This window comes from Diospyros lotus, chromosome 14 (assembly GCF_014633365.1).
Source record: "Diospyros lotus cultivar Yz01 chromosome 14, ASM1463336v1, whole genome shotgun sequence".
In the NCBI taxonomy this organism is placed as follows: domain Eukaryota; kingdom Viridiplantae; phylum Streptophyta; class Magnoliopsida; order Ericales; family Ebenaceae; genus Diospyros; species Diospyros lotus.
The window spans coordinates 8,478,222-8,539,169 of NC_068351.1; the positions used below are offsets into that span (position 1 = coordinate 8,478,222).

At 35.2% G+C, this 60,948-nt stretch overlaps 3 protein-coding genes, 1 long non-coding RNA gene and 1 other non-coding gene across 5 annotated transcripts; all 5 read left to right on the plus strand.

Moving 5' to 3' along the window:
* Nucleotides 1–17,555: 17,555 nt before the first annotated feature.
* Nucleotides 17,556–21,159, plus strand: LOC127790704 (uncharacterized). The gene is made up of 6 exons (XM_052320321.1): nt 17,556–18,094; nt 18,243–18,431; nt 18,561–18,674; nt 19,554–19,574; nt 19,730–20,256; nt 20,424–21,159. Exons 1-6 carry the CDS (start codon nt 17,584–17,586, stop codon nt 21,042–21,044), a joined length of 1,983 nt encoding a protein of 660 aa, XP_052176281.1. The 5' UTR covers nt 17,556–17,583; the 3' UTR covers nt 21,045–21,159.
* An 8,129-nt stretch (nt 21,160–29,288) lies between these two features.
* LOC127791260 (small nucleolar RNA R71) lies at nt 29,289–29,395 on the plus strand. The gene has a single exon (XR_008020900.1). It is a non-coding gene; the product is annotated as a small nucleolar RNA R71 (small nucleolar RNA).
* A 4,269-nt stretch (nt 29,396–33,664) lies between these two features.
* On the plus strand, nt 33,665–35,548 carry LOC127790708 (uncharacterized). Its single transcript, XR_008020808.1, has 3 exons — nt 33,665–33,829; nt 34,638–34,676; nt 35,297–35,548. It is a non-coding gene; the product is annotated as an uncharacterized LOC127790708 (long non-coding RNA).
* An 8,538-nt stretch (nt 35,549–44,086) lies between these two features.
* LOC127790883 (uncharacterized) lies at nt 44,087–44,527 on the plus strand. The gene has a single exon (XM_052320612.1). It carries the CDS (start codon nt 44,087–44,089, stop codon nt 44,525–44,527), a length of 441 nt encoding a protein of 146 aa, XP_052176572.1.
* A 2,303-nt stretch (nt 44,528–46,830) lies between these two features.
* Nucleotides 46,831–52,791, plus strand: LOC127790884 (uncharacterized). Its single transcript, XM_052320613.1, has 3 exons — nt 46,831–47,011; nt 51,524–51,573; nt 52,330–52,791. Exons 1-3 carry the CDS (start codon nt 46,831–46,833, stop codon nt 52,789–52,791), a joined length of 693 nt encoding a protein of 230 aa, XP_052176573.1.
* Nucleotides 52,792–60,948: the final 8,157 nt, after the last annotated feature.

The following is a 60,948-nucleotide window of genomic DNA, read 5'->3' on the forward strand; positions in this document are numbered from 1 at the left end:
TTGAGCTTTCCAACTATTCCATTAAGACACAGAAGTTCTAAATCCTTCATTTCACCTCCAAAGATTCAAAAAAATCTTCTTTTTGACTACCCTCAAGCAAGATTAAGAAATTACACTTAGGCTCGAATATAAGTAAAATTGTGTTTCAATTGCAAATCCTTTTGTCTCTTCCCGAAACTATTTAAGGGTTGTTCCTTATGCTAAATATGAACCTACTAAGGATTCCATTGACTTCCTAAAAGTCCCTTACCATCATTCGATTTCTCAGCTTAAGTCATAGCTGTACCAAAAATCATTTATAATCCAATTTCTTTATGTGTCATAAATCTCGCCTCGAGCCGCTCGTCAATGTTGTACTCTTTTCCTTAGATATCTAAGTTCTGAGGCGCTCTTTGTCGTTGATTTGACGATTTATTTTATTATCAAGCTAATTTTTTTGATATTTCGAACTCACTTACATTACGTGGCAACCTCATGCCAACATATGGGGTATTAAATAACTAGCCGAGTATTGGTTTGCTCAAGCTCGACTCATTTAACTTTTCAAACTTTAAATCTAGGCTCAAGCTTGTCTCGTTAATGAATTGAGACGAACACAAACAACCTTTTTTCGAGCCGCTCGCTAGTGGCTCGGCTCATTTACACCCCTAAGGCTAGGTTTAGGTTAAATAGATCATGGATTAAACCAATTTCTAAATATCTTAGGCTATCTCCAATGGGATAGCTATTCTACTCGCCAAGCCAAATATAATGAGCCAAACGTAAATTTTTGCCCCCGACACTACTCTTTATCGCCAAAATCACTCATAATTTTTTTGGTGAAACTCATAACCATCGCCAGATATGGTGATTGAAATTTGCCAAACCATCATCGCCATTTTCCCCCCACAACAGCCATTAACGCCAGAAGAGGCCTGGCTAGACGCGACGAGGACAAAATTGGCAAGAGAAGAGAAGTTGCAGATACAACGACTAATAGATCTGAAGAAGACAAGTTGTAAGAGCGAAGGAAGTTAGAATCAGGGAGACAACCACCAGATCCAATGGCAACGGCGACCAGCGGAGACAATGGCAACGAGCAGAACTAACAGCAACAGCAACAACAACGTCTTCTTTGGCGAGGAACAGATCGAGCACTAGGTTTGTGATTTTGGATTTTTTTTATTTATTTTTGTATTGGATTAGTGATATCGTGGTTATTGATTTGTGCCACTACAAGAAAAATCAAATTTAGTGATGGAAAAATCCGTCACTAAAATAAGAAAATTCGTTATTAAATTGTTTAGTGACGAATTTAGTGACAGAAAAAATCCGTCACTAAAACTAGCGTCGCTGAAATTTAGTTACGGAATTAGTGATGGGAAGCCCCGTTGTTGATTTGTGACAGGTATTCCGTCGCTGATTTGTAACGGGACTGCCCGTCATAGATCAGTGACGGAATACTCGTCGATCATAGATCAGCAACGGGACTTCCCGTCACTAAATTATTTTTTAGAATAAAAAATAAAAAAATATATATCAAAATTTTAATAAAATAAAATTAAAATTAAATTATATTTTCAAAATTTGTGACGGGCACTTCCCGTCGCTGATCAGCGACGGGTATTCTCGTCACTAAATTAATATTTAAATTAAAAATAAAAATATATATTAAAATTTAAATAAAAATTAAATTATTTTTCAAAAATCTGTGACAGGCATTACCTATCGCTAATCAACGACGGGAATTCCCGTCACTAAATTATTTTAAAAAAATAAAAATATATATTAAAATTTGAATAAAATTAAATTATTTTTTCCAAAATATGTGATGAGCGATATCCGTCGTTGATCAGCAACGGGTATTCCCGTCACTAAATTAATTTTTAAATTAAAAAATAAAAATATATATTAAAATTTGAATAAATTTAATTAAAATTAAATTATTTTTTCAAAATTATGTGACGGGTGGTACATGGCTCCCGTCACTAAATTATTTTTTAAATTAAATAAATAAAAATATATATTAAAATTTAAATAAAATTAAATTATTTTAAATCATTTAAGAATTTAAAAATTAAAAAATAAATAATTACAAAATAAAAATTTTATATTAAAATTAAATTAAATTAAATTAAAAATATAATAATAATAAAATTAAAATTAAATTATTTTAAATCATGTAAGAATGTGAAAATTAAAAAAATGATTTTCTTAATTAAATTAAATTAAATACAACTGAAATATAAATAAAATTATATAAATTAATTTTTATATAAAAATAAATATTTTCATAAATATTACTATTTACAAATGTACACAATTAAAATTTTTAATTTATATAATTATATTAAGAAATCTTTTAATTAAAAATACAAATTAAAATTTTAATTTTTATACAAAATTTGTTAATTAAAAATTTAATTATTTAATTGAATAGAAAAAAAATTGTGAGATAACAAATATGGACACAAAATTCAAATCCATAAATTCTATTACTACAATCATAAATAGTCCTCAATAGAATTAACAATCATCATCATTATTTTTATCATTCTCATTTTCTTCATCTTCACCCTCATTACCCTCATCATTACAAAACGAATTTCCACCCGGTGAGTTTCTCGATGGTCCAGGAGGTGTTGAGTTACTGAATACTCTGGACATCATTTGATTCTTCTGATCCCTCCATGTCAGCATATCCTGCATTTGTTGTCGTAGTTGTTCATTCTCATTATTCATTTGGGACATCGTCTACCTCATTTACTAATTCTCCTCGTTTATCTGGGTGAATTGTAGTTTCATTTGTTCAAAATCTTGTGTCACAGATCCACATGAACTATTGGAGGTGCTACCGGATGGAGATGCGTAAGACTGATTCCCTTGAGATTCGAAACCATAGATACGACCCTTGCTATTTCTACCAAAGATAGCTTGATAAAAGATGTGGTGCTCATTAACTGTAGGTAAAGAGGTCGAATCACTCTCAGTTGATTGTGAAGATGCCTCAGTATTTAATCTCTCGAACGCCTCCTATATAAATTAAAATTAATATTATCATTTATAATTAAATTAAAATTAAATTCATCAAATAACATACATACAAGTAAATATAATTACCGCGACAATTTGTGATCTATGATCCACCCATACTTCTTGTCCTTGATCATTTTTTCGAGTGTAAGTTTTCTTGAAAATTTCAAATTCGTTAAGCTCGCGATTTAATTCCTTTACCTGTATGACAAAGATATATGAAATAAATAAGATAAAATACAAACCACTATATAAGTTATTAAAATTCTGAAACATTGATATAGAAAAAAGTAATTACCAACCTTCTTCGAGTCTCGATGAAAGGAATGGATCCGCTTGTGTGCACTGACCCGCCGATCTCAGATGTGCGATTTTTTTTATTTTGTTCATATTTTTTCTTGTATTCATCCTTGTTCCACTTTGCTTGTAATGACTTTCGCACGGACGGATTCATCCAATCACCCTTATCAGCACCGCTTTTAACTTTATTCAAATTACTCCTAAAACTTTATCAATCTAACTTATTCGAAGTAATCCATATACGATTACTTTCTTCAGCTTGCCACTTGAATATTTTCTACAACAAGTTAAATAAAAAAAAATAAATATATATAAAATATTAAACGGATAATTAAAAATTAGAATTACACTAATGCTAAACTCTTTGAGCCACATTTGTAACATCCAAAATTTTGGAGATAAATAATAACTAATAATTCCAACGTTTAGAGTGATTGGTGACTCATGGAATACTTGAGAGTTAAAGAAATTTAAATGAGAATATTAAATTTATTGTATTTTTAAATGGGGAAGTAATCGGAAGTTTATAGAATTCCTAAAACTTAGATTATTAAGTGATTAAGGTAAATCAAATATTATAAAAATTAATATGTATATATATATAAAATAAAATAATTAAATAATTAACTAAAAGAAAATATTACAAATGGGTGCAAGTTGCTGTGCGTGATGTGTTCCCAATATGGATAAGTACATTATATACATATATATAATAATATCACATATTTATCAATGGCATAATACATATATATATATATATATTAATATAGCCTTATCTCCTCACCAATTTCAATTCAATTTTGGACCAAGTAGTTATTAAATTTTACGCGATTAAAATTAATTAATTTGAGTCTCGGTTGTGTTATTTGTTAAGAAATGATTTAATTTGCCTCGGGAGCTTGAAAGAGGTCAGAATCAGCTAATTTCAGGCAAGTTCCAATCCCTTTCCTCGTATTCTTTAATTCCCGTGAGAAATCCTGTGATTTCTCGTATTTTATACCCTCCCTTCGTCTGTTTCGATTCGTTTATTAATTATGAAAATTTGAGTCGTTTGATTTAAATTTAATTTATTAAGTTGGTTTCGAGGATTTTATTAGCGTGATTTAATTTAAAATAAATATGAGACTCGTTGAGATTTTAATTGTAGTGCGTTTACGTGGGATTTTAGACGGCTAAATTAATTATATTACACGTTAGATTTATTTAATTAAAGTCGCGATTTTATTTATTGCCAGCGAACGTTTACTTCGCAGCGGATGCGCAAGAAAAGCAAGGAACGGCCGTGTAAAGGCAAGCTCTTAACCCTCTCTTCCTGATCTTTAATCCCCATGTAAAACCCTGTGATTTTCTGTGTTTTATCACATCCCTTACTTTAATTCGGCACCTTGCCTTATTGGTTGAACTATTATTCATTTGTTTTAATTTAAATTAAATCCAAAGCTTCTATAATTTTATTCGTTGTGAGTCTAAGGGGGTTTGTACCGCCCCCATTCCTTTTGGAATGATACTGAACCCAGTTGGGGAACTAGGTTCCTAGACGTGAGGGTTTATTTACAATTTTATTGGGTTTACTTACAATTTTTCTCAGATTTATTTATGGTTCGGTTAGAGCTATTGAGCAGTGGGGCAGGGGTCGGTTGTTGGTGATGTTGGGGTAGACTAGAGTACGGCCCTGATGTGGACCGTCGGGTGGACACCCCTAGTCGCTGGCCGTTGACCGGTGCCGGGCACTGCTGACTAGCTCTACCGGTATGTGATTTACTGCATGATTAAATACCTTGTATTACTGTTCATGATTTGATATGCACATGGGTACGGAATGCATGTTGGGATATTCATTTATTGAGTATGTTTGGACACGGACATTCTAGCTTGGTTAGGTTGCATCCAGCGCGACATATGCATGGCGTGTGGTTTACTATGTGGGCGGAGCATGGCTTGATGCCTGGATGTATGAGCGCCTTGTATCACGTTGATGCTCACTACGCTATTGCATTTCTATGTGCATTGCATGGATACTGGTAGTATTTAGTTCTCGGACGGGAGTACCGTTCCGAGGGAGCCTATAGCTCGGTTGTCGGGAGTACCGACGGATACGGGTGACGGGAGTACCGACCCGGGATTGCGCGCGCAGGTTTGTGAAGACATTTGTTGCCTTTCAGGGTAGTAGGCAGGTTGGTACGGGACTTGGGTGCCAAGTGTCTTATGTGGGCCCCAAGGATCGGTATGTGCTTTTATTTTATTATGCTATTGAGCTGTTGTGTTGTAGCGTCTCATGACTTGTGTGTACCTGGGGGTTTATTCTGGGGTGAGATTTCTGGTTTTGTGTAGCCTTTAGCCTTTTCTTCCTTATGCTTGCTGAGTCTCTCGACTCACCTTGCTTTCCATCATTCTAGGTAGTGGTGGCGTGGGCCATAGCAAGGGAGTCAGCTTTAACGGCAGAGTCGGTGTGGTGTACAGGCAGTCTCGTCAATCCCTATCCACTCTGATTTCTAAGTAGTATTTGCTCTATTATTTTGTACTGTGCCAGGTGTTTTCTCGAGTCTTGTGTATGTCGGCACAAGAGTTTGTGTGTATTTATTTATCTTGTGACCGCTGTGTTAGCAGGGTACCCATAGTGCATGCATGTCTTGAGCTTTGCTTCCGCTGTTCTTATTTTCGTGTATGCTTGCCGGGGTGGTCTTTGTCTCATGTTTCATTATTTTTCTCCTCCCGTAGGCGCTCCTGTTTGGGTAGTCCGGGTGGTTGGGGATATCCGGGTGAGGGTGCTTACAGTGGGTCTCACCTCAAGGTCTTACCGTGGCCACATCGTGGATCACGCCGCCGTGGGTCTCATCCCAAGGTCTTACCGTGGATCACATCGCCGTGGGTCTCACCCCAAGGTCTTACCGTGACCATGTCTACCACCCATACTTATCACCTAAAATGCACATTCTCACCATGCAACAAATAAGAAATGCAATGGCTTTTGTAGTATAAACGTGATGACAAGGCCCCCATAAACCAAGCATCAGGTCATGCTACGCCCACACATAATAATTCACACATGCGATATGCTTCTAAATGCACCACCTCACCTAAAGAACCCAAGTTAGCTCTTAGACCAATCGGGTCATGCAGATGCTCACACATCACATCACACACAAAGCATGTTCCCAAGTGAATGCAACCCAATCCCTATGCAGCACACACATCATGATATGCACAACCCAAGGCGGGAATCTAGTAGTACCAGCTCTTCTGGCCCATCTAGCGCTTATCGTAACAACCGATGACTGGCGCCCATACATCTAGCCATCAACTACCACGACCCATGATCGACAGTCAGTGGATTTGTACCCATACCCTTAGACACACTTACTGACACTATTAATTTTATATCTTCTAAACTTAACATTGCACATCATTTCTTCATAACTTTTCATGTACACAACCACATAACATCATGATACCATTCTCATTCGTAGAAAACCATCTCAACATACATAATAGACTTTTAATATGTTTCCATAATGCCATATCATGTTCTAAGAACCTAACCCCAGTGAGTTCAGCATCATTCCCAAGGGAAGCAGAGCGATATGAAGCTCCATGACGGTTGAAATGAAAGACACAAATACATCATTGCTTAGCTCCTTTCATTAACAATAAATCCATTAATAAAATAAAAGTCATAAAGTGGTTATCATGCTAATTATTATTATTAATGCGTGAAACCGAGTCAAGGTGATGGAGGGTTTAAAATACAAGAAACCTCGAAGACTTTCATGAAAAATAAATAACGCGATGAGAAGGTTAGGAGCTTACCTTTATTTGGCCGATTCTTGCCTCTTTTGTACTCCCGATGCGAACTAAAATGTTCTATAGGCGATAACAAGATTACGGCTCAAATTAATTAAATCTACGGCATAATACACATAATCTAACCGTGAAAAATACATAATTTAAATATATAATATTTATACTAATATTACCCACTTACCTGATCACTTTAAACGCTGAATATCTCAAAATTTTCTCTCATTTTCCTCACTTTTCTATCCATTTCTAGCTGCCGCGCGCGCGGCTCCTCTCTCTCCCCAATTCTTCTCTCCAATTTCTTTCTTGGTGCTTCTCTCCCAAATTTCCTTAATTTATGAGCCTTTTAAAGGCTAAAACTTGCTGTACAAGACTCCAATTTTTTGAGGAAAATTGAATGGCCTAAAAGCCACAAAAAGAAATGGCTTTGGAAGCAGGCATACTCACGTACAAATATATATATATATGTTAATTAATTAATTTCATTTCATTTCATTTGATTAACTCTCTTTATTATTATTATTATTATTATTATAAATACTTCTAATTAATTTAATTAATCACCTTAATTTCACATTTCCTCAAAATGTCATAAATAAATATTTTCTCCAAAATTTCCAAATACCTCAAAATATCCTCAAATACTAAAATTAATTATTAATACTTATTTCCAAATTTTTGGGATATTACAAAAAAAAATTTCACGTTACGAGTTGCCTATATCTCCTTCTACACTTGTTTTATTTAGAGTAGATAAGATTTTGAATCATATAACTCATTGAATTAACAAATTATTTCTTATTTTATAATGCATTATTTTATACCAATTGTTAAGCGGTCCTAATTTATATATATTCACTACACAACTTAACTTGATGGAAAGATTTATATATATTCAGTAAAAAATTTAATAAAATTTTTAATTTTATTTAATTTTTTATTTTTTAACTACGAAAATATTTGTCGCTAAATAATTTGTAGCCTTGTAATATATGAAAAAAAGAAGTGTGGAGAGTAAAGTTGTAACCTTATAACATTTATTAAAATTAATATAGTTTTGACTATTATTCAGTTAAATATTGTTGATAATTTGTTTTGATCTTTAAGTCTAGTTTTAAGCATGGGATGCTGATCCAAACAATACTCTCAAGATATTTTAATGTATTATAGAAGTTATATTTATATTTGTTTAAATAATTTTCAATTTTAAATTTCTTAAATAATTTAATTTTTTATAATTATTTAGCAGTGAAATATTTCATTGATAAATAATTTTAAATTTTTTTAATTATTTAACGATGGAGTAATAACTTTAATTTTTTTACTTTTTTAATTATTTAGCGATAAAATATTTGTTGCTTAAATAAATATTGTTTTAATTTTATTTTCTAAATTATTTAGCGATGGTTTATCTGATTGCTAAATAAATTTTATTTTATTTTTATTGTTTTAATTATTTAACGACGCACATTGTGGTTGCTAAATAAATTTAAATTTTAAATTATTTTTTTAATTTAATTAGCGACGAGATAGCCCATCGTTAAATAAATTTTATTTTTAATAATTTAGTGACAGGTAATTGTCGCTAAAGATTTTTTTTTATTTTACTAATTATTTAGCGACTAACAATCCCATTCCTAAATAAATTTATTTTTTTACATTATTTAGCGACCAGACATCTTGTCGCTAAATAAATTTCATTTTATTTATATTTTTTCTAATTATTTAACTACAAAAATTTTCATTGCTAAATAAATTCCATTTTAATTTATTGTTTTAATCATTTAGGGACTGCTATTCTCGTCGCCAAATTTTTTTTATTTTATTTTTATTTTTATAATAATTTAGCGTCAAGTTATCTATCCCTAAATTAATTTAATTAAATTTTTATTTTTTTCTAATTATTTATCCACGGCTTTCCATCGCTAAATAAATTTTATTTTAATTTATTTCTTAAAACATTTAGCGATGAATCTCTCGTCGCTAAATAAATTTTATTTTTAATAATTTAGGGATGAGTTTTTGACTCTAAATTAATTTAATTTATTTTTATTTTTTTACATTATTTAGCGACTAGACATCTTGTTGCTAAATAAATTTCATTTTATTTATATTTTTTCTAATTATTTAACTACAAAAATTTTCGTCGCTAAATAAATTCCATTTTACTTTTTTTTTTTAATCATTTAGGGACTGCTATTCTCGTCGCCAAAAAAAATTTATTTTATTTTTATTTTTATAATAATTTAGCATCAGGTTATCTATCACTAAATTAATTTAATTAAATTTTTATTTTTCCTAATTATTTAGCCATGGCTTTCCATCGCTAAATAAATTTTATTTTAATTTATTTTTTAAATCATGTAGCGACCAATCTCTCGTCGCTAAATAAATTTTATTTTTTAATAATTTAGCGATGAGTTTTTGTCTCTAAATTAATTTTATTTTATTTTTATTTTTTTCTAATTATCCTGTCACTAAATAAATTTTATTTTAATTTTCTAAATTTCTTTGCGATGGAATTTCTTGTCACTAAATAAATTTTATTTTAATATTATTCTTTTTAAATAATTTAGCGACAAGTAACTCGTGCCTAAATAATTTTTTTTTTTCAAAATTTTTAACGACAGACAATACTGTCGCTAAGTTAATTTTATTTTTTTTAGTAATTTAGCGACGGATATTCTGTCGCTAGATAAATTTTATTTTATTTTTATTTTTTCAAATACTTCGCTAAATTAATTTAATTTAATTTTTATTTTTTTAATTTAGTTAGCGACGGGAAGTCTCGTCGCTAAATAAATTTAATTTTAATGTTATTTTTTTAATAATTTTGCAATGGGTATTCCGTCACTAAATTAATTTCATTTTATTTTTATTTTTTAAAATTCTTTACTAAATTAATTTTATTTTAAATTTATTTTTTTAAAAATTTAGCGATGGGATATATATCCCGTCGCTAAATAAATTTAATTTCAATTTTTTTAATTAATTTTGTAAGCACCCTGCCCGGATGTCCCCAACCACCAGAACTACCCGAACGGGAACGCCTACGGAAGGAGAAAGAATGGAATATAAGACAAAAACTACCCTGCCATGTATACACGAAAATAAGAATAGCGGAAGCGAAGCTAAACACATGCATGCACTACGGATACCCCGCTAACACAACGGTCACATGATAAATAAATGAACACAGACTCTTGTGTCCATATACACGAGACTCGAGGAAAGATCTGGCACAGTAAAAATAATAGAGTAAATCCTACTCAAACATCAGAGTTGATAGGGATTGACGGGACTGCCTGTACACCATACCGACTCTGTCGCTAGATGCTGACTCCCTTGCCCATGACTCACGCTGCCATTACTTGGAATGATGGAAAACAAAGTGAATCGAGAGATTAAGCAAGCATAAAGAAAGAAAGGTTGAAGGCTGAACATATCCAGAGAACTCTCCCCATAATAAACCCCCAGGTACACACAAGCCATGAGACGCTATAACACAATAGAATAGCATAATAAAAGCATATACCGGTCTTTGGGGCCCACACAAGACACACGGCACCCAAGTCCCATACCAACCTGCTACTGCTCTGAAAGGCAACAAATATCTCTAGCAGTCCATGCATGCCATCCTGGGTTGGTGCTCCCACCACTCGTGTGTCCGTGTCGGCACTCCCGACACCCGAGCCATAGGCTCCCTCGAACGGTCCTCCCGTTCGAGAACTGATAACTATCAATAACCATGCAATGCATATAAAAATGTAAGGGCGTAGTGAGCATCAACGTGATACACTGGCGCCCATACATCCAGGCATCAGGCCATGCTCCGCCCACATAATAAACCACACGCGATGCATATGCCCGTGCTAGATGCAAACTAACCAAGCTAGAATGTCCATGTCCAAGCATACTTAATAAATGAATATCCCAACATGCCACCCGTACCCATATGCATATCAAATCATGAACAGTAATATAATGAATCTAATCGTGCAGTAAATCACATACTGGCAGAGCTAGTCAGCAGTGCCCGGCATCGGTCAACGGCTAGTGACTAGGAGTGTACACCCGACGGTCCACTTCAGGACCATACAATAGTCTACTCCAACGTCACCAAACAGCCGACCCTTGCCCCACTGCTCGATAGCTCTAACCGAATCATAATTAAACCTGAGAAAACTGAAAATAAATCTGCACGTCTAGGAACCTAGTCCCCAAGCTGGGTTCGACATCATTCCGAAAGGAGTGGGGGCGGTACAAACCCCCGTAGGCACACAACGAATGAAATCCTAAAAGTCTCAGATTTAATTTAAATTAAAACAAATGAATAATAACTCAACAAATAATGCTAGGTGCCGAATTAACGTAAGGGAGAGGATAAAAATACGTGAAATCACGGGGTCTCTCACGGGAATTAAAGAACAGGAGGAGAAGATTGGGAGCTTGACTTTACACGGTCGTTTCTTGCCTTTCCTGCACTCCCGCTGCGAAGTAAAAACGTTGCTGGCAATAAATAAAATCATAACTTTAATTAAATAAATCTACCATGTAATATAATTAATTTAGCCATCTAAAATCTCACGTAGGCACACCGTAAATAAAATTCCAACAAGTCTTATATTTAATTTAAATTAAATCACGACAATAATATCCTCATTTTAAATAATTAATACGCAACACCAAAACGAGTTAATGAAAGGCGAGGGGTTCATAAAATAGAAAAAGATCGCAAGAGTAGAGGGAGCTTGCCTCTATTTAACTGTTTATAGCATTTTCACGCTTGAACACCACCAAATTAATACACGCTGCAAATAGATTAAACTCTCAAAATTAATAAAATATGATCCAAAATAAAATTCTAACCGTACAGAATGTTTAATATATATTTCTTTACTTACCTGGCTAATTAAAACGCAATTAAACAGAGTTTAATCTTCAATTTTCTCCCTAAATTGACCTTGCGCGCTGCTTCTTCTTCTCTTATTTTTCTTCACTCGTTGCTGCTTCAAAAATGGCCGATTTCACACTGAAATTCGGCCTTTAAAAGGCAAAAAGAAGAGCTTCAGAAGCTGCCGCGTGGCAGCACAGGCGCACGACAGCCTCAAGGCCAAAACGGCACCATTTCGGTGCCCCTCTTGCTGGAAAATTCCAGCCTTCATCCAGGAGTAGCTGTACTTGCTCTCTCTCTGGGGATTAATACCAGCTCCTCCACGTGCGCACGTTTCCTCATTATATTGGCTGCCACCTTTAATCTTAAATTATCACTTGAAGCTGCCCTCTCTCAACCTCTATGCCCACTATATTAAATCTATATTAAATTTTAAGAAACATTCTGCTAGCTTATATATTCATTTACATGGGTTCACATGCACTATTAATACATTTCTATCTATACTTATGCTCGGCTACCACTTTCAATTTCTCAAATTGCTTTACTATTATTTTATTTATTTTATTTTTATCATATAATACAGCCTCCACATTGAGTGATATAATAATATAAAATTATAATCTCAAGATTCTTCACTTAATCCTTTTTTTTTGTTAAATCTCCAAATACCCAAATAAATTAATATTTCCTTTTAACCCACAAATACAATAATTAATAATGATTAATCACTTCTAAATAATTTAATTAATTACCTTTAATTCTTTATTTTTCTCAAAATCACATAAATAAATACTTTCTCTTAACTTCCCAAATATTAAATAATGTCCTCAAACACTGGTTTGAATAATTATTATTTATTTTCAAATTTCGAGATATTACAAATTTAGTGACGGGATTCCGTCGCTAAATCAATTTCATTTTATTTTTATTTTTTTAAATTCTTCGCTAAATTTAATTCATTTTAAATTATTTAGCGAAGGGGTATCTCATCACTAAATAAATTTGATTTCAATTTTTTTTTAATTAGATTAGCTACAGGTATTTCGTCACTAAATTAATTTTATTTTATTTTTATTTTTTCAATTTTTTTGTTAAATTAATTTCATTTTAAATTTACTTTTTTAAATTATATAGCGACAGGTATTCGTGGCTAAATTAATTTCATGTTATTTTTATTTTTTCAAATTCTTGGTTAAATTAATTTATTTTTATTTTATTTTTTAAAATATTTAGCGACGGATATCCCGTCATTAAATAAATTTAATTTCAAATTTCATTTTATTTTTATTTTTCAAATTCTTGGCTAAATTAATTTTATTTTAATTTTATTTTTTTAATAATTTATCGATTGGTATTCCGTAGCTAAATTAATTTTATTTTATTTTTATTTTTTCATTTTCTTTAGTGAAGCTTGTATTCGTCGCTAAATTAATTTAATTTTAATTTAATTTTTTTAATTCATTTAGCGACGAGTCCCGTCTCTAAATAAATTTAATTTAATTTTTATTTTTTTAATAATTTAGCGATGGTCAGGGCTGTCGCTAAATAAAAGTCATTTTATTTTTATTTTTACTAATAATTTAGTGATGAAAAATTTCATCGCTAAAGAAAATTCATTTTATTTTTATTTTTATTAATTATTTAGCGATAGGGTATTCCGTCACTAAATTTAATATATTAATTAAAAAATATTAAAAATATTTAGTGACGAAATTTTTCGTCAGTAAATTTAAAAAAAAATTAAAAAATTTGGCGACTTAATACCCTTCTCAAATCCGTCGCTAAATAGTCTCTAATTAGTGAAGAAAAAATTCCGTCACTAAATCTGTCACTAAATTATGATTTTTTTGTAGTGTGTATTTGATTATTAATTTTGTATATGTGTGTATTTGATTATTGATTATGTATATGTGTGTATCTGATAATTTTGTGTATTTAATTATTCATTTTGTGTTTGGGTGTATTTGATTATTTTATATATTAATTGTTCAAAGATAATCCCACTACTAGATTAAATGAATTCTCAAACACAGTGTGATTAGAATTCCCATACAAAATTGATTTTTGTAGTTTAAAAAATATTAATAAATTTATTTAAAAATATATTAAGTATTATAATAATTTAATACCATCATATTTATTATTAAATTGTACAATAAATAATAAAATTTTATAGTAATGAAAATTATAAGAAAGGTAAAATAAATAGAATTGAAGTTTATTAATAAATAAATAAAATAGAGAATAAATAGAGAGAAGAATAGGGAATGTGACTAAAACAAACACAGTTTATGAGCATATGTGCAACCTATCCTTGCAAGCCATTGTAAAAATTTTTATTTTTTGGTAAGTGTTTTAATATTTTACAATAAATGCTTGGTTAAATAATTGAAAAATATTTTTTCATGAACAAAAATAATAAGATTTTCTAAGAATTTACAAATTGACGACGACCACTACGACTACTGTAAGGGCCCACTCTCGAATATTCCCCCTAGTATAGGATATTCGAAAAGGAGATCATCACAGAGATGATATAGAAAAAATCATAAATAAATAGACATCTCATTTCATTACTAGTAGCGGAAACTAAATTAAGATTCAGTTACATTCCCAATATCTCATGAGTTTGGACTCGAAGGTTATACAAATAAATAAGAGGCTCTATTGTTAACTAACAAAATAAAGATCATTTTATCTCAAGCCTCACCTAAACACCAATCATGATCTTCAAGGTAGGACGTGTCTCCGTACACCACTATTCCCGGGCCTTAGTCCTACTGGACTCACCCCTGAAAACGATCTTCCCTTTACCTGGAATGCAAAGGAAGATCAAGTGAGCCACAAGGCTCAACAAGTTCGAGAAGCAATGAATACCGAACATGAATCAAGAATATGGTGACACCAAAAAGAGTAATCAAGAACTCGACAGCTTTATACAAGATTCAAAATTTATGACTTTATAAATTCAATTTAAATGCATTATGTCACTATATATTACTATGCAAATGTGCATATGAAATTAAGTGTCAGAATCAAATCTCGTAGGCTCACAAGCCATCAATTCACATATGCTGAAGTGCATTCATGTAAATAAAAATTCACAAATAATATGGAGTCAATCTGTCGGGTTATGGCCACCCGCGCCAGGTGCTCTAGGATACCCTTTCCTTCTGCGCAAAATAATAGGTGCACAAGGATAAATAATACAAAGTATCATAACATGTACATGCTGAACGTGTACGGAACATATCATGCATTCCTTTCCACATATATATAGATATTATGGAATTTCATCGCACAAAATTTTTCCATACTTATACAAATGATTTCTGCCCATCCCACAATAGTGGGTAACTTTTCACTCACATCAAATATGTACATGTTACAGTAATTTATTCAAGAACTTATTAAATCAATTACTAAGATTTACAATTCGCTACGTACATAACAATTATTCATATATATATATATGTGTGTATATATTTATACATGTACCTTAAGTTATTAAAATTTAGGACATCACTTACCATATAATATACTTTCTATTATAAATATATATATATATAAATATATATGAACATGTGGTAAGGATAAGATGTAACGCAGGGGCGTTCAAATGGACTTTGAATATATTTAAATGGCTTTAAATATATATATAATTGGGTCTTGAATATTTATTAAGTGGGTTTGAATATATATATATATATATATCTATGTGTGTGTGGGTTTCCAACTCTGTACAGCGGCTGGGCATGCGTGAGTGGGCTTTAAACATATATATATATATATGTGGGTTTCCCACTACGTACAAGGGCAGGGGCTGGGCATGCGTACTAAGCTTATGTGTATATATACATATATTTATGGGTGATTCAATTAATTATATGTATATATATATATATAGGTGCTTCCAAATATGAACAGGGGCTGGGCATGCGAACTGGGTGTGTGCCTATGTATATATATATGTGTAGATATATAAGTAAATATTATTAAAGAAAAATAAGAAGAGACTTTTGTATAAAAAAATTTCCTTTACAATTTGAGGGAATTATTCTATTTTTTGAACATAATATAAGCTGAGATCATATTTTTCCCTTGGGTTTTAATACACTCACTTTCTCTCTCTATTGGTGCGCATATATATATATATATGCAAGTGGGTTTTACACATTTTTAAGGACTGTTAGCATATAAAAGAGAGAAAGCTTTCACAACCTCTTTGCTAAGCATTTATATACGTATATATATAAGTGTATATGGAAGTGGGTCAGCTGAAACAACAATGAGACTATTATATATATATATATACATATATATATATATACGGGTGGGTCAAGTAGAACAGGGGCAGTTGGAACAACAATGAGACTGTCATATACATTTACATATATATATACGGGTGGGTCAAATAAAACAAGGGCATGCGAATAAAGTGAATATATATATATATATACTTATAAATGGGTCACGTTTGCTCGCTGGTTCAAGGCAACCGAACATAGTGCATACATAAATGGGTCAGTGAGTGTAGCTGCATATATACATACTAACTCATGAATAGAGAGCCGCGGAATTAAATAAAACTTCATTGTAATTAGGAAGAAAATGCCATTCACAGGAAAATGATGGGATGAAGCGAGTCCTCGCTGTGCCTTCAATAAGACTGTGTGTATGTATATATATATATATATATAAAGCTTCCTTATGCGACAGAACAGAGCAGACAAATACGCATATATATATATATATAGACTCACAATCGAGGGGGCTAAGGAAACTTGCCTTAAGAGCTGTCCCAACAAGGAAGAAACAGCTAGACTCTTCCACTAAGCTCAGGTCGCAACAGCAAAATGGGTGGAGAAGAAGAATGAGATAAAAGCTAAAGAAACACACGGAGAAGAAGGAGGTTATGAAGCGGCTGAGGAACGAAAGTTATGACCAATGGAACAAGAGACATAATCAAGCACCAAATCATCCAAATGGTACAAAATCAGTATACAGGGAGAACAGAGAATCAAAAGGGAAAGGGAGAGAGAGCTGCAGGCGCCTGCTACAACAAGGCAGCATGCTGCTTTCTATTTTTGTTTTGTTTTTGATTTTTTTTTATTCACATAATAAAATTTAAATCCTATTACCTTTGGGCCCAGGCCCAAACCAGAATTAACATTGCCCATTTGATAGACCCATGAACTAATTTAATTGTGACATATTACATTATTTCTAAATTTCTTAAAAATTTAGACCCATATACTTATTTTCTGATCACATGAACCATAAAATAAAATTGTACAATCTAAAATTATTTCTATGCCCTCAAAGAAATTTATCATTAAATATTAAAATACTTAGACCTATATTTAAAATACCATTAAATTAATGTTAAGTGTTAAAACATTTAGACCCACTTTAGTGCCTCACAAGTAGTGCAAATAAAATTGAAAGGTGAAATAGGTATTAATGGAAGGAAAATAAATGTTGGACCAGGAAAAGTAAAATATGACAGACATAATATAGATAAGATTTAAGAGATAATGGGCTTGCATTGGAGAAAATCGAGTCGAGTTCGCAAAATGGCAGGACCAGAAATCAGCCCAGCTGCCATTGTTAGCCATCACAAAGCTTTTAGAGCAGTGTTAGATTGGAAGAAAGATTCACTTCAAGTCCTCCGCGAATACTTGATCAGGTGGCAACGCAGCGGTCTGGCTCATGTCGACGTGCACGGCAACACGATTCTCCATTTTCTGGCCATCGACGGCAATGCATCGGCTTTCAAACAACTCTTTGAAGACGGCCTGTTGACCAGCGAAATGCTGAAGAAAGGGAACTTGAGAGGCGACACGACCTTGCACGAAGCCGCGAGGTTTGGGCGATGCAATGTCGTAGAAATCATGTTGGACAAGGATGAAGGCTTGGCTTTGGCACGCAATAGTTTGGGCGAGACGCCGCTTTACGTTGCCGTTGCATCAGGGAAGAAAGATTTGTTCGATTTATTAAAGGGGAAACTAAACGAGGACAACGTAACAAGAAGGAGAAATGACGGCTGCACTCTCCTTCACGCCGCGGTCGTCGGAGAATATTATAGTAAGTTTCTTCTTCTTACCACTCAAGTTGTATCTTAGTGACAGCTATTGTGAGTTTTTGAGATTTCGAATTCAAATCTCAGTTACTTTTAACATTAGATTCCAAACAGTATAATTTTACTTCGGGTTTGTCTTCTCATGTTGAGCAGGACTAGCATTTGAGATAGTGAAATCATTTCCATATCTTGCTCAAGCACAAGACGAGAAAGGATTAACTGCACTGAATCTGCTAGCCAGCAAACCTCTTTCCTTTAAAAGCGGGTCAGCATATTCATTCATAAATCTTGGAAGTAGATCTTTCATCCCGGTCCAACTTATTCGCTGTTTGATCTATCTTTGTGAGTATTAATCTACACTGACGGACATGCGTTGCTTTCTAATTATGTATAGTTTTGTTTTCTTTTTCATTAGTTATATATATGTTTTGTATGCCGATTTGGTTTTTATGTTTTGTACCTTGACCACAGGCATTCCACCAATGGATAATAGAACCAAGTCCAGTACAGATACGGAAGATCCTCAAAATCAATCGGATATCCCACAACCAAAAACGTCTTTGTGGCTAACCAAACTAACATCGGGTATTTGCTTTACTTTTTCAACTTTATTTTGGTTTTGTTGTCACATAACAGTATATATGTAAATTCTCCGCACAAGCCTCATGGTGCTTGTAGGTTGCTTTGCCAATAAAAAAGAAGCTTAGCAGTACAAGCACTAGAGCTTTATAGATTCACTTCTATTTGTAGAAGATTTGCTGAGATAATTTTTCTTTGATTGATAAATACAACTCTACCAAAAATGCTTTTTAAGTATTTGGTTAAAAGAGAGAATTTCTTCTATAGGTCGAAATCGTTCTTAAGGATTGTTTATTACACGGAAAATCTTTAAGACTTTTGAGTGTCCTGTTGTCATTGATAGTTACTTAAATGATTTGAGTATGTTTAGTATATATAAGGCATTCAAACATAGACTTCTTTATGTTTTGTGTATAATGCATTCAAACATAGAATTCTTTGCATTATAAAAGTTATTTTGAGTACACACATCTCGAAGCCATACCTTTAGTATTGCTGGCAGAAGTAAATCATAGAGTGACTGATTTCTACACCAACATTAACCAATTTTATTCAAACCTCCAAAACATCAACCTAGAGCAGAACCATGGTGAATTGTATGTTTGTGCACCTTCAATCGGAGGAACAGGGGATAAAAACTTACTTCAAAATATATAAAAAGATTTGAATGGTCTCAAATATTAGTAAATTACGAAACAATTTTTGATCAAGGAACATGGAAATGTTTAGTTGCCGTTGGATGTATCTTCTTGCCATCAAGAGAGTTAATTGCTCATTCTTCTTTGCTTAATGTTGGTCTCATATTTATTTTCTTAATCTACTCTTATAATTTATTTTTTGGATCAACTCCTTACTCTTATACTTTTAAGTCTATTGTTCTTGCAGGGTACAGAAGAGTGCTTAGAGGTTGGTTGTTCTAGCCTAATTTTTTCCTTTTACTTTAGATTACTCACCAAGAAAACTTTTCGTTTTCTTTTTTTTTCTTTTTTTCTTTTTTTTTTTTTGAAGAATTTACTTTCCACAATGTTATTCCTTGAATCTTTAATTTCTTGTTCGTGTAGTTTCCAAGTTGCTTAGAGGAGTTGATGATATAAAGCAAAACCATGCATTGGCAGTATTGCTAGCCAAAATATTAATTGGAGATGAAGAAGATTGGAGCCGTTACACTTACGGTGAAAGTACAATGGAACCATGTAAAGATCATGGGCAAATGAATGACTCAGTTTCTCTACAACGGCCTAATTTGGATTCTACAATTGTTTCACCCAAAAATAATAGAATGAGAAATCCGCTAATTCAGGCGGTAGAAAACAGCATTGAAGAGTTGGTAGAGGAAATACTAGAAAAATTCCCAGATGCAGCCTATACAGTGGACAAGAATGGAAAAAACATACTGCATATAGCAGTGGAGAAGAAAGATAAAAGACTATATGACTACTTGAAGACAAAAGTTCACAAGGATGTGATGCTAACGGCCATTGACAACCAGGGAAACAGCATTCTGCATCTTGCAACAAAACAAGGAAATTGTCCTAGAATTGTTCTTGGACATCTGAACCAGATGGCGTGGGACGTATGCTGGTTTAAGGTTCCTAGCTAAGAAATTATTTTCTTGAATACATGCAATGTGATTCAATCAACGACTATTACATTACTTAGCCAAATGACGTGCTTACTTTATATTTTGATAATCAACTATGTAGAATTCAAATAAAAAAAACCATTGGGTTGCTAACTATTTTCTTTCTTTGGCAGCGGATCTGGTATGATTCTCCCCCTCATTTCCAATACCACCGCAACTTTGTTGGGAAGACAGCAAGTGAACTGTTTCAAGAAAACCATGTCAGCTTACGAGAAAACGCTGAGAAGGCACTCAAAGATATGAATAGTGGGTTGATGTTGGTTGCTACTCTTATTGGCACTGTCAACTATGCCACATTGTTTACCATCCCTGGAGGTTTTGTTGATGATAAAAATAGCGCAAGTTTTGGTCGTCCAAAGTTTTTTAGCACCAAGAAAGAAGATCAAGTTTTGTCATTCTTGTGGTACACTGGGGTAGCTCTATTTAGCTCTCTAATTGCCTTGACTGCCATGCTTTTGATTCAGTTGTCGAGGTTTACCAACGACGACTTCTTCATGACCTTGCCAGTGAGATACCTCGGTTCTCTGGCTGCCCTATTTGTCTCCACCATCTTCACAATTGCAGCTTGTGCTGAGACCTACCTTATTATCGAAATAAATGTCAACCCATACCAGGCAATGTGGCCAGCCATAGGTTTCTTAATCCTTATTTCAATAGATGTAGTGTACCTGACTTTTCATTACCTGTATTTTGCTTTTCGTTGTTCTGTTTCATTTACTGGCCAAGAAATGTAGCATACATCTAAGCCTTTTCATTTTCTTTTTCATTATTCTAAATTCTAGCTTCGAATTGCATCATTGTTGATGGGCCTTTGAATTCGATCTTGGATAGCATTAATTTCTTGAAAAAGCATTGCACATTTTTTTTTTTTTTAATTTTCAATTGCTTTTACTGAATGGTGTGAGAGATCTCTTAGTTAAGAACAATCTTCGATTGTTGTTTTCTTCTGTAGGACAAACCCAAAACCATCATTTCCAAGTTTTGGGTTATTGAAGTGAGAATCTTTTAATCCATTTGAGAAGTAGACAACTTTTGAACCACACATTCATATTGCTTTTTCATTCAGTATATATCCGGAACATGGTATTAGATGAATGAACTAAGAAACCTAACGGGGTGAGTCTCTTTAACAACACAGACAAAGTTTAAATTTTTTTATAATGAAATATAAATCAAAAGGACTGTCTGAGCAAAAGGGGGAGTGTATAATTTACGCGCCACTGGTGGTGTCTGGATCTGCCAACACACCGCAGTATTATCCATTTCCATATAGTTCTCCTCACTGGCACATTTCACTGACTTATTCTTCACTTGGAAGTTGGAACATTGGCACCGGCTTTATTCTCCTCCTTAACTCCATTCGACCGGTTTCGTCCTCCGTTTAGGAAAGACCACTCATTAAAGACAGTTCTCCTTTTTCTGGCGCACATCGACGTCGACGGCAACATAGTTCTCCATTTTCTGGCCATCGAGGAGATGAATCCGCCTTCAAAGAACTCTCCAAAGGGGGACTGATAACGAGCGAAATGCTGAGGAAAGGAAACTTCAGGGGCAACACGGAGCTGCACGAAGCCGCCAGGTTTTGGGCACTGCAGTGTCGTCAAAATCATGTTGGAGAAGGAAGAAGGCTTGGCTTTGGCACGCAACAATTTGGCGAGACGCCTCTTTACGTTGCCGTTGCAGCCGGTAAGAAAGATGTGTTTGATTTTGTGAAGCAGAAACTAGTAGGCAAAGACAACGATGTCACGAGGAGAAACGACGGCCGCTCTCTTCTCCACGCTGCCGTAGTCGCACAATATTATGGTAAGATAATAAAAATTTAACTGGTTAATCATTTGATTTGATGAAGTTGTGTGATCAAACAATTAAGAATGAAAATGAATTTAAGACCCATCTTAATAATAAGAACAAAGATGAGGTGGGGTTGTGGATGTGGATTGCAAGCCGCTTTCCTTCAAAAGTGGGTCGGCGTATTCGTTCATAAATCTTGGTAGTAGATATCTTTCATTCCCATACAGCTCATTCGCTGTTTGATCTATCTTTGTGAGTTTCCATTCTGCCCTCACCACTCCTCCTGCTAATTGTCTGCTCCTCTTCTCGTATAATTGCTTTTCAATTTCATTCCTCCTCCTATTTTAAAGACTCTAGAGTTTTCTGGAGTTACTTTAAGTTTCTACAATTCTTTTGAGATTTTCAGAAATTAAAGGTTTAAAAGGCAATCACCTTAAACTAATCGGATCAATTCTTTGATACAAATTTGGGTAGTCAAATAGGTCTCAGATAGGGTTGGTTTATCCAATTTGGTTAGAATTAATTTGGATCGAAATTGGTTCTTGAAGAAGAAAAACAAATCAAAGAGAAATTTGGGTTGATCAAAATTGGTGGCCATATTTTTGGGATTTGATGGTTCTAGAAAACATGGGAGAATTAGGGTTTTTCTACGGTAGTCAAATAAGGAGAGTCAAATTCAAAACAAAAGAAAACTAACCTTAGATTTGAAAGAGTTGTTGCTGATGATTTCTCTTGCTCTTCTACTTTGCTGCTTTCCTTCCTCTGAAAGTTATAGTCATCTGAAAATTATCTAGTCCTTTCTGAATTGGGATTGAACTCGTTTGTTTCCCAACTAATAATCCTCATCATAATTCTCAATGATGGGTTTCACATATGGATTCATGTGATTTTTCAAACATTTTTAAAAAAAAGTGCACAGTGAAAATACATTCAATCCTAGATGTTTTAGCAATATGCAATATATATATATTTTTCAAATGCTTTTACTTTGTGAAAAATCTGTCTTTTGTTGTGAACTTTCAAAGTCCAACCACTTCATTTTCAAGTGAAAAAAGCTTAGGCTTTCAAATCTGTCTTTTGTTGTTAACTTCATTTTCAAGGAGATGCATCACATGGGCACAGAAAGAAGAGCAATAAAAAGAAATTGTCGAGAGCTAGCTAGGGTTTCCTTCAAAAAACATGCATATTTTCTTCTTCTTTAATATTCTTATTTATATGCAAAGCAATAATTAATTAGTGGGAATATCTAATAATCCACTAATCGAAGCATGCAATACAAGAGATTGGCACTTGGCATATGGGGTTAGTGGTTTTTCCATTAACTCCAAACCATTCCCAATGTTCTTCTGAATAGGAGCTGTTGACTAGTTTCTTTAATTACTAGTTGATAGTTTTTCCAATTTAGCAATAGTCTACAGTTTGTTTTAGTTTTAGAAAAATAAATCGACTATTTTGTGTTTTATGCTGCAAGTCTTGCTTAATTACATATATATAATTAAGAAATTTTTATTTTATAACAGTTTTACAATTTTTGTGATTTTATAATTTTTATTTTTATGTAATTTTGTAAAACTAAAGGGTTGATACTTGTCCTACCTCATTCTATCCCGTAAGTGTACGGATCGTGACAAGTAATACAGTGGTGAATAAAGTGTCGTACCTACGAGAACTAACTTTTGACATTTATTCTAACTGATTTAATCTTAACCTAACACACACATTAACAATGACTTCAACTGCAATGAAAACTAATTTACGAATAAAATATGCAATTAGAATAATTTCTTTTGATTTAAAACTCACAAGTTTAAGGCACTAGGGTTTGTGAATCCACCGTCAGCCTTCTATGATTCAATTATTCATTACTCGGGTCTTGTTATTCCTTATATTAATTAGGTTGAAAATCGATGATCCAATTACAACCAAAAGCCTCTCTCGATAGTCATTTAGTTCTATGTATATATATGAGATTGACTATCTCCAGTCAACCTTCGAACATATAAACACGCATTCAATCACAGAGATCATCACAAAAGGATTTCATAAGGCATAACAGTATCTCTACCTATTATAGGACCCTACGTTGTTTGTGTCCGGCTAATTCTATTCCGTAAGTGGACGGATCGTGACAAGTAATATAGTAATGAATAAAGTGTCGTACCCACGAGAACTAACTTTTGACGGTTACTCTAATTGATTTAACCTTAACCTAACACACACATTAACAATGACTTCAACTGTAATGAAAACTAATTTACTAATAAAAGATGCAAACAAAACAATTCCTTTGATTCAAAAACTCTCAAAGTTAAGACACTAGGGTTTGTGAATCCACCGTCGGCCTTCTATGGTTCAATTATTCATTACTCAGGTCTTGCTATTCCTTATCTTAGGTTAAAAATCGATGATCCAATTACAATCAAAAGCCTCTCTCGATGGTCATTCAGTTCTATGTATATATATGAGATTAACTATCTCTAGTTAACCTTCGAACATATAAACATGCATTCAATCACAGAGATCATCACAAAATGATTTCATAGGACATAACAGCATCTCTACTTATTATAGGACCCTACGTTATTTGCTACCATGTCTAATCCATATTGAATATCTCGAAAGTAATACAAATCACAAATATGTTCCAATGGTGATCAAGCATCAAAACAACATCATGAACATAACAAACAATCAACCTGAATGGATAATAAAATAGCAAACCGAATAACTTTAAATCAAACCATTAGAAGTCGAGGTTTCATCATTCACCCTAGTTATAAACACTTAGCTATGCATGCTCTCAATCAAAAGAAAAAGAAAAGATTGAGATTGAGAAAGAAAAGAAAAATACAACCCAAGAGTCTTCAATCTTTCGTCCCCTTCTCTTCCTTCCAAAAACTCCCCTAAACCCTCAAGAATAAGTCTTTATATAGTGGTTTTTGGGTTATTAGAGTCGTGCATAGTCAAAACTCTCATTTTTCATTGATTTGGACGGAGATGGCCGAAATCGAGCTTTGATTTGAAGTTCAAAACGCTACCGCGGTCCTACCGCGGTATGCTTGTTGCTGCAGACCTGTGAGCTCCAGATAGCAATTCTTAAAGCAGTCCTACAGCGGCATGCATTCCGTTGTAGGACTGTGAGCTCCAAAAACTAAACCTTAAAGCGGTTCTACAGTAGTATGCATACCGCTATAAGCCGGCTAGCCTTCTTCTTTGGCCTCTTGCTTTATCATCTTCCACTTTTTGGCTCTTGATAATCTTTTGCTTTCTTTTGCTTTGATACCCAACCTTGCCTCCAAGCTTTATTTCACTCCCATCATGCACCAAAATCACTTTTTTTGCTCCAAGTGTATTCAACACATGCTTCACATCTACATAACCATATATAGAACCAAATCAAGTAGAAATCATGCTCATTGAATGTATAAATGCTAAGTTTATAGACCAAAATAAGTGTATAAAAGGCACTTATCAAATACCCCCAAACTTAGACTCTTGATCATCCCGAGCAAAATTATTGACTCAAATATATCACCCCTCAAGTAGAGAATAGTTAATATTTCAAAATCACTTACAAGTTGGATAGCCTTCAAGGTAGCCTCAAATTTTGGTATAATTCATAATTCACACAGAGTTTTCTAGTAATGCTACACAACTGTTTTTAGACTTATTCCATGTTTTGACGTGTGAGCGTGAGAATCTTGTCAAGTACAATATCATGCATAAGGTTGTTGGTATCCCGACCCCTTGATGGTCCTGTATACTTTCTTGCTTGTAAAATGCACTCCACCCCCAAACTTGGTATTTTCATTCAGCCCTTAGGTGCTCTTAATCATTCTTTTCTTTCTTATTCAAGTTTGGTTGGACTCAGCCAAAAATGACGTTGTCTTGGTTTGTGAGGACTCTCTTTTATTTTGAATGCTTTGGCATGCTAACATCCACTAGACAGTCAAACCCACCAGTTTTCTCAATCCCTAAGAGTTACAAACATCGGCACCATTATTGAGATTTTATTTTTTTTTGTTTTGAACGAGTGCATTTTATGCTCCATCTCGTTTTTTTTTTTTATATCTTATGTGCAAGCCTTCACTCCATTAAGCTTTCTGAATGACCCTTGTAACGAGCTTTCAGCCGATGACTCCCAAGCCAGATGACCACGGGGCACCAAGTTTTAAGATACCTCTACGGGCATAATCACTCAAGTCATTCAGGCTATGAAGAAAGGTATAAGATATATGCAGACTCAAATTTACATTGGTGCACGACATAGTGACATAGGGATTAGATCACTAGCCTATGGTCATTGCCTAGCTTCCCTTAGCATGCCTAACACATTCCACACAAAGCACGGAGTCAACACATTCCTCAACATTTTCCATCATGGCTCAATCTTCCCCAAACTTTTCTTTTCATAATGTTTGATGATTGAGTTGCTCACAAAGTTGGTTTAAGGGCAAAAGTCTATATGGAAACCTATGCATTTAACCTCCTGACACTTGTGCTCAAACATTCGTCTAACATGGATAATGAATCACAAAACAAAATGAGTAGCATCACTATCTTTACTCGTTTAATCAAAATGGTACCAAATAAGATTCATCATTGATGGCACGTCTACCCAACAACACAAGATATATATATTTTTTTTAATAAAACCATACAACCAGACCATACAACATATGTAAGCTGCCCATAGTGAACCTCCCCCCAAACTTAAACGTTTCATTGTCCCAGTGGAACGAAGATAAAGAAAAGGAAGGAGTGTACCTGGTCCATAGTGTCAAGGTTGTGATGGTAGATAGATCAACTCATGCTCGTCGTTTTGAGGTATTGGAACTTTCGGCAATGGCTTTGCCTTTGTAAGCAACTGGTGTAGGATGGCTCTTCGACTTCATTATCACTTCCGGAAATGTACCTAGAATGCACAAGTTTGAACATGAGAAGGCAACAACGAATAAGAATGACATGAAGTAGACATAGTCACATGGATGCCCAAACTCTCCCCAAACTTAGACCTCACAATCCCAAACGTAAGGTGCAATGTGCAAGTGAACATTGGTTGGGGGATTTTATCAAGCATGTCATATGCATGTTGTTATGATGACCTCAACATTGTTTTTGTGAAAAATCCTAAAGAATGACACTCTAACCTAACTCAAAGTAAGGAACAAAAGAGAAAAAACAAATGCAACATGCCAATAAATGAAAGAGATAGGAAATTGGGTTGCCTCCCAATAAGCGCTTGTTTAAAGTCATTAGCTTGACTAGGCCTCCATCTTCAAGGAGGCTTGAATCCTTTTTCCATCAACATCTTGTGGGTGCCATTTAATGAACTTATTCCTTGAATGTTAGCCAGTTTCAATCCAATCCCTTTCTTTTGCTCCCTCAACACCTTTACCAACTTTTCCTTTTTATGACTTGGTGGCTTGGCTTTTGAAGAAGAAGAAACATCCAAAGAACACAGTTTGTCTCTTTTGGATGGACAATCTTTTTGCTTCTTTCCCAAAGAACCCATGACCATGACCTTGTTCTTGGCATCCAAACTTTGTTCCTGCTCATCAAAAGAGTTAGCAATGCAATTTTCTTTAGGGTGATCAGATCTTTCTACCAAATCCACAATGACATCTCTCATTAAGACTTCTTTTTTATTGCCATTAGAATGTTTCATAGCCTTAAATACATTAAACGTAACCGTCTCATCATAAATTCTAAGGCTAAGTGTCCCTTGCTGGACATCAATCAAAGCTCTTCTTGTGGTAAGAAAAAGTCTCCCTAAAATTAAGGGCATATCATAATCTTCTTCCATGTCTAGAACAAAGAAGTCAACAGGAAAAATAAATTTATCCACTTTTACCAAAACGTCTTCCACTACTCCTCTCGGATATTTGATACTTCTATCAGCCAATTGAAGAGAAATAGTGGTGGGTGTTGGTTCTTTTAATCAAAGCTTCCTAAAAATAGAAAATGGCATCAAGTTTATGCTTGCACCAAGGTCACATAAAACTTTATCAAAATTAATTTCACCAATAGTGCAAGGAATAGAAAAACTCCCTGGATCCTTGAGTTTTGGTGGAAGCTTCTTTTGCAAGATGGCTGGACACTCCTCCGTTAGGTTAACTGTTTCATGCTCCTCTAGTTTCCTCTTATTTGATAAGATTTCCTTCATAAATTTCACATAGCTGGGCATTTGGGCTAAGGCATCCGCAAACGGTATATTAATATGAAGTTTCTTGAATACCTCCAAAAACTTCTCAAATTGCTTATCCATCTTGTGCTTGTGTAACCTTTGAGGGAATGGAATTGGAGGAACATATGGCTTGACTGGTGGTGGAATTATCTTGTCTTGTTCAACTACTACTTCGAGCTCTTCAAGTTGATCCATTGTCTCCTGAACAATACCATTTTGTTTTGCCACACCTGGTCTTTTAACATGAATTTCTGGTAGCTACACCCCACTCCTTGTTGTGATTGCATTTACTTGCTCCTTCGGGTTCACCTCGGTGTTGCTAGGCAACGTGCCCGATTGTCTCTCTATTAGGATTTTTGCTAGCTGCCCAATCTGATTTTCAATATTCTTAATAGCTGTGTCGGTTTGGTCGCTTCGTTCTTGAAGCTTTGAAACTGCTTCTTCCTATCTTCCTCTTTCTTCTTGTGGTCTTCCCATTTTTGGTAGATTTTGACTATTCTGATTGTTTCCATAGGAGAAGTTAGGATGGTTTCTCTACCCGGAATTGTACGTTTGAGAAAATGGATTATTTTGTTGCCACTGAAAATTTTGTTGACGTTGAAAGTTCTGTGCATATGCGGCCTGCTTTGTGAAAGAAGGATCCATGATGACTAGTGGACATTCGGACGACAGATGATTTACCCCACAAGTTACACAAATAGGATGAGATCCTTGTACCATATTAGTGGATGAGGCGTATTTGAATGCTTCCATCTGTTTTGACAAAGCATCAATCTTAGATAGCATTAAAGTACTAACATCCACTTCATGCACTCCTGCTGCTCTTTTATGTGAATTCCTATTCGGCCACATTACAAACTGCTCACTCATTGTTTCAAAAAGATCATGAAGTTGCCCAGCTGATTTATTTCGAATGGAACCACCTGTTGTAGAGTCCACTGTTGAACGATTGTAAGGAGTTAAACCAGCATAAAAATAATGATTTTGGGCTGGTAATGGAAAATCATGACTTGGACATTTCCTCAACAACTCTTTGAACCGTTCCCATGCCTCATGAAAATTTTCTAATTTGGCTTGTTGGAAGGTTGAAATTTCATGCTTGAGCTTGCTGATCTTAGCCGGTGGGAAGTATTTGAGTGTGTACTTCTATACCAAATCTGCCCATGTAGTAATATTGCCCGGTGGTAATGAGTCTAACCACTCTCGAGCCCTATCCTTCAGAGTGTGAGGGAAAAGGCGCATCTTGAGTGCCTCTTCATTAATTCCTTGATACTTGAAATTCCCACAATACTCCAGAAATCGAGACAAGTGATAGTGTGGATTTTCCTCGCTCATTCCATAGAAGGGTATGTTGTTGGCAAAGAGATTTATCACGTCCGGCCTCAACTGAAAGTTTTCATGCCCGTAAGGAGGATAAATTATACTTGACCGGTTCTCAATCACTAGGGGCATCATGAAGTCCCCCATCAGAATGTCTCTTTCATTAACTTCAATGGGATGCGCCATTTGAACGAGTTGATTGGCGTTGTCACCCATATTATTCAATTGCTCTTCCCTCTTTGCTCTATGTTCACGACGCCTTTGATGGAACATTCTTTCTATCTCTGGATCGAACTCACAAATATCCGGATGTTTTGAACGGCTCATGCACTATCTCAATCCCTACACATACATAAATTGAAATAGTTTAGCCCAGAAAATAATGAAAACAAAATTTAACAATTAAAGCTAATGAATAGAGTGTCGTACCCATGAGGACTAACTTTTGACAGTTACTCTAATTGATTTAACCTTAACCTAACACACACATTAACAATGACTTCAACTGTAATGAAAACTAATTTACTAATAAAAGATGCAAACAAAACAATTCCTTTGATTCAAAAACTCTCAAAGTTAAGACACTAGGGTTTGTGAATCCACCGTCAGCCTTCTATAGTTCAATTATTCATTACTCGGGTCTTGCTATTCCTTATCTTATGTTGAAAATCGATGATCCAATTACAACCAAAAGCCTCTCTCGATGGTCATTCAGTTCTATGTATATATATGAGATTAACTATCTCTAGTCAACCTTCAAACATAAAAACATGCATTCAATCACGGAAATCATCACAAAATGATTTCATAGGGCATAACAGCATCTCTACTTATTATAGGACCCTACGTTGTTTGCTACCATGTCTAATCCATATTGAATCTCTTGAAAGTAATACAAATCACAAATATGTTCCAATGGTGATCAAGCATCAAAACAACATCATGAACATAACAAACAATCAACCCGAATGGATAAGAAAATAGCAAACTGAATAACTTTAAATCAAACCATTAGAAGTTGAGGTTTCATCATTCACCCTAGTTATAAACACTTAGCTATGCATGCTCTCAATCAAAAGAAAATGAAAAGAGTTTGAATCCATAGTAGAGATTGAGAAAGAAAAGAAAAATACAACCCAAGAGTCTTCAATCTTTCGTCCCCTTCTCTTCCTTCCAAAAACTCCCCTAAACCCTCAAGAATAAGTCTTTATATAGTGGTTTTTGGGTTATTAGAGTCGTGCATAGTCAAAACTCTCATTTTTCATTGATTTGGACGGAGATGGGCCGAAATCGAGCTTTGATTTGAAGTTCAGAACGCTACCGAGGTCCTACCGCGATATGCTTGTTGTTGCAGACCTGTGAGCTCCAAATAGCAATTCTTAAAGCGATCCTACAGCAGTATGCATTCTGCTGTAGGACCGTGAGCTCCAGAAACTAAACCTTAAAGCTGTCCTACAGTAGTATGCATACCGCTATAAGCCGGCTAGCCTTCTTCTTTGGCCTCTTGCTTTATCATCTTCTACTTTTTGGCTCTTGATAATCTTTTGCTTTCTTTTGCATTGATACTCAACCTTGCCTCCAAGCTTTATTTCACCCCCATCATGCACTAAAATCACTCTTTTTGCTCCAAGTGTATTTAACACATGCTCCACATCTACATAACCTATATAGAACCAAATCAAGTAGAAATCATGCTCATTCAATGTAAAAATGCTAAGTTTATAGATCAAAATAAGTGTATAAAAGACACTTATCAGTTTGCTACCATGTCTAATCCATATTGAATTTCTCGAAAGCAATACAAATCACAAATATGTTCCAATGGTGATCAAGTATCAAAACAATATTATGAACATAACAAACAATCAACCCGAATGAATAAGAAAATAACAAACCGAGTAACTTTAAATCAAACCATTAGATGTCGAGGTTTCATCATTTACCCTAGGTATAAATACTTAGCAATGCATTCTTACAATCAAAAGAGAAAGAAAAGAGTTGGAATCTATAGCAAAGAATTCAGAAAGAAAATAAAAATACAACTCAATAGTAAAGCCTTCAATCTTCCGTCCGCTTCTCTTCTATCCCCCCAAACTCTCAAATCCCTCAAGAATAAGTCTTTATATAGTGCTTTTTAGGTTATCAAAGTCCTACACCTTAAAGGAGTCTATCCCTTTTTGATTTGGATTGAAACGGGCTTAAAACGACATTTTCACGAAGCTTTGAACCCTACCGTGGTCCTACAGCGGTATGCTTGTTGCTGCAGACCCATGAGCTCTAGATAGCAATTTCTAAAGCGGTCTTACAATGATATTGTAAAGATCCAAAAAAAAAAAAAAAACTAAATTAATTAATTTAATTAAATTATATATATAATAATTAATTAAAAAAAACGAAAATATAAAAAGAAAAGGGGGAGGCGCTCGGCAGCCCCCCCCCCAAACAGAAACAATATTCTCTCTCTCTCTCTCTCTCTCTCTCTCTTTATTCTCTCATTTCCCCTCTCGAATTTTCGGCGATTTTGAGCAATCCGGCCGTTCGATCTTCGATCCGACTTCGTTTTCACCGTTAAAGTGCCCCTGATCTACAAGGAGGTAAGTGCTTTGGCTTCATCTTTTCTATTTTTCTTGTTGTTTTCGTGGAATGTGGGTTGAGGCACGATGGGGCTTGTTGGCTGAATGTTTAAGGTTAGATCTACGAAGATCCGACCGTTGGATTTCTTTGATTCTTGGATATGTTGGTCGGTTTGCTTGAGGGGGTTGGGTGGCGGTCTTGGATCGCCGTCCACGGTGGCCGGCGATGTTGGCAGTTTGTTTATCCATTTTGGTCGAGAGTTTGACTCTAGATTTACGAAGATCTAGCCGTCCGATCTTTCTCATTTTTGGGTATGTTGCTCTCCTTAGTGTTGCGCACCTCGGGGTAGTTTCTGATCATCGAAAAAATGGCCGGCGGCCGGCGACGGCCAGATTCGACCTTATTTTTGGCTGAAAAATAATTCTTAGATCTATCAAGATCTGACCGTCCGATGGGTTTCATTTTAATATATGTTGTTATTTGTGGCGAGGGCTTCGTATCGGTATATTGATCGGCCGTTTTGGCCGGCCGGCGGTGGTCGCCAGCGGCGGCAGTTTGATGGGAAGGAAAAAAGAAAAGAAAAGAAAAAGAAAAGAAAAAAAAAAGAAAGAAAAGAAAAGAAAAGAAAAAGAAAGAAAAAGAAAAGAAAAAAAAAGAAAGAAAAGAAAAAGAAAAGAAAAGAAAATAAAATAAAAATAAAAATAAATAAAATATAAGGAAAAAGGAAATGAGGGCTTTTGGGGTTGGGCATGTCGGGTTAGGTTTTGGCCTAGGATGGCGGGGCCCGATTGGGTTTTAGGATGGCCCAATGTGTTGGGCATGACTGACCCAGTTTTGGCAGCCCTTGGGCTAGCCCACTCGGCTTGTTCTCCCTTGTCGCTTGTTCGTGGACCTAGGATGACTTGGTTAGGTTGGTCTTACTTAGGATATCGAGGTTGGTCTAATTTGGGTTCTCTTTAGGTCTCTTAGAATTGGCGATATGATTGGCGAGTCATTTTGTTGATCGGAGACCTAAGGACGAAGCCCTATTAGATGACTCGAGACCGAGTAAGACTGACCCCGAGTGCGTTCTAGGCTAGTCTATGATGATTACGTGGGTTTATTTCGAATCCTGATTTCTGATGGATTCCTTTTATCTGAGGCTAGAATATTGTAATTTATTCCATTTAAATAATTTATTAAATTATTAATTAATTATTAAGTTTTTAAGAAAATTTATCAATTTAGTTATAAATATATATATGTATGTATTTTTGATAAAGGAGGAATTTAGATAAAAAAATATATTATCTATATTAAAAGAAAACTAGTTTATGGGTAAATATATATATATTATGATACTGCAGCCTATAAGTGGGTGTGTAGTTCCACTATACACTTACGCGTAGCAAGCAAAGCGAGACATGATGACGTAGTCGATGACTTAGCTCGACGAATTCCATGACGCCAGATTTGAATATTACGCGGGCCAAGGTACCAAATAATCGATTCAGGGTGTTAGGCAATGGTTAGGATTTTCGGTAATTTCTTTACGTCGTTATTCTTCTTACCTAAATGTGACACCGCATTCTATTTATTGTAGGCTCAGATTCTCAGGATTTTGTTCGATCTTCTCCCCAGACTCGGACTTGAGTCATCGTTTTCCAGGTGAGTAGACAGGATATGTTATGTTTACCATATTTTTATGCACGTATATAAATTGTTCTATGCATAACTTGTGAATGATTTCTATATGCGAATCATAGAAAATATTCTCTTTTAAATGTTCCTAAATTGCATGAAATATTTTCATCCTACTAGGAGAGACATAAACAGAAAGATACCCTAACTGATTTCTTGTTTTGAAAATGTGAAATGTTGAATGATATGGTGTATTTTAGGCACCACATGAAATGATAAATGATTATGACTTGTGCATAATTTAGGGTATCATTTGCATTACTATTAGAGGACTATCTAGTAGATTCCCTGGTGACTCACAGCAGGAAAAGATCATGGTACTGTGAGGCTTGGCATGCCAAGGCCATGAGAGACACGGATAGTATGTTTCAGCACTGCTATCACGTGGGCCTTTATGATGATATTGTGTGATGATGATGTATGTGCCGATATATATACTTGTGTGCATGTGTATATAGGCGTTATGCCAGTTTCTACTAGTGTGTCCTCAGAATCAGTGCATGCATCTCATACAAAAGTATAGGGGACTTAGGTGGTTAGGGAACAACTTATGGGGGTTGTCTTTAGGCACTTATTTTTCCTACACTATGTTTTCCTTTGAAATCTCAAATTATTTAAACTTATGGTTCAAATTTCCACTGTTTATACTGTTATTACGTTATTATACTCATGATGATCATCCTAACATTTTATTGTATACTCTCCTAGTGGGCATGACATACCTTATACTCGCGAGTCCACAAGACTCACCTCGTTTTATTAAAAATATTTTCAGGGAATTCTCCTTTTGATTATTGGTCCAGCAAATCTTCTGGTATGATATCATACCCTCTTTTGATTCCGGATGTATTATAGGATGCTTTGTGGAGACATACACGTGTTGTAAAGTCTGATGTTTTGTCTTTTATTTTTGTTGGCACATAATTGTGCTAAGGGCCCGAGGTACGGGAACATATATGTATTTATGACAGCAATGTGATAGATATTTTGTACAGCTGCTGTATATGGAATATTGAGATATTACGTTGGAAGGTGAATTGGTATTTTATTCATGTTCTATATCTTGTCAGTAATATTGTTTTATTCAAATCGAGCTAGAGAAGAGGCTTACTAGTCTATTTTGGGGCCGCTGGGCCTAGGGATTAGTGCCAGTCATGACATATCAGATTTCGGGTCGTGACAGATTGGTATCAGAGCCTAGGTTACTCTTGAGTTAGGCTTGTGTCTTTTGATTCTATTCGATTCTCTAGCCTTGTCTAAGGTCTTGTCTCCTTGAGTCCCACAGAGCCATTCTTAGTTGGGTTTTAAATCGTGGTGTGAGCCATGGCACATTATTGATCTAGCTTTTGCTAAGGGTGTTAGAGTCTAGTATCATTTGATCTTTTGCTTTCAGATTCTATTGCTACTTTTATTGACCTATCAGTACGATGACAGGGATGATACCTACTCGTTCTCGGACAGCATCCAGACAGACAGATTCTTTAGGGGGTGATCAGGCTCCTCAGCCCTCACCCACCAACGGTAACACGGTCAGAGGCCGTGGTGAACAACATGGCCGAGGCCGAGGTAGAGGCCGGGGCCGTGGTTCAGGTCGTAGTGGAGTTGACTTTGATGGTAGTACTCCGGTGCGAGATAGAGACTAGCTGATTATTGACTCCTTGGCAAACATCACGGTGCTGTTGACAAATATAGTTAATTCTCAGAGACAGCCAGAGGTGCCAGGAGGTGTGAGCCCTGATACTAGGGTTGGTGGTGGCACTGGAGATGGCACCGAGGACGGCACCAGAGGTGGCACTAGTGGCGGCACTGGCGACGGTGCTGTGGCTGGTGGCGCCGTTAGCGGTGGCGCTGCAGGTGTTGCCGTCAGCACTGGTGATGCGGGCGAGATTAGGGGACAACCTCTAGTGGACCCTGAGGCTGTTGGGATAGACTATGAGTTTGAGCGATTCATGGGTCTGAAGCCGCCCCAGTTCAGAGGTGCGAGAGATAAGGCTGAAGAGTTTTTGGATCAGTTGGACAAACTGAAGAGAGGTTCTCGCATACATGGCTAACGGATGGTGGAGCTCACCTCTTTTTGTCTTCATGGTGAGGCGAGCGTGTGGTATGATGTACTGAGGAGACGGCGGGGTGATGCCCCGTTAGGATGGGCTGAGTTCAAGAGACTGTTTTTGGCAAAATATGTCTCTAGCACTATGAGATTCCAGAGGGCCCAGCAGTTTGAGGCCCTAAGACAGACCCCAGATATGAGCGTTGAGCGTTATGATGCATTATTCACTGAGCTCTCACAGTTTGCACCCGCTTTGGTTCCTACGGAGCAGGATAGGATTACACGCTTCATATCTTGATTGATCGAGCCGTGGTTTAGGAGTTTGCACGCCACACGTTTTGGCACGTATGAGGAGGCAGTTGATAGTGCCTTAGCCCTTGAGGCACGTGCAGTAGAGGAGAGGGCAGCTAGAGACTTGAAGAGGGCTAGAGGCGACAATGGCACTTCCTTCTCTTCTAGGAAGAAGGGGAAGGGCACAACGAGTTTGCAGCCGTTGGCAGTGGCGCCACCATTTCCTTCATTGCCTGCGCCCCCTTCCCAGAGATAGCAGTAGCAGTGGCAATGGCAGCAGAGACAGGAAGAGAGGCCCCTATGTCTGACATGTAAGAAGAGACACTCAAGGGTGTGCAGGTATGCGAAGTCCCCGATTACATGCTTTAGGTGTGGACAACCAGGTCACATACAGAGGGATTGTTCACAGCTAGGGCGAGGCCTTCCAGGACGACAGGCTCCAGCACAGCAGCCGACATCTAGAGCTCAGAGCAGGGCTCCCCAGTCTCAAGGGGGACATGGCCCACAGAGTCAGCCGAGGGTCTATCATATGACGACTCAGGATGCCCAGGCATCCAATCAGGTGGCGACAGGTACGGTTCATATTTATGGTCACAGTGCACACGTGCTATTTGATCCCGGGGCGACGCATTCGTTTATATCGCGGCAGTTTGCTCCCTGTCTGGGAGTAAGTGCCACTCTTCTGGGCGAGCCCATGTTAGTGGGGACTCCTGTGGGTGATGCCCTACAGGTAGAGCGAGAGTATCGGGCTTGTGTTGTTTCTCTCGTGGGTAGGGATACGCTAGCAGATCTTATTTTACTCGGTCCTATGGAGTTTGTGCCATTTTAGGTATGGATTGGTTAGCTTCATGCCACGCTAGCCTAGACTGTCGTCAGAAACGAGTTTACTTTAATATTCCCGGTGAGGATTTGTTTTATATCCAGGGAAATAGGACTCGAGGGGCTAGCACGTTGATATCAGCTATAAAGGCGCAACGTATGTTGGGCAGAGGTTGTGAGGGGTTCTTGGCAGTCGTGAGAGAGTGTGACCGATCAGTTGGGGAGGTTAGTGGAGTCCCGGTAGTGTGTGAGTTTCCAGACGTTTTTCCAGAGGAGCTTCCGGGATTACCACCCGATCGAGAGATTGAGTTTTGTATCGACCTAGTACTGGAGGCTCGACCTATTTCGATACCCCCATATAGAATGGCCCCAGCGGAATTGAGGGAGTTAAAGGATCAATTACAAGAACTCTTAGATAAGGGCTTTATTAAGCCTAGCACGTCGCCATGGGGTGCGCCGGTGCTATTTGTGAAAAAGAAGGATGAGAGTTTTAGACTTTGTATCGACTATCGTCAATTAAACAAAGTCACTATCCGTAACCAATATTCGTTTCCACGCATTGATGACCTATTTGATTAATTGCAAGGCGCAAGGCGATTTTCTAAGATTGATTTAAGATCAGGATACCGTCAATTGAGGATCAGGAATTATGATATTCCCAAGACTGCCTTTCGCACTCGGTATGGGCATTACGAGTTTTTGGTGATGTCCTTCGGGTTGACGAATGCTCCGGCAGCATTCATGGACTTGATGAACAGAGTATTTCGATCCTTCTTGGATCGATTCATCATCGTGTTCATAGACGACATATTGGTGTATTCGAGGAGTGATGTTGAGCATGAGCACCATCTTAGGACAGTTTTGCAAGCCCTTCGTGAGAATGAGTTGTATGCCAAATTTTCTAAGTGTGAGTTTTGGCTAGAAAGTGTTGGCTTTTGGGGGCATGTTGTGTCTAGTCAAGGGATCCAAGTGGACCAAAAGAAGATAGAGGCTGTGGCTCAGTGGCCTAGACCCACTACAGTCACCGAGATACGTAGTTTCTTAAGTCTAGCAGGATATTACCGTCGCTTTGTGAATGATTTTTCTAAGATTGTAGCGCCGATGACGCGTCTCACCCAAAAGAATGTAAAGTTTGAGTGGTCAGATGCATGTGAGCAAAGCTTCAATGAGTTGAAGTGGCGTTTGACTACAGCGCCAGTGTTGACCCTACCATCAGCGAGTGAGGGCTATGTCGTGTACTGTGATGCATCGAGGGTTGGATTAGGATGTGTGTTGATGCAGCGGGGGAGAGTTATTGCATATGCTTCTAGGCAGTTGAAGAAGCATGAGCAGAACTATCCTACTCATGACCTCGAGATGGCTGTCGTAGTATTTGCTCTCAAGATATGGCGGCATTACTTGTACGGCGAGACCTGCGAGGTGTTCACAGATCATAAGAGTCTTAAGTACATTTTTGACCAGCGGGACCTGAATTTGAGACAGCGTAGGTGGATGGAACTCCGTAAGGACTATGATATCCATATTTTGTACCACCCAGGAAAGGCTAACGTAGTAGCAGATGCCTTGAGTAGAAAGTCTATGGGTAGCCTTGCTCATATTTCTAGTTGGAGGAGACCGTTAGTGGAGCAGTTACATAGTTTAGAGCGGAGTGGTGCACGTTTAGAGATATCTGAATCTTGGGGATTTTTGGCGCACATCGAGCTTAGGTCTGCCTTGATGGAGGAGATTAAGGTGGCTCAAGTCAAGGACCCTAGTTTAGCCAAGATCATTAAAGATGTCGGAGAAGGTAAGGCGTTGGATTTTTCTGTTGACTCTTCTGGAGTGTTGAGATTCAGGACTCGGCTTTGTGTTCCCGAGGTGGACGAGTTGAGAAGTAGGATCCTTACGGAGGCTCATCACTCTCGATTTGCCATTCACCCAGGGACTACTAAGATGTACCAGGACCTAAAACAGTTGTTTTGGTGGCCGCGCCTTAAGGGAGATGTTGCTCGTACGTGTCTAACTTGCCAAGTCTGTCAGCAACTGAAGGCAGAGCATAAGAGGCCAGGAGGTTTGTTGGAGAACATCCCAATTCCAGAATGGAAATGGGAACATATTACCATGGATATGGTTACAGGATTGCCGAGGTCCCCTGCGGGACATGATTCAGTATGGGTAGTAGTAGATCGCCTAACGAAGACAGCTCGTTTTATTACTGTACGTACGTCATTTACTGCTTCTCAGTTAGCTGAGAAGTTTATTCATGAGATTGTACGGTATCACGGAGTACCCATTTCTATTATTTCTGATCGAGGGTCCATATTTACCTCTCGGTATTGGGGCTCATTTCATGAGGCTTTGGGTACGCAGTTAGCATTGAGTACTGCGTTTCACCCCCAGACGGATGGCCAGTCAGAGAGGACTATCCAGATACTTGAGGACATGCTTAGAGCATGTGCCCTTGATTTCAAGGGTAGTTGGGAGAAGAATTTGCCGTATGTTGAATTTGCATATAACAATAGCTATCAATCTAGCATTCAAATGGCACCTTACGAGGCGTTATATGGTTGACGATGTAGGTCACCCTTAGGTTGGTTTGAGGTTGGTGAGAGACGACTTATTGGCCCAGATCTGGTTAGCCAAAGCATGGAGATTGTTCAGGTGGTTCGTGATAGGCTTTTGACAGCTCAGAGTCGTCAAAAGTCATATGCAAATCGTAGGCGTCGACCCTTAGAGTTTGCAGTTGATGAATTGGTGTACCTTAGAGTATCGCCTATGAAGGGGGTAGTGAGGTTTGGGAGGAGAGGTAAGCTCAGTCCCCGGTATGTTGGACCTTTTCGAGTCCTTAGGCGGGTTGGGAATGTAGCTTATGAGTTGGCACTACCACCGTCGATGGTTGGAGTGCACCCTGTATTTCATGTGTCAATGCTACGCGGGGTTATTGGAGACCCCTCTCATGTTTTGCCCCCGACAGCACCCATTATGATCCAACCAAGCTTGCAATATGAAGAGCAACCTGTTAAGATCTTAGATAGGAAGGTCAGAAAGCTTAGATCTAAAGAAATAGCTTCCGTTAAAGTTCAGTGGAGCCACCATAGTGAGGGTGAGGCCACTTGGGAGATGGAAGATGCTATGAAAGAGAAATATCCTTATTTGTTTCCGTGAAATTCGAGGACGAATTTTTATAAGGGGGGGAGAATGTAAAGATAAAAAAAAAAAAAAACTAAATTAATTAATTTAATTAAATTATATATATAATAATTAATTAAAAAAATGAAAATATAAAAAGAAAAGGGGGAGGCCCTCAGCAGCCCCCCCCCCCAAACAGAAACAATATTCTCTCTCTCTCTCTCTCTCTCTCTCTCTCTCTCTCTCTCTCTTTTATTCTCTTATTTCCCCTCTCGGATTTTCAGAGATTTTCAGCAATCCGGCCGTTCGATCTTCGATCCGACTTCGTTTTCACCGTTAAAGTGCCCCCGATCTACAAGGAGGTAAGTGCTTTGGCTTCATCTTTTCTGTTTTTCTTGTTATTTTCGTGGAATGTGGGTTGAGGCGAGATGGGGCTTGTTGGCCGAATGTTTAAGGTTAGATCTATGAAGATCCGACCGTTGGATTTCTTTGATTCTTGGATATGTTGGTCGGTTTGCTTGAGGGGGTTGGGTGGCGGTCTTGGATCGCCGGAAATCGCCGGCCACGGTGGCCGGCGACGTTAGCAGTTTGTTTATCCATTTTGGCCGAGAGTTTGACTCTAGATTTACGAAGATCTAGCCGTCCTATCTTTCTCATTTTTGGGTATGTTGCTCTCCTTAGTGTTGCGCACCTCTGGGTAGTTTCTGATCATCGAAAAAATGGCCGGCGGCAGGTGAAGGGCGACGGCCAGATTCGACCCTATTTTTGGTCGAAAAATAATTCTTAGATTTATCAAGATCTGACTGTCCGATGGGTTTCATTTTAATATATGTTGTTATTCGTGGCGAGGGCTTCGTATCGATATATTGATCGGCCGTTTTTGGCCGGCCGGCGGTGGTCGCCAGCCGCGGCAGTTTGATGGGAAGGAAAAAAGAAAAGAAAAGAAAAAAAAAAGAAAGAAAAGAAAAGAAAATAAAATAAAATAAAATAAAAATAAAAATAAATAAAATATAAGGAAAAAGGAAATGAGGGCTTTTGGGGTTGGACATGTCGGGTTAGGTTTTGGCCTAGGATGGCGGGGCCCGATTGGGTTTTAGGATGGCCCAATGTGTTGGGCATGACTGACCCAGTTGTGGCAGCCCTTGGGCTAGCCCACTCGATTTGTTTTCCCTTGTCGCTTGTTCGTGGACCTAGGATGACTTGGTTAGGTTGGTCTTACTCAGGATATCGAGGTTGGTCTAATTTGGGTTCTCTTTAGGTCTCTTAGAATTGGCGATATGATTGGCGAGTCATTTTGTTGATCGGAGTCCTAAGGACGAAGCCCTATTAGATGACTCGAGACCGAGTAAGACTGACCCCGAGTGCGTTCTAGGCTAGTCTATGATGACGACGTGGGTTTATTTCGAATCCTGATTTCAGATGGATTCCTTTTATCTGAGGTTAGAATATTGTAATTTATTCCATTTAAATAATTTATTAAATTATTAATTAATTATTAAGTTTTTAAGAAAATTTATCAATTTAGTTATAAATATATATATGTATGTATTTTTGATAAAGGAGGAATTTAGATAAAAAAATATATTATTTATATTAAAAGAAAACTAGTTTATGGGTAAATATATATATATATATATTATGATATTGCAGCCTATAAGTGGGTGTGTAGTTCCACTATACACTTACGCATAGCAAGCAAAGCGAGACATGATGACGTAGTCGATGGCTTAGCTCGACAATTTCCATGACGCCAGATTTGAATATTGCGCGGGCCAAGGTACCAAATAATCGATTTAGGGTGTTAGGCAATGGTTAGGATTTTTGGTAATTTCTTTACGTCGTTATTCTTCTTACCTAAATGTGACACCGCATTCTATTTATTGTAGGCTCAGATTCTCAGGATTTTGTTCGATCTTCTCCCCAGACTCGGACTTGAGTCATCGTTTCCCAGGCGAGTAGACAGGATATATTATGTTTACCATATTTTTATGCACGTATATAAATTGTTCTATGCATAACTTGTGAATGATTTCTATATGCGAATCATATAAAATATTCTCTTTTAAATGTTCCTAAATTGCATGAAATATTTTCATCCTACTAGGAGAGACATAAACAGAAAGATACCCTAACTGATTTCTTGTTTTGAAAATGTGAAATGTTGAATGATATGGTGTATTTTAGGCACCACATGAAATGATAAATGATTATGACTTGTGCATAAATTAGGATATCATTTGCATTACTATTAGAGGACTATCTAGTAGATTCCCTGGTGACTCACAGTAGGAAAAGATCATGGTACTGTGAGGCTTGGCATGCCAAGGCCATGAGAGACACGGATAGTATGTTTCAGCACTGCTATCACGTGGGCCTTTATGATGATATTGTGTGATGATGATGTATATGCCGATATATATACTTGTGTGCATGTGTATATAGGCGTTAGGCCAGTTTCTACTAATGTGTCCTCAGAATCAGTGCATGCATCTCATACAAAAGTATAGGGGACTTAGGTGGTTAGGGAACAACTTATGGGGGTTGTCTTTATGCACTTATTTTTCCTACACTATGTTTTCCTTTGAAATCTCAAATTATTTAAACTTATGGTTCATATTTCCACTGTTTATACTGTTATTACGTTATTATACTCATGATGATCATCCTAGCATTTTATTGTATACTCTCCTAGTGGGCATGACATACCTTATACTCGCGAGTTCACAAGACTCACCTCGTTTTATTAAAAATATTTTCAGGGAATTCTTCTTTTGATTATTGGTCCAGCAAATCTTCTGGTATGATATCATACCCTCTTTTGATTCCGGATGTATTATAGGATTCTCTGTGGAGACATACACGTGTTGTAGAGTCTGATGTTTTGTCTTTTATTTTTGTTGGCACATAATTGTGCTAAGGGCCCGAGGTACGGGAACATATATGTATTTATGACTGCAATGTGATAGATATTTTGTACAGCTGCTGTATATGGAATATTGAGATATTATGTTGGAAGGTGAATTGGTATTTTATTCATGTTTTATATCTTGTCAGTAATATTGTTTTATTCAAATCGAGCTAGAGAAGAGGCTTACTAGTCCATTTTGGGGCCGCTAGGCCTAGGGATTAGTGTCGGTCATGACATATCAGATTTTGGGTCGTGACAGATATGCATTCCACTGTAAGACCGTGAGCTCCAGATAGCAATTCATAAAGTGGTCTTACAGCGGTATGCATTCCGCTGTAAGACCATGAGCTCCAGAAACTAACTCTTATAGCGGTCCTACAACGGAATGCATACCGCTGTAAGCCGCTAGCCTTTTTCTTTTGCTTCTTGCTTTATCATCTTCTATTTTTTACTTTCAATACTCTTTTGCTTTCTTTTGAATCGATACCCGACCGTGCCTCCACGCTTTATTTCAACTCCCATTACGCACCAAAATCACTCTTTTTGCTCCATGTCCACTTTACATGTAATGTGTACCTATATTGACAATATTAAGCCCAAAATGAGTAGCAATCATGTTCATTAAATAATTAAACGCTAAGCTTAACCACTAAATAAGAGTGTAAAATATGCTGATCAATACATATTTTAATTTTTTTATAAAATTAAAAATATTTATTTAGTTTGACGTATTATTAATAGTACACACATATATATATATCACATAAATGTTGAGATAATAATGTTTATTTTAGGCTTAATACATCTTAAAGTCCCTCAACTATTATAAAATATGACATTGAGTCCCTCACCTAAAAAACCTCAAGATTCAGACTTTAAACAATTAAAAAAATATCTTTTTAGTCATGCCATCAATGCGAGTAAACGACTCCGTTATATTTGTCTCAAACCTATATATACACATATATATACATACACCTGGCTCTATATACATATATATATACATACACACACACACGTAGGGCCGCGGCCATCACCCATACCCCCTATCATGGTCGCGGCCATCACCCACCCCCAATATACACAAACACGTGCACACAGGGAGCTTGATGATCTCGGCTACGGCGGCACCCCGGCCAAAGAGTTGCTCTACATTTTCTGCTGGAAGAAGCCCTCGTCTCTTAGCTCCACCACCGCTCTCAACCCACAAGAGCTCCGCTCCGACTCCCCTTCCGCCGAGGACTGGTGGCCTAAGACCGAGCTTGCTGGCTCGCCCAGGTTTCTATTCACGATTAAAGAGGAAATGAAGGAGGATTTGGAGTCCGAAGACGACAAGTCTAGAAAATGGTCGAGAAGCCGAAGCTTGAGCGATAGGATTAACGTCTCAGTGGAGACTCCGTTTCTCACCCCCATTGCTTCACCGCCTTATTTCATGCCGTCGCGCAGCCCCATAGCCTTCTCCGGCAATGGGTTCAATCCTCTCTCTGAATAGTCATTGCCGCCTGCCCAGCTCAAGCTCTTGAAAAACTTCACAGAAGAAAATTGGGTCAAGAAGTTGAGGGGAAAGTTCATAAGGTTGAAGGATCGTTGATTCAACAAGATGAAGAGAATGATTCTTTCATTACGCTAGTTATCGATAAGAACAGAGAGGCAGAGATGAAGCACCATTCGAGCTCTTCACAGGTGCTTCCTCTGAGCTCGTCGCCTTCCTCGTTTAGATTTCAGACCACCCATTAACCTCAAAAACAGAAGAAAGAAACCCATCTCAGATTAGAGCTTCGTGGACTCAATTAGATTGTTTTTGTTGTTTGGTTTGCCTGAGAATCTGGTGGTTTCTGGCGATTTTTTTGGGAGTGTGTTGCCTGGGGGAATGATGATGTGATTAAAGTTGCAGGCACAGGGGCCTTGTTGGAAGCATTCATGGGGGAAAGTGGCGGAGCCTTCCTATCGGGGACCAAAGGGGGTGAGTTTTGTTTTATTCAATCTCCATGTCCCCTGAGACATTACCTGTAATCAACTGTTCATTGCGTGGCTGCAATTATATATATATATATATATATATTTCACTGACACTAAATTATATCACGCACCTTAAACGGTGCGTCATGTCACACATAAACGGATGTAAACGATAAGGACTAAAAATATATATTTTTAATTGTTTAAAGACCGAATCTTGAACTTTTTTAAGTGAGGGACTTTAAGATGTATTAAGTCTTTATTTTATTTTATCACAACACTGATCATTTAGCATCGCGAGAAAATTAATTTTTTGGTACGACAAGGACATCTCTCGATTCCTAGCATGGCACTTTTTTTTCTAAGTATTGAAACACTAAAATATTCTAGAATCACAAAAAATTCTAATTTCCAGAATTGCATACATTACTTTTTAGTACAACTTATACATCCCCAAATTCCTAGTAAGACCCTTTTTTTCTTTTCTTTTTTCTATCACAACACTAATATTTTATAATTGCAAAAATCCTAGTTTTTAGTACTGTACATCACATTTTTTAATTCCTCAACAAAAAATCTCATACCATTGCACCCCTAGTTTTTTAGAACCACGACACTAATTTTCTACAATCACGAGAAATCTAAATTTTTAATACTGTAGACCCTAGTTTTAGGTACCGCAGCCCCCATTTTTAGTACACACCTTCCTTTTTTTGGAATCAAAACACCAATTTTTTATAATTACGAAAAAAACTTTATTCTGATACTGCTTACCCCACTTTTTAGTTCCGCAATGACAAATCTAAAATTTTAATATCATACCCTATTATTTGGAACCATTACGAGTGTGCAATGGTTGGTTTGGGTGGTTCAATAAGTGTTTTCTAAACCAAACTGCTAATGGTAGTTTGCCTATCTCTCAAATTATAATCAAACCACCATGTGTTAACGTTTTAGACTACCCAAACTGTAACTTGATAGTTTGAGCTGTTTGAAGAATGTAGGAAACATAGTCATTGAAGTTCAAAATTAGTACACACGTAACAAAATTAAAACAATCACATCACATGCAATCTAAAAATTACAAAACATATAAAGTTCCAAATTAAAAGACAACCATATGTCAATGCATCCAAAGTGCCACAACCATCAAGAATTAGTGATTGCACAGATTTTTTTAAACTTTAATTAAAGGATATGGGTGGTCAGTGTCACATGTCGATTTACTAAACTATGAAACTAATTTGACCATCTTGGTCAATTTTCCTATTAGTCTAAGTTTGCCACTGATCACCTAGATCCAAAAACGAAAGTTTGGCAATTTGATTGATTTGATTTGGATAGTTTGGCTTCTGTTTTTTTTTCACACCTGAACAATAATACCAATTTTCTACAATTGCAAATTAAGCTTGATTTCTTGTATTGCGCACCCATTTTTTTAGTATTGTGGAGACAAACCCCAATTTCAAGTACCACAAAACCCTTTTATTGGAACAACAACACCAATTTTCTATAATTGCAAGAAATTCTTATTATAAACCACCCAATTTTTTTTACCATAAACCACACTTTTTACTATTCCAGAGGCAAATCTCAATTTCCAGTACTGAGGTTTGGACCGTGGTATTCGAGTCAAGAGGTGCAAGTGATGTTAGAGGGAAAGGACCTGCATCACGAAGATCAGCGGGCTTCGTCTAGCTCCGCCCTGTGAAGGCATTTTGATAGATAACTACGATAAGCCTTTGCCATTAATGAAGATGGGGGGTTCGGAGATGAATCTGTTAGAGAGGGGGGTCAGGCTTGGACTTGGCAGGCAACGGTCAACCGACGCCGACAATGGAGAAGGATACAACTCTTATCCCTAATTTGAATTGTTCGTTAGCTAAACATGGATGCGTGGAAGGGGATTTCACAGGAGAGAGTGGGTTGGCAAAGGGAGGCCCACAATTAGCCAAATGCAATCAGGATAGAAGTAGGCTACGATTTGTTAACGATGAAAATGCCAGGGGCCGAGACAGTAAGCTACAGGAATGAGTTATAGGGACCCATACTACCAGAAAAATGAGGTGTTGCGGTTGATTTTTTTACGATCGACTTAATCAATCGATAATTAACGACGGATTAACAATCAATTTTTAAAATTTGCGATCGAATTATTTGCCGACCGATTTAGCATGTAAACTTTAATCGGTAATTATGCGACTGATTTTGACCACAAAACTTGCGATCGATTTTTTTCGACCTATTCAGCAATGGAAACTGCTGTTGCTAATTGTGCGACTGATTTTTACCACAAATTTTGTGATTGAATGTTCAGTTGGTGGATTTTTGACCAACTTTACCACTGAAATATGTCTTTCGGTAATTACAAACCGAATTTGCGATCAAATTTTTCATCTGATTTTTTTTTTTTTGGTTGAAATATCGAATTAGTTGTTAAATCAAAATAAAGAAATTTATAAAAATAATATTAATAAATAATATAAGTTCATAAAAATAAAATAATTCAGTTATTAAATAATTTATGATGATAATAAAATATTTTACTGTATTGCATCAAATTAATATTTATTTTAAAATATAATTATATTAAGTAGTATTTTACATTATTACATAAAATATTAATTTATTATCATTTTGAGCTCCCCACCCAAAAATATTATAAATAAATAAATAAAATTAGGTTTAAATAATGTTCAAATCAAATGCAACAAATTTATGGATTAGCAACAGATGTAATTTTCAACAAAAGTTTGCATTCACTCTCTCTCTATATATATATATTTATTATCAATTTGTTTACACTCTGTGGAATAAGTTTTGGCTAAAACACTTAGCAATAAATATAAGTTCACTATATTATATATAATATATAAAGGCGGGTTAAACCCTTATCGGGCTTAATAGCCCTATTAAACCATACTGGGTTGAATACTATATATATTATACATATAAAGATGAGTTAAACACTGACTGAGCTTAATAGGCCTATAAAATCCGTACCAGGTTAATACTATATTATGCATATAATTAAAGGCCAATTAAACCCTGATCGGGCTTAAAAGGCGTATTAAACCCGTTACGGGTATAATACCTTCTAGTTTCATGTGCCCATTAAACTCGGAATGGGTATAACACCTACGGGTTTCATATGCCCATTAAACCCGAAATAGGTTTAACCTGCCAAATCAATTCGGAACAAACAAAATTGGGCTTAGAATGCACAACAAACTTCATGTTTGTTAATAAATACGTCATACACCAATGCAAGTTAATCAAATCAATATCACAAATCATTTTGTACATGTATAGTTCATCCATGGGCATGTGAACAAAAATCAACGTTTTGGATAAGAGCTCGTTAAATATATTGATTACATATCAGCATAATATACATTTTACATATAAACAAATTACATATACTAACTACAATGCTATACCTATACAAAAATATATGTACAAATTACGAATTACATATACAATCAAGTATCAACTACTCTATTATGTCTATACAAATAATATGTCAACTTGCCTGCGACGGGTATGCATTTCATTCTCGCTCTGATTTGTTACCCACCGATCCTCGATGTGCCTCATGAGGTCATCGATGTTCTTAATAACGTACACTCTACAGTTGTGCCTGTATTAGAAATAACCAAATTCTGTCAAACTTTAAATGACAACAACAAACATTTCACTCAATAATAAATTAAATATTCTATTTTAATTCAGTACCCGTCCAGTTGCTAAGGCAGTTTCACTATGCTGGGATCAAGTTGTTCCAACGTCGATTCTTTGAGTGGAGTGGCAGCTGTGGAGATATGGTCATAATATCCATTGCGAGTCAGGATAATGGGTAGGAGTTTTGGTAATAGCTTGATACTATTACTACAAAAAATCAACGTTTTAGTGACAAAAAATTTCGTCGCTAAAACATCAAAATCCATCGCTAAATTCTTTAGCGACAGATTTAGTAACGGGTACCTTTCCGTCGCTAAAAATGGCGTCACTTAAATTTAGCGACGGGGTTAGCCCTGGGTAATTTTTAGTAACGGAATCAACGACAGGGGTTGTACATGTCGCTAATCAGCGACAGAATTAGCGACGGGGTTGACCCCGTCGCTAAATTTTAATTTTTTTTTTATTTTTTAGCAACAGGGTTGAACCAGTCGCTAAATTTTAATTTTTTATTTTATTTTTTATTTTTTAACGACGGGGTTGAGCCTGTCACTAAATTTTAATTTTTTTTATTTTTAGCGATAGGTTTGAGCCGATCGCAAAATTTTAACTTTTTTTATTTTTTAGCGACAGGGTTGACTCCGTCGCTAAATTCAACGAGTGCCAGACCCCAACCTCTCCTCATGTGGTTACGCCTCTACTCGCCATGTGGCAATGCTGGGATATTATTCTTAGCTATTATCTCAAGCTCTTTACCAGATTCGAACCCGCAACCTCTCATGGCCAAGTTTCGCGCGCGAGCCAGTCGATTTGGAAGTCTTCTTGTTTATTGATGTATATAAAATATATTTATAGTATTTTCTTTCAAATATTTCAGAATTATATTTATACATCAAAATTTCTCAAACTTATTTAATGATATTAATTTTAATATTAATGTTAGTAAAGGGAAACGAATATTAATTTTAATTTTAATTTTATTTCGTTATTGATTCAAATAAAATTTTATTAATTATTATATTAACAGTGAAAAATTATGTTTTTATTTTGATTTTAATTTTTAATATATTTAAAAATTATTAGTTTAATTTTTACTAATATTAATGTTAGTAAAAATTATTATAATATGTTTAATTGTAAAATTTTTAATTTCTATTATTTTTTTAGCAATATTTTGATTTTGATCTTTTTTATTTTTTAGCGATGGGGAGTACCCATCGCAATATTTTAATTTTTTTATTTAATTTTTTTTATTTTTTAGTGACGAGCGTACCTTGTCGCTAAATTTTAAAATTTTTTATTTAATTTTTTTTATTTTTTAGCAACTAGGAATTTGAATTATGTTTTTTTTTTTTTAATTTCTTAGCAACGGGTTGATCAGTCGCTAAATTTGAATAATTCTATTTAATTTTTTTTTTTAGCGACGGGGATGAGTTCGTCACTAAATTTTATTTTTTATTTAATTTTTAAAAATTTTTAGCGACGAGTGTACTCCGTCGCTAAATTTTAATTTTTTATTTAAATTTTTTTTATTTTTTAGCCACGGGTGTACCCCGTTGCTTAAATTTTAATTTTTTTATTTAATTTTTTTTATTTTTTATTTTTTATTTAATTTTTTTCAAATTCTTTTTATCTAAATTTTAAATTTTATTTAATTTTTTTATTTTTTAGCGACGAGATTGGCCTCGTCAGTAAATTTTAATTTTTTTAATTTTTTAATGATGGGGTTGACCCCGTCGCTAAATTTGAATTATTTTATTTTATTATTTTATTTTTTAGCTATAAGGATGAGCCCGTCGCTAAATTTTAATTTTTTTATTTTTTAACGATGGAGTTGACCCCGTCGCTAAATTTAAATTATTTTATTTTATTTTATTTTTTTATTTTTTAGGTATAAGGATGAGCCCGTTGCTAAATTTTAATTTATTTTATTTAATATTTTTTATTTTTTAGCTACGAGATTGAGCCCGTCGCTAAATTTTAATTTTTTTATTTAATATTTTTTATTTTTAACGACGGGATTTCCGTCGCTAAATTTAGAGATGGGGTTTTCGCCACTAAATTAAAAAAATATTTAAAAAAATTAACGACGAAAATTCCATCGCTAAAATACATTTTTCTTATAATATGGCCCTGACCCTCTTGCTTTCCTCCTTAGTCACCATAGAGTCGTACATAACAACCTTGCCCTCTTTCAGGCAAATCATGACTACAACCTAGTGGGAATTATTGCCCAGATTGCATAGGATCAAGACTTGCATATTTTGATAATACATTAGCCAGGAGTTAACCCATCAATAAAATAAATGAACACTTACGAAGTCTACTGTCCACCAAGGCCTAGTCTCATCATTGACACCACGAATATGATCACATATTCCGTCTGGAATATTTACCTTAGCAGGCAGCACAACACGCTTGCCTGCAAATTTCTCAGTCCACCACTTATTCAGAATTGCATGGAGATGAGGAAAATGTTATATTTGTTGTGGACCAAATATAAATGCAACAAAAAAATAGGTTTAACCTAAGATTTGTGTTTAGCACTCACAAATAGGACAATGGGCATGATAGCGTATTTCGTATCATATATAGTCTGACTTTGCGTATCTCTTAGTCGTCGGACACAACACAAGTAGCTGTCAATGTGAGTCCCCTCTATCCACATTTTAGCATCCTCTATTGAACACAAGTTGCTAGGTAATAGATGGACAATTTAACCAGTGTCACGCCTACAATAACCAATAATTATTATAAGTTTGAGATTGTATTACCAATGCAAATAGGACAATAATTAAATTTTTTTCCGACATTTTATACTTATTTGATGTCTTTTTGTGATTGTATGTAGTCAATGTGGCCTTCAGGGGGTTTAAGATCATCAACCTCCTGTTGGTCCAGGTGATGCTCAACTACTTCAGCCGTTATCTGCATCACCATGCCCCATACATTGTCCGGGCTAGGAACATGAATATTCTTTCCTGTCCTAGTTGATGTCAAGGGTGGGATTGTTTTATCACCCTCCATCGGAGACGATTTGTTTTCGTCTGTCATGTCCATCACGACATCAACCTTGCTTCTCTTACGCCGCCAAGTGTATTCAGTGTATGGTGGTCGACGACACTGTGATGGCAATCGGTCACTCGCAATTCATTCACTGCCTATAACCACTTTCTCTTAAAACTGTACAAATATTATCTGTTACATATATAATAACATGTATTTCATAATGAAATGTAAATAAAAGTGAAGTTAGAGCTTACTCCGAATTAAGATGCCTGGTCGTCCACATCATCATGAGCTAGATCTACTTGATGACAACCTCATTACTTCTCATTACCATCCTCGATGTGTTTTGGAGAATCGTCAATAGGCGGGACGCCTAGATGAGTAAGTAGTGCTGCCTATACCCTACCTACAAGCCTTAAGTCTCTTTTTTGCTCGCGTTATTCGTGAGCTCATTTGACTCATTTCCCCCTTAAACCCATCCAGCCAAGTGCTAATTTACCTACTCTTCCCCTTCACCCTATGCAACATCTCTAGCGTGAGGGTTAGCATCTCGGTGATCTGTAAAAGGAAAAAAAAAATTACAACAGTAAAAAACAATTGCAAACACTTATCGGCATTGAGTTGCTAACTATTTTCTTTCTTTGGCAGCGGATATGGTATGATTCTCCCCCTCATTTCCAATACCACCGCAACTTTGTTGGGAAGACAGCAAATGAACTGTTTCAAGAAAACCATGTCAGCTTACGAGAAAGCGCTGAGAAGGCACTCAAAGATATGAACAATGGGCTGATGCTGGTTGCTACTCTTATCGGCACTGTCAACTATGCGACATTGTTTAACATCCCTGGAGGTTATGTTGACGATAACAATAGTGCAAGTTTTGGTCGCCCAAAGTTTTTTAGCACCAAGAAAGAAGATCAACTTTTATCATTCTTGTGGTACACTGAGGTAGCTCTATTTAGCGCTCTAATTGCCTTGACTGCCATGCTTTTGATTCAGTTGTCGAGGTTTACCAATGACGACTTCTTCATGATCTTGCCAGTGAGATACCTTGGGTTCTCTGACTGCCTTATTTGTCTCCGCCATCTTCACAATTGCAGCTTGTGCTGAAACCTACATTATCCTCGAAATAAATGTAAACCCATACTATTTAATGTGGCCAGCCATAAGTTTCCTAATCCTTATTTCAGTAGAAGTAGTGTACCTGACCTTTTATTACCTGTATTTTGCTTTTCGCTGTTCTATTTCATTTATTGGCCGAGAAATGTAGCGTACATCTAAGCCTTTTCACTTTCTTTTTCATTATACTAAATTCTAGCTTCGAATTGCATCATTGTTGATGGGCCTTAGAGTTCTATCTTGGATAGCATTAATTTTTTGAAAAAGTATTGCATTTTTTTTTTTTAATTGCTTTTACTGAATGGTGTGAGAGATATCTTAATTAAGAACAATCTTCAATTGTGGTTTGCTTCTTTAGGACAAACCCAAAACCATCATTTCCAAGCTTTGGGTTATTGAAGTGAGAATCTTTTAATCCATTTGAGAAGAAGACATAACTTTTGAACCCCACATTAATGTTGCTTTTTCATTCAGTATCTGGGAACATGGTATTACATGAATGAACTAGGAAACCTAACGGGTGAGTCTCTTTAACAACACAGGCAAAGTTTAAAAATTTTATAATGAAATATAACTCACAAAGTCTGTCTAACAAAAGGGGGAGTGTATAATTAACACGCCACTGGTGGTGTTTGGATGTGCCAACACTCAGGGCCCAAATCACAGTATTATCCATTTCCATACGGTTCTCCTCGCCGCCACTTTTTCACTCCTCCACTTATTCCTTTACTTGGAAGTTGGAACATTGGCATCGGCTTTATTCTCCTCCTTAACTCCATTTAATGACGGAATAATAAAACATAGACACAAGAATTTTACGTAATTTGAAAAAAAAAATTATGTCTATGAAGCTACTGCAATATTTTTACTATGTGAAAAAATATACACTTTATTTTTATAATTACAAACTCTCTCTGTTCACAAAACTACAATCTAATTACACGTAGAGAATTTTTCTCTTTCTGACAAATGGGACACAAAGGTTTGGAAACAATTAAGCTGGGGAGGCCAATTTATAGGCCTCCCCTTAGGCGTTTTAATATGTGTTGTGTTTGCCGCTCCAATTCCAATTTTCTCTTCGGCGCTCCATGTCAAAAGCAACAGCTTGAAATTCAAAAGGCTACTGTAGCCTTTTTTGTCAAAAATGGTTGGTCACTTTTTGACTAACAATCTCTCCCTTGAAGATTAATTTCAATATGTCTTCACACCAAATCAATGCACTAACTCATCTTGATTCTTTTATCCTTGAAAACAAATTAGAGCTATACCAACTCTAATTTCTCAATAATGACTATCTTGGTTAACATGTTAGTTGGGTTCCTGCTCCTTTATATCTTCACAAGCATTAATATTTCATCCTCCAACAATGATTGAATAAAATGATAACAAAGTTCTTGAATGAAATGTTAAATGTTTGGCTAAGTGTATTGCACTTTGATTGTCACTGTATAACATATTCATTTCTAGTTTGAAACTCATTTCTACTAACAAATCTTGTAACCAAATAGGCTCCTTGCTTGTTTTTGTCACTACTACATACTCTAACACAGTTGTAGAGAGTGACACAATCTTTTGTAACTGAGAAATCTAACTAACGACTATAGTCCCTAATGTGAACATATACCCTCTTTTGCAACTGAGAAATCCAACTAACGACTATAGTCCCTAATGTGAACACATACCCTATAGTGTTTCTTCTGTGGTCTACTTCTCCAGCAAAGTCAGCATTAATATACCCTTGCAATTTCAACTCGCATTTCCTAAAGTATAGGCACCTTTGAATAATACCCTACAGGTATCTCAATATCTATTTTAATATTGCTTCCCAATGCTGCTCTCTTGGATTGGACATGAATCTGCTCACTGCTTCCACTACATAAGCAATATTTTGTCTCGTACAAACCATGGTATACATCAAGCTTCCAATGGCGAAGGCATATGGAACTTTAGTCATGTACTCTTTTTCTTCATTTGTCTTTGGATTGGAAGATGTATGTGTAGTTAATACCTTATTTTTGTTGGAAGCCTTTAACCACCAATCTTGCTTTGTATTTCTTGGAGCCATCATGCTCTTCTTTGACTCAATACACTCGTTTGCTCTGCAAAGCTTTCTTCCTGGCCGGTAGCTTTACTAACACCCAAGTCTGGTTGGATTTAAGAGATTTCATCTCATCTTCAATTACAAGCTCTTACTTGCTCGCATATTTTACCTAACATGTTTTATTATAGCATTTAGGTTCTCCTCCATCTGTCAGTAGCAAATAGCTCAAGTACTTCCTATTTGATGCATGCGGTTGACTGGATCTCCTCAACATAGGTACTTGATCCTGTGGCTCTTTTCTAACCTGTCCTATAATTTCCTCCTCCTAAGGATTCTAGCCTATTTTAATAGTGACACTATTTAGGACATCATCGGGCTCAAAGTAAACAAGTTTTGGATCTTTTGTATTAGTGAACTGTAATGTGTTTCTATCTTTATACATGAACTTTCATTAAAAACTACATCCCTACTTCTAATGATTTTCTTATTTTGGCCATCCCAACATATATAACGAAATTCATCACCACCATAACCAATGAATGTTCATTTAAGTAATTTAACATCAAGTTTATTTCTTAAATTATCACTAATATGCACGTAAAAGACAACCAAATACTTTCAAATGTGAAAGTCTAACATTTTCTAATTTAAACCTCTTCTGGTATTTTGAAATCTAAGGCTATTGATGGTCCGTTGTTGAGTAAGTAAGTTGCAGTGTTGACTGCGCGTCTCTGCCTAGAACTACTTAGGCAACCCTGCATGTAAACTTATGCTTTTGGCTCTCTCAATCAATGTTCTATTTATACGTTCTATTATGCCATTTTGTCGCTACAAAAAAATCGGCATTTAGTGGCGGTTTTCAAAATCGCACCGTCACTAAAAATTTTAAAAAATTTAAATTTTTAATTTTAGCACCACCGCTAAAATTAAAAATTTAATTTTTTTTATTGCTCGCGTAGGCCAGCCCAGCCCGACCGCCCCACACTTGTGCGCCACGTGGCGATGCTCAAAATTAAATCCCAGCGCACTTTCCCCTCCCCAAGTTTCGAACCCAGGACCCCTTGTGCTTGCATGCGCACGAGAACTGCCTAATCTGCGAAGAACCCCTGAATATATATGCACATATATATATATATTATATACTAATTTAACAATTAAATTTCATAATTATATTTTATATTTTTTAATATATATTAAAAACATTTATTAATTGATTATTTTTTAAAAGAATAATAGAATAAATTAAAAATAAATTAATTGAGTTAAATTAAATAAATTAATTGATTAAAAATAAAAAAGAATATTTTATATATTTTTTAAAAATTATTAAAATTTTATATATTAAAATTTTGTTAAATTTATTTTTATTTTTTAAATTAGATTTTTAATAAATTTTTCTATTAATTTAAATGCAATTTTAAATTTATTTTTAAGATTTTATATTTATTTTTATTAATGTAATTTTTAATTATTTTCTTAAGAAAAATTTAATTTTTAATGAAAATAATGAATTTTAATATTTAAGATTTTTATTTAATTTTAATTTAAATTAATTTTTTTTTTTTAATTTAGCGACGATTTTCAAAAACCGTCGCTAAATTTAATTTTTTAATAAATTTTGCAGCGATTTTTGAAAATCATCGCAAATATTATTTTATTTTTAATTTTGAATTTTTTAATTTTTTAAATTTTACAGCGATTTTCAAAAATCACCACAAATGTTAATTTAATTTTAATTTTATATTATTATTTTTTTAATTTATCGACGATTTCTCAAAAACAGCTTCAAAACAGAATTTAAATTTTTTATTATTTTATTATTTTTTAAATTTATCGACGGTTTTTTGAAAACCGCCGCAAAAAACATGTTTACTGAATTTTGCGACGGTTTCATAACCGCCGCAAAAAATCAATTTTTTTGTAGTGTGTTGTGATGTCCATGGCATAGTCCTTTCGAGCTTGATCTCGCTCTCATAACATAACTTTTTAAACCTGATGTCTTGATATTCTCCACTATTGTTAGAATGCAATCTTTTTATCCTCAAACTAGTTTAATTCTCCACCATTACTACTGATCTTTTAAATGCTTCGAATACCTTAGATTTTTGCTTGATAAAGTATATCCATACCTTCCTAGAATGATCATCAATAAAAGTAACAAAATACTGCTTACCATCAGTTGATGAAACTACTATTAGACCCCAGACATTCGTGTGAATTTACTTGAGCTTTGATGCCTTTGGAGTTCTCACTATAAGAAATTTAGTATATTGTAACAAAAATAATTGTGATGGATTAAATTTTGTCACGAAAAGTATCTTTTTTGTGACAAGAAAAAGAGTTTTTTATGCCAAATTCAAAAAGTGAGTAAAGTTATGACAATTAATATTTTGACAAAATTTTTTATCATAATATAGTAATGTTGATAATTTATAATGACAAAATAATTTTTGTTACAAAATTTTGTCACATCAAGTTGGCGCTAAATTTCTGGCGCCAATTCAACTTACATAATATGACAAAATAATTTTGTCACAAAAAATTTTGTCACAATATTTAATTATATGAGATGTAATTACAAAATTTTTTAGTCACAATAAGTAATAATTTTTATAACAAAAATACTTTGTCACATCATAGTATTATAAAAAACAATATGACAAAAATATGTACATCACAAGAAATTCAATTTTTTGTGACAAAAATAATTTTATTAAATTTAATTTTTTTTAAATACAACATATTAGGCATAAAAACTAATAATCTGGTGACAAAAAAAATTCAAAATATTTTGTTATAATAAAAAAATAAGATATGTAGTGACAAAAATATTTTATTATAATATTTTGTCATAAATTTTTAGCCCCAATATTAAATAGATATCCTAACAAACATATTAATAAATTATAAAAGAAATACTAGAAAAATAAAATAATAAAATAATAATTAATTTTTGACTAATTTAATTTTTTTTTAAAATGTCCTTCCATAATTTCTCTCTTTAAAAATTTTATTTCACATTTGTTATTTTAATTTGACACAAAATATTAAGACGGTGTTCTTTTTATTTTTCAATTTTTAGTTTTGATTTTTGAATTCATTTTCAGTTTTCTGTTTTAGTAGTTTGTTTTTAAAAAATTGAAAACGCGTTCTCTTTGTCATTTTGAAAAATTATTTATCAAAATAGAAAATTAGAAAACGTATTCTTTTTGAAACTTTGAAAATAATTTTTAATAATATTTTATTTAATAAATTTGATTATTCAATAAATTAGAAATATTTAATGTTAATATATTATTAAAAAATATATACATTTTAAAGTTAATGAATTTTATAATATTTTTTCCCATTACAATAATAAAATATGAATAAATAAATGTGTTTTGAGTTTATATTGGCACCAAATTTTTTATGTCAATATTAATTAGATATCTTGAAAATTAATAAAATAATATTTAACTTTTGACAAATTATAATTTTCATTAAAAATTTACCCTTATCATTTTTCTCCTTAAAAAATTTTATTTCACTTTTGCTATTTTGATCTCATCACCTAAAAAGTTAAGTTTCTTATTTAATAACTAAAACTTTGAAATTTTGACTTTTGTTTAATATTAAGATATTTTGTTATAAAATACTAATGCCAAATTTTTGGTGTCAATATTGATTAGAAATATTGAAAAATAATAAAATAATATTTATTTTTTGGCAATTTTAAATTTTCATTAAAAATACTATTTTTAAAAATTTTAATAAAATAATATTTTTAACTTTTATTAAAAAATTTCAGAATTAAAAAAAATTAAAATAGTATTAATATTATGGTCCCAGCTGAGCTGGGTGAGTAAATAAATAAATTTTTATTTTAAACCAATTTATATATTAAAATTTTAAGTCATTATTATATTTTAACTCATAAATAAATTATTAAATCTGTAAATGATTAAAATACATAAAGAGTTAATTGTAATTTAAATTTTAATCTTAATAAGTTCTCTATAATTTATATTGATTAAATTATTTAAAAGAAATTCAATATGATCTATAAATAAAGTTATACTGTTACAATATATATATAAAGTTTATAATGATATCACTTTCTTGTTGCAACCCTTGTATGGAGCAAGCCAGCACAGACTGATGTATCAAAACTAATCTCCCAAGCTTTCTCTAATTAAGCGACAAATTAGGAGTCCAAATTGAGAGCCATGTGGGGTCTACTTAACGTGGGAAAGTTTGCATCTGTTTAGACATGGCCACGGTTCATGAATCGTCGGTTCCGGTTCATGAACCGCCGGTTCCGGTTCAAGAAATCTTTAAACCTGAACCGAACCGCCCAAGGGCGGTTTAGGACGGTTCGGTTCCGATTCCGGTTCGTGCCGGTTCGGTCAACGGTTTGGACCGGTTCGGTCAACGGTTTGAGCCGGTTCGGTCAACGGTTCCGGTTCCGGTTCAAACCGAATTTTTTTAATTTTTTTTAAATATTGTTGTATTCAATTTTGGATATGGTAACAAGTAATAAATAATTAACAATATAATTGAATAAATTGATAAATAACAAAATGAGAAGATTGAAGAAATTGAAATTGAAATATTAAATGAGAGACAAAATTGAGAGAATAATAGCTTGAGACTTGAGAGAGAGAAAGTGTGAAAAATGAGTGGGGGAGAAAGGGGTATATATAGATAGGAATTATAAAATTAAAAAAAAAATTAATAAAATTGGAATTGGACCGTTGGGGGGGGTGCTGCATGGGGGGGAGGGGGGGTGGTGAGGGGGGGAGGGGTGCTGCACGGGGGGAGGGGGGTTGTTCCGGTTCCGCGGAACCGGAACCGGCGGTTCCGGTTCCCCGGAACCTTGAACCGGAACCGGACCGAATTTCGCCGGTTCAGTCCGGTTCCGGTTCCGACCGGTCCGGTTCCGGTTCGAACCGCCGGTCCGGTTCAATTTTGGTCATGTCTACATCTGTTCTATATATATATATATATATATAAGTGGAAGAGAAGGCATTATTTTAAACTAATTTAAATTTTTATTAATATTAAAAATTTAAATTTATTAAACTTTAATTGATCAACCCATTAAGTTTACAAATCTACATCAAATCTATGAAGCTTGTCATCACATGTTACTTTTTAACTAATTTAATAAATATTAAATATTAATTACTAAATATAAATTTTTTTAAAATAAATACAAATGTTCTTTTCATTTTTTAGTCAATTAATTCAATCAATTAATTTATTTCAAAATTTTAGAAAATATATATTTATTTCAATTTAGGTAGAATGACGAAGAAACAATGATTGCAACTCATCTGTCATAGAATTACGTGCTAACCTTTCTAACTACAGATCCAAAATTACACAACATCTAAGAAAGTAATTATAAAATATTCAAGGAGTAGAACTTCATTACAAGATTTACAAAACAATAATCTAATTCACTCACGTTAATAGCTTTAGATTTCGTCGATGCTCAGTGCTAATGATGGTTGTCGAACACGATGGATCCAAATTCATCGATATCATCTAGGAATGGCCACTGGTTGCTGCTAGTTTTGACTGGGTAAAGTTGTGAACTAGCCTCTTGAAAATAAGGAAACGTCACATTTTTTTCTTGGATGATTGGGTTTTCAAATTTTCAAATAGAGTTTGGATCATCAACTAGAAAAGATTCATTGTCATAATATGGGTTTGAATTGCCTTCTAGGTGAAACCAATTTTGAACACTGAGAGGGTTTGCATAAAAGTTTGCAAATAATAATTTCTCTAATAAAGTTAGATGAAATTGAAAATTGACGACATGTTGTTGGAGGACAAAAATGTAGGATACACAGCCGTATATAGGATCTTGAAGTTTAATTTGAGCTTCATACAATAGTGTAGCGGCAACCCCGTAATAGTCACTTACCGAAAGCTGAGCTAGGAGTTTGGAGGCATTACTGGCACCAAAAACCATGTGGATGGCTGTAAAATCAATAGGTCTTTCTTCATGACAGAAGTAAAGGGCAAAGACGCACAATTGGCTATATCTTCTTCTCAAAACTTTTCAAGCACCGCACGGAGAACCGGGTCCTGACATGATCTTCTAGTTTTTTTTTTTT

Coding starts and splice junctions, on each gene's coding strand:
- LOC127790883 (XM_052320612.1), top strand. CDS start 44,087: ATGGTCGCGGCCATCACCCACCCCCAATATACACAAACACGTGCACAC.
- LOC127790704 (XM_052320321.1), top strand. CDS start 17,584: ATGGCAGGACCAGAAATCAGCCCAGCTGCCATTGTTAGCCATCACAAA. Junction 18,432..18,560: donor TCGCTGTTTGATCTATCTTT/GTGAGTATTAAT, acceptor CCTTGACCACAG/GCATTCCACCAATGGATAAT. Junction 19,575..19,729: donor GTACAGAAGAGTGCTTAGAG/GTTGGTTGTTCT, acceptor TTGTTCGTGTAG/TTTCCAAGTTGCTTAGAGGA.
- LOC127790884 (XM_052320613.1), top strand. CDS start 46,831: ATGGAGAAGGATACAACTCTTATCCCTAATTTGAATTGTTCGTTAGCT. Junction 47,012..51,523: donor AAATGCCAGGGGCCGAGACA/GTAAGCTACAGG, acceptor GATTGTATGTAG/TCAATGTGGCCTTCAGGGGG. Junction 51,574..52,329: donor TCAACCTCCTGTTGGTCCAG/GTGATGCTCAAC, acceptor TTTCTTTGGCAG/CGGATATGGTATGATTCTCC.